Consider the following 72,089-nt stretch of genomic DNA (forward strand, 5'->3'; position numbering starts at 1 on the left):
CCTCAATAACTCTGAAATACAGACATTATACATTTGTTCCCTATAGCAGATTTGAAGAATACAGTTGCATGCTTGTGGATAATAATTTTAGCCAGAACTTCACTATTTTGTACATTCTAGGATATATATCAAACCATATAACATTTGTTGTACTATGTTTGTCACTTGATATATTTTTTGCAAATACAAATGTATCAAGTTGTATTTTTTCAATATTTGGAGCTTCACGGAAGCCCCATTTTCACAACATGCATAACATAGAATACGACTTGTAAGTATCAAACAAATTCAAATATGTAAAAAAAAAACCATTCAAATACAATGACAAACCTTCTTACGGGTACATTTCTATAAAACTTATACTATAGCTCAAGGTCAGCAATATCTTGGACAAGTTCTATAATGGTGGACGATCGACTATTTTTTTAAGAGTTATGCCTCTTAGAAATATTAAATTTATAGAAAATGGGCTTGTTATCGCTCTCACAGGTACAATTCTTGCCAAAGCTTTATAAAATTTATATATATAAGCATGATCTCCGACAAGTTCCATACCGGAGGACGAATGACTTGTTGTTATGCCTCTTGAAAATATTAAATTTATGTAATGACAGACTTCATTAGCGCTCTAAAGGGTACAATTCTTGTCAGATTTTTCTTAAACTTATACTATAGGATATTTCAGCAATATCTCGGAAAAGTTCCATAATTGTGGACGATCGACTTTTTATAAAAGAGCTATGCCTCTTAGAAATACAAAATTTATGGAAAATTACCTCGTTAGCGCTCTCACGGGTACAGCTTTAGGTTATTATCTATGGTGGCCGGATGCGCCCATTTCGCCTTTTCGTGTTTTCTCCTTACACTTTGCAAACGCGAAATCTGGAAATCGAGAAATCGAGAAAGCAAGAAAGCAAAAACGCGAAAACACGATAGCGAAAAGGCGAAAACGAGAAATTATTTTCTTGATATCGCGTTTTCGCTTTCTCGATGTCTGGTTTTTCCCGATTTCCCAATTTCTCGATTTCCCGATTTCGCGGTGGAAAAGTGAAAGGAGATAACGCATAACACGAAAAGGGGAAATGGCCGCATCCGGCCACCATAAATATCAGCAATATCTCGGACAAGTTCTATTAAAAATTGTGGATGATCGAATTTTTTAAAGAGTTATGTCCCTTGGAAATTTTAAATAAGTGTAACGCTGGGGACATTGGAACTGTTCTTTTATCTTATTTGTCTTCTGGACAAAAATGTTTGGATCAAAGTAATTCAAATGCCTTTATCTCCCAATTACTACTTACATAGAATCAATGGATACTACTTCAGCAATATTTCAGGAAGGGTGGGAGAAAGGAGAAAGGGGTCAGGAGGTACCCCCCTGTCCGCTCCCTCTAACATTGTTTACTTCTTTACATACCGACTTGGATGGAGAGTTGTACCATTGGTACTCATACCACATCTTCTTATTTATATAGTACTCTGGATTCATTTATTTTCGTGGGTACCAATTTTCGTGGATGAAAACTTGTATGTTCGTAAATATTTAATTTCGTGGTTTTGCCGAGGTCTGCATACAAGCCTATAGAAAATTTGTCATTCGTTGAACATATAATTTCGTGGTTTACCTGTACCCTCGAAATCAACGAAAATTGGTATCCAATGAATAATGATAATCCACATTAAAATATATTAGCTATTCTGATTAGCTTCTTTTTAGTCATTCAGCTCCCTAACTTTTCAACATAGTTGTACATCCCCCTTTTTCAAGTATTTTATGTTTGAGCCTGCTGATCATGAGGGAGGATGATCAAAAGCCCTTCAGATAGAACAATTTAAAGTGTTATTTTTGTTTACAAGTATCATATTTGCATATTCAGGAGGAAGATACGTCATGAGATATATGTATATACCCTGCTATTTACTACCGACTAGTAAGCAGTGTAGTATTTTAAATGCACTTTATCACGAAATAATAGTCCACAAGATGGCTTGCTGTTCGGTTTGAGCCAAAGCTCCATATTGAAGGCTGAAGATTGAACTAAAATGGTTTACTATTACATAATGTTACTTGTGGAAGGATAATTAACTCATTGACAATACTACTACAACTCCTTATATATATCTACTAGAACACACCCGCGAAATCGCGGGCATATACAGCTTGTAGACTGTTGTAGGATGATTTTTTGTAAAAGATATTATGTATGGAGAATTTCATAAAAGGTATCAAAAGCCCTCTCCCTTTTTCCAAAGTCCGATATTTGTTTCCTTTCTGTTAAATTCAATTATTTTCGTGTGTCTGGCCACAATTATTCTTCTCCTTTGCTACAATGCTTCTTTTGGTAAAAGTCAAATCAAATTAACAATTTGCCCCGTTTCAAACATGAAATAAATGTAACTGCTCATATATAGACCATTATTAGTCTAATAAGATATGCTTCTAGGACAATCCATCAGTGTTTTCTTTTTCTTTTGAGAGCCTTATTAACATGCCAATGGTAGGATATGATTTTTTGTAAAAGATCAAATCCCCAAATCCCGAGCTTAAAAACACCCGATCCCGACGCCCCGAAAAAGGTCCTGCCTACTTTTAATCTCTACCTCACCAAATTACTATTTTCCCTTTCAACAATAAATTGTTATGCCCCATTTATGGGCATTATGTTTTCTAGTCTGTACATCCGTTCGTTCGTTCGTTCGTCCGTCCGTGTCTGTCCCGCTTCAGGTTAAAGTTTTTGGTCGAGGTAGTTTTAGATGAAGTTGAGCATGATTTACTTATTTTAATATATATGCAAGTGGTATGACCCCTGAAATAGTAAAAATTTCAAAGAAAACAGTAGACAGAATCAGGGCCGACTTTCTATACTAACATACTAACATACTAACATAGAAAGTCCCTGACAGAATACAGACAGTCTCTATATATTAGTAGTATAATCGTAGTTTACATGTAGATAAACGCGAAAAATAATTGTCTTCTCTAAGGAAGTATAATAGTTGTGGTTCTTGCGATCTAAACACCATGATATGAAACGCTAAAAATAATTGTCCTCTCTAAGGAGATATAATAGTTGATATTCTTGCGATGTAAACACCATGCATGATATGGAGAACGCTCTGAATGGATTATTTTTTTCCATTTTTGTTATCCTTCATACAAATGGTTGTACTTGTGTCAAATGTTTTACTTATTTTAATATATATACAACTGGTATGACCCCTTAAATAGAAAACATTTAAAAAAAAAAACAGTAGACAGAATACAGAGAGTCTCTATATATTAAAGTAGTTTAATCGTAGTTTACATGTAGATAAACGTGAAAACTAATTGTCCTTTATAAGGAGGTATAATAGTTGTGGTTCTTGCGATCTGAACACCATGATATGGAGAACGCTCTGATTGGCTTATTTATTTTTCATTTTTGTTATCTATCATACGATTGGTTGTATTTGTGCATCTTTAAACCCGGAAGTCTTATCTATGACTAAAAGTCAGTCCGATGACGGAATCATATCCGAACTCCTTTTTTGTCGTTTTTCTCCCAAAATAACTCAATCTGAATAATGATAAGAATGGATGACAAATGCGAATATGCATGTTACCTATAGGACACAGAGGCATGATGATTGATTTATTGTGGAAGGAAGAGAAGCGACACCCAAAATGAGGTCTTCTCGTTTAATAGTATAGATGTCACCATATTCAGAAACATTATTCTGACTTCAAGCCAACCAGTCTTAGCGATTAATTTTAAAAGCCATATTAGAAGAAGTAGCAAATATGAATTTTAAGGCTTTTCTATGAACCAACCAGGGATATAGCTCTCAACCTCGTACTAGTAAGAACTAGATATCATTGAGATGGGAGCCATCTCTGTGGGCCCCGCTGTGAATAATGTGCATTAAAAAATTGTATCTTTACCATAGGACATGGGTTTGTCAACTGAAATCAAAGTTTTTGACCTTGACCTTTGACCTATGAAGTTGTAAATAAATTATGACACACCCTTTGGTGTTGGTTTATAAACATGTCAAGTATAAACTTTGAAATGATAAAGGTTCTAAAGATATAGAGCGGACACGATCTTTACCATAGGACATGGGGTTGTCAACTGAAACCAAAGTTTTTGACCTTGACCTTTGACCTAGGAAGTTGCACATAAATTATGACACACCCTTTGGTGTTGGTTTATATACATGTCAAGTATAAACTTTGAAATGATAACGGTTCTCAAGATATAGAGCGGACACAATCTTTACCATAAGACATGGGGTTGTCAACTGAAACCAAAGTTTTTGACCTTGAACTATGCCCTAGGCATGTCGTTCATAAATTATGACACGCCCTCTGGTGTTGGTTCATATACATGTCAAGTATAAACTTTGAAATCATAACGGTTCTCAAGATATAGAGCGGACACGATCTTCACCTCAGGACACAGGGTTGTCAACTGAAACCAAAGTTTTTTTACCTTGACCTTTGACCTAGGAAGTTGTACATACATCATGACACGCCCTCTGGTGGTGGTTAATAAACATGTAAAGTATTAAGTATGAAATCATAATGGTTCTCTAGATATGGAGCGGACACAAAGTGTTACGGACGGACGGACGGACAGACTGATCACTATAGGGGACCGCCTTTGGCGGGACCCTAATGAGTGGACACACTGAAATTTTGCCTGAATTATTCATTAACAAGAGGCTGTCACAACGACAGCAAACCGGATTTATTAACATTTATTTGTGTCCTGCCAATATCACAAGAACCATAACTGATGAACGGTGAAAGTGAAAATTGTCAATATCAAATTTGACCTCAATTTTGTCATCAGTATCAACATATTAAAATTTGAAATGCTTAGGTAAAATAATTCATGAGTAAATGCAACAACATGAATGGAAACGCCATTTTTCCGATCTTTCAAGAACCATAACTCTTGAACGGTAAAAGTCAAAATCGACATTATTGAACTTGACCTCCATTTTGTCATCAGTAACAACATATTAAAATTTGAAAAGTTTCGGTTGAACATTTCATGCGTAAATGCACGGACACGACTGGAAATGCCATTTTTCAATCTTCCAAGAACCATAACTCCTGAACGGTAAAAGTCAAAATCGTCATTTATATTGAACTTGACCTTCATTTTGTTGTCTGTAACAACATATTAAAATTTTAAAAGCTTTGGTTGAACGGTTCATGAGTAAATGCACGGACAACATTTGGTTGCCGCCCGACCGCCCGACCGGCCGCCGTACATCTCCAAATCAATAACCGACATTTTTGTCACAAAAATCCGTTTAAAAATGACTTAATATGTTAAAATACTAAAAATAGATCTATGAACTTTATAATGCAAGTACTCTTATTATAAATATTGAATGTAGACTCTTTAACCTTTTATAAGATTAAGTAATACAACTGCTGTCCTCAACTAAGAATAATATTTTCACATCTACAGAGATTTTTAGTGTACAGACAAGATCAAAACTGTATCTTCAGCCGGACCTACTCTCTTTTTCGTCAATTTCATTTTTACACTGATTACAAGTATTTTATAACTTAATAAAAAAAAATATGAAAGTAATTATTCCCAGGTCTGAATCAAGTGGATTGCAAAGGAAAAGTAAGATGGTATTTGAAAGAACTATTTAATGTAAATAGAAAACATAAGCAAAATGGATTGACAGAGGTGAAGTAAGAAGGTATCATAGAGAACTAATGAAAATAGAAAACTTTTAAGCAAAAAGGACTTAATAAGGTGAAGTTAAAAATTATCTTTAGAGAACTTATGGAAAAATAAAACTTTTTAGAGTTACAATGTATATTATATTCACCACATCATTTATCTTGTAAACATCGTTATAATGCTGAATTAGTTCCATCATCAGTTGGAGTTCTCCTTCCTTGGCTGTTACGGAGCTATTCAACAACAAACAACAACAGGCTCAGGTGATCAGTTTGGAAACTGGATGGCTTCCATTGCTCCCGATATGTTATCTGATGAAACTGCTGCACTGTCACCGATTGATGTTTTCATCAGAGCTGTTATAAATTCTCTTCTATCATAAGGCAGCAACCATTTGATTTTCGGGGGGGGGGGGGGGGGGCTATGGTTTTTTTTGGAAAAAAAAGTTTGTTTCCAGTTTTTAGAGAAAAAAATAATTTGTTTTTGATTCTGAGAAAAAAAAATTGTTTGTTTCACCCCCAGCTGCCACTATATGTAATGCTAAAATTGAAAGAAAAAAATTGATTTCGACTTGTCGCGAAAAAAATAGATTGTTTTTTGCCATAGGCAAAAAAAAAAGTTTGTACAGAAAAAAAAAACCATAGCCCCCCCCCCCCCCCCCCCCCCCCCCAGAAAATCAAATGGTTGCTGCCTAAGTCCATTATTTACACAACATATCTTAATTCTCAGATCTCTAAATGCCACTTTTCCAGATCTCATCTCTGGTCATCTCTCTACCTCCATATCCACTGTGATGACACTTCTGCTTGTCTACACTCCTAAGGTCCTGAGAGCCTGTCATACTGTCTGTCCTGCAAAGCCCCTGCACCCTACTTCAACAGCAAAGCCTCTGTTGGCAATCTTCTACAAGCTGTTGGTATTTTGCGATCTGCCTTTTGTGAGCCTCATCCATCCTTTCTTCCCAAGGGACTCCCAGTTCCAGCAAAACATTTTGCCTAGTTCCCTGTGACTATAGTACCATATCTGGTCTGACCAATGTTGCTGCTATTTCTGACAAACAGATTATACGTTGCTGAATATCTGTAGTTAATTGACAGTCTGTTGCTGTTGCAAGGATCCCAAGGCCATTGTCCTTGCTCTCTCCAGCCTTCACAAAGTTTACGAAAATGATGTGTTTCTTGACCTTTTTTTTCTTCCTCCTAATTATGTCAAACCTCTTCCTCTTGATGATGTCAAACCTCGCTGCTATTGTTTTTAGGACCCTATCATGTCTCCATGTGTACATACCATCTTTTAGTGCCACTTGACATGACAACACATGATGTAGAAATGCTGGTTTGTCTTTGCATAAGGTGCACATTGGATCTTCTATCAACCCCCATGTATAGAGATTTGATGGACTTGGTAGTACTGATCTCAGTAGGAAGCTTAAACGGTACCCCTTCATACTCCAAATTAATCTTCTTCTAGCTACTTGACAATTTAACCAGCTACATTGCTGCTTCATGTCTACTGCCGTGATGTTCCTGCTCTCTTCTATCTGTCGAACTTCCTGCTGTACCAAATCTCTCTTTCCCCTCTTATCTGCTGTATCCCACCTTGGTTTAGTTGTCATACCAAATCCTCATCTCCCTACTGCTGTGACACTGACAATGACACTATGTCTAAGTCTTGTCTCTGCTTCTTTCACTGCATCCTGCGCTTTCCACTTTCTTCCTGTCCGGATCTTCACTTTAGCTCCTCTAGCTTGGCATCTTTGCTGTCCCATAGCATCATTTGTTACTTTAAACTCTTCAGTCAATGCCTTGAGTGATAATTGTAATTTTGTCCCTGTATTATACAAGACACACACTGATCTTTCTTTCTAAAACCTCAACTTTGGACACTAGAAACTCGTAAATACCAATTCATCAGAATCTAGGTATACACATATCAATTGTCTAGGTCTACCTTTTGAAATACAAGACATTCTAAGCAGGTAACATCACTGTGTACTAATATGCATTTACAACCAGTATGTATTTAGAACATCCTTCTAACAAACAAATCAAAGTCTGAAGGAGTTTTTCAATATGTTTGTGATTGACTTAAGTTTGGTCCAGTTTATTAACCAATAAATTCCTTTAAAAAGGCATTAATCCTATTAATTCTTTAAAATTGAGATAAGGAATTTATTTTTCCACAGTAACCTCTATCACACACAAGTTGTATATATGTATTTTTGAATTAGCCAGGCGCATGAACTACAAAAACATCTTATTATCATTCAAATGAATGTTTTGTGTTTATTATTTAATCTAACAATTAGGCAAAGTGAAAATAAATATTTTCAACATAGAGCCAGATTGTGCTTTTGTCGCCGCCAGATTGTTTACATTGGTTACAAAAAGTAGTTTGGTCAAAGTTGTCTATCATAATAAACAACGTCAAGAGCCACTACCGGAAGTGTTCTCAACAATTCATATACACAAATTCCCTAATATGCAAATCATACAAGGATCATATCTATATATTAACCTCATTGAGATTATATTTTATTGGAATGGCTTCAAAATTATCAACATAAATAAAACATAATATATTAAATATATATATAACAATTTAAAATTACATACAAAATGTTCAAGCTTATGATATATACAGACACATATAAAATTCTGCTTTAGAGCACCATTTGAAATCCCTCTGAAGATTTAAAGTCTATAAAAAATCTAAAAACTCTAAAATCTTTCTTTGCAGGTGAAATAACAGCTTAATTTGCTATTAGTTCACACTATTTCCTTAATTAAAACTAATATTATTTGTATTAACTGATTTACAACAAGTACTTCCATTTTTATACTTAGTTATCTTTTGAATACAAAAATAACAATATTATAAATTGTTTGCATATGGTGATATATGTCATACCTTGAAGAGGTTTTTTTTTCTACAGCACTCACTCTTACGGAAAGGATGCTTCTAACAATTTTTCAGAGAAATTTTGATTAATTTTAATAATATAGCATGATAAGGTATAAAAATAGCAAAAGGTCCCACAGTAAATCGTGGCAGAGACTAAAAGCCTTGTAAATCAATCTGACAATTCAAACGAGGTAATGAATATATTACATTAAAATGTTAAGAAGGATTAATGATTTCAACCATGTCCACCATATGTATATATATTTTATCATACTTATCCCTTATAAACATGATAATAAATCATACTTATCCCTTATAGTCATGATAATAAATCATACTTATCCCTTATAATCATGATAATAAATCATACTTATCCCTTATAGTCATGATAATAAATCATACTTATCCCTTATAGTCATGATAATAAATCATACTTATCCCTTATAGTCATGATAATAAATCATACTTATCCCTTATAGTCATGATAATAAATCATACTTATCACTTATAATTATGATAATAAATCATACTTATCCCTTATAATCATGATAAATCATACTTATCCCTTATAGTCATGATAATAAATCATACTTATCCCTTATAGTCATGATAATAAATCATACTTATCCCTTATAGTCATGATAATAAATCATACTTATCCCTTATAATTATGATAATAAATCATACTTATCCCTTATAGTCATGATAATAAATCATACTTATCCCTTATAATCATGATAATAAATCATACTTATCCCTTATAATCATGATAATAAATCATACTTATCCCTTATAATCATGATAATAAATCATCAAATGAGCTTACAAAAGATTCCTTGTTAATCAACAGTTTAAATATATGCAAGAGAATTATAGGTACGTGTACTGCAGCAATTCAATATTTGACATATTCATTTAAATACAGTTGAATAATATGTCCCACATTGTTGTAGTCTGGCATCATACTCATAGAGAGTAAATCAATTGTATAAACATGTCTGTTTTGTCAATCTTTTCTTTTATGATAATATTTCCTATATAAAATATTTGTTACTATCTTCAAACTATTTCTTTCTGTCACCGTCCATCTAACTGGATTCTCAACTGAAAAACAATTTAACAGATTTAGCATAAATTTGTATGTAATTCCATTGTTTTCTATATCATGTTTACTTATTCATTTTAAGTAGGAATATGAAAAACTGTAATAAATACCAAATGTGACTTATCTCAATAATGACATGATTTTATAAAACCAATATGCGCAATTTATATCCACTAATATTAACAAACAAATATATTTTCGACGTATATACATACTTCTTTTTTGTCACCTTCACTTTATATTTTGATTTAGATCCTTTTTAAGGATAGGACTTAAGATTGACACTTGCTGTGTATTGCACATGTTGTATACCCTTACATTAGCATTCATGCAAGTCAGTTTCAGACTCATCATTATAGAACCAAGTTCTTTTCTTTATTAGGTAGGGACGTCACAAAGGCAACAGCTATGTCTTGTAACATTTATCACATAAGAAACAAAAAAGTATCCTGCAGATAATAAGTACGGTATTATGACTACAAACAATTACAGATTAACTCACTTTTTCCATTTCTATTTCTATAGATGACAGAGTGTCCTGCACCATATTTAATTTGTTTTTATCTTTTGATCTCTCCATTTCTATATCATCAATTTCTCTATCATAACCTTTTTTATGACTTTCTAGTTCTACTAATTTTTCTTTTAAGCTCTGAATTTTGTCTCTGACTTTTTTCTCCTCTCTTTCAATGTTTTGCTGTTGCTGCCTCTGCTGTTCAATTTTATTGGCTAATTTACTCATATGACCTTGAATTTCCCTCGATTCAATGCGAAGAACTTCTTGTCTGGTCTGAAGATTTTCGTACTCATCAAGATGCTGTTGTTTTGTTTTAGCTGCAAGAATATAATTTCATATAATTCACAATTAAATTGTAACAAGAGTGCACACGCTGAAATGTCTCGCCTTCTATACAAATCATTGATATTATGTTGATAGTCCTAAGTATAAAGCTAAGCTTTATAACAACTGTCACATAAACTTAACATTAACCAAGATAACTAAACATAGACCAATGAACCTTGAAAATGAGGTCAAGGTCAGATGAACCATGCCAGGCAGACATGTACAGCTAACAATGCTTCTATACAACATATATAGTTGACCTATTACTTATATGTTAAGAAAAATAGACCAAAACACAAAAACTTAACACTGTGCAATGAACTGTGAAATTGAGGTCACGGTCAAATAAAACCTGTGCGACTGACATAAAGATCATAAAATATTTCCATACACCAAATATAGTTGACCTAGGCATATAGTATTAGATAAAAAGACCAAAACTCAAAAACTTAACTTTGACCACTGAACCATGAAAAAGAGGTCAAGGTCACATGAGATCTGCCTGTTAGACATGTACACCTTACAATCGTTCCATACAACAAATATAGTAGACCTATTGCATATAGTATGAGAAAAACAGACCAAAACACAAAAATTTAACTTTGACCACTGAACCATGAAAATGAGGTCAAGGTCACATGACATCTGTCCGCTAGACATGTACACCTTACAATCGTTCCATACAACAAATATAGTAGACCTATTGCATATAGTATGAGAAAAACAGACCAAAACACAAAAATTTAACTATAACCACCGAACCATGAAAATGAGGTCAAGGTCAGATGACACCTGCCAGTTGGACATGTACACCTTACAGTCCTTCCATACACTGAATATACTAGCCCTATTGCTTATAGTATCTGAGATATGGACTTGACCACCAAAACTTAACATTGTTCACTGATCCATGAAATGAGGTCGAGGTCAAGTAAAAACTATCTGACAGACATGAGGACCTTGCAAGGTACGCACATATCAAATATAGTTATCCTATTACTTATAATAAGAGAGAATTCAACATTACAAAAAATTTGAACTTTTTTTTCAAGTGGTCACTGAACCATTAAAATGAGGTCAAGGACATTGGACATGTGACTGACGGAAACTTCGTAACATGAGGCATCTATATACAAAGTATGAAGCATCCAGGTCTTCCACCTTCTAAAATATGAAGCTTTTAAGAAGTGAGCTAACACCGCCGCCGCCGCCGTAGCCGCCGTAGCCGCCGCCGGATCACTTTCCCTATGTCGAGCTTTCTGCAACAAAAGTTGCAGGCTCGACAAAAATTAGTTTAATACATGTAAATAACTGACTAACAACACTCCCCTCATATAATTTATAAAGAGGTTACACTTTCAATGATCCATTGGCACAGTTTTTTTCCTGTTTAATTTGAGATATGATACTATTTCAGTAATGATTTTAGACAGAAATATTTGTTATATACTTTGTGTTTAGTAGTTATGATCTTGAAAGTAGATACAGTGTCTTACTCTCATTAGATGTGGGTTGAAAACAGTTAGCAGTATATATGTATTTTAAAAAGCAATAAACAATATACATATGTTTAAAAAAAAAAAACAGTTAACAATATATAGATGTATTTTAAAAAACAGTGAATAAAACCTTGAAAAAGCCAAAAAATAGTTTAAAAGGAAAAAGGTATCCCCCCCTTTTCTTATTTCATTTTCAGTATTCTACCTTTTTCTCTATAGTTATCAGGAGAATATGTCTGTCTCTGTCGATTTTCTGCAGTTCTCTCCCTTGATTTATGGTGATTCTGTATAATTTGTAACAACATTATATTACATGTCTTTGATAAGATTGTACAAGCACACTGTGGACAGAGTGATCTCCCTTGACAGCATGACTGACACATGCTATGAGCACATGGTGTTAAGATCATTGGCACATGTTCTGATGACATCTACAATAAAGAATGTACAAAAACCTGATAACTTATGAAATATTTTTAAAAGTTTGCATCATACTGAAAACAAACAGCTGTGCCATGAGCGCATGATACGCCCAACGTCTTGTGTGGAAGTTTTATGCAATAATCATATATAGTTTCTGAGAAAGTTTTAAGCAACAACCATACATTGTTTTTGCAACACGGCGGGACGTGTGAAACCCCTAACCCTGTTTTTTTTTTTTTTACAAAATATCACTAAAATAAAATTTTGAATCAAAACCAAAAAGTATACAGATCTTTAGATTAATATGAGGCAGGCATTACCTGTAAATGGGGACGAAGTCTGTATGAATTATTTTTTTGTAACTTTAATATTTGTTAAAAAATAGAAATGGAAATACCGTAACGTTTCCCGGATTTTGGTTCTGTTGTTAGGGATTTTAGTTGTGACGTTATTAAAGTTATGATGTCATATACAATGTAAACAAAGAAACGCTATCATCAGGTTACGTTTTTTTATATCGAGGAATTATTAAAAATGAAATTGGTATTGCTTTCCTTCCTATTTTATACAAGACTGATAAATATATATTTTACTCAAAGTTTCATACAAACGAGACCGGAAAAGGAAGTACATTGTAGATTTCTTCGAGATCCGGAAATTCAAAAACGCGACAAAAAAAAATTGAATGATTTTGAGTTCATTAGTACAATGAAAATATCGGGAAAAAAATTTTCCGATTTTTTTTTTTTTTGAATTTTCTACTGTTATTGGGGACTTCGTCCCCATAATATAGCAAAGAAGTGTGTAAAGTTTTAAGCAATAATCATAGATTATTTTTGAGATACAGCGCGACATGTAAAAAAACAGCTGCGCCATGAGCGCATGATACGCCCGACGTCTTGTGTGGAAGTTTGATGCAATAATCATAAATAGTTTCTAAGAAAGTTTTAAGCAATAACCATATATTGTTTCTGAGACACAGCGGGACATGTGAAACCCCCAATCCTCTTTTTTTTTTACAAAAAACTAAATATCACTAAAATAAAATTTTGAATCAAAATCAAAAAGTATACAGATCTTTAGATTAATATAACAAAGAAGTGTGTAAAGTTTTAAGCTATTATCATAAATTATTTTTGAGATACGGCGCGACATGTAAAAAAACCCTCCCCTGCAAAATACTCAATAACTCCAAAATAAAGTTTTGAATCATCACCAAAAAGTATACAAATCTTTAGATTAATATAACAAAGACATGTGTTAAGTTTTAAGCAATAATCATAAATCGTTTTTGAGATATGGTGCGACATGTAAAAAAAACCCTCCCCCTTTTTTACAAAATACTCAATAACTCAAAAATAAAATTTTGAATCATCACCAAAAATTATACAGATATTAAGATTAATATAACTAAGAAGTGTTTAAAGTTTTAAGCCATAATCAAGAATCATTTTTGAGATACGGTGCGACATGTGAAAAAAACACACCCCTGTTTTAGTTACAAAGTGCCGTAACTCAAAAAGTTTTAATCTTACTTTCACCAAAAAATATACAGATCATTTGATTATCATAAGAAACAACTATGTTAAGTTTCATGAAATTTGGATAAGTAATCAAGTTACGGTGCGACATGTTTACGCCAGACAGACAGACGGACGGACAGACGGATGGACAGACAGACGGACGGACGGACACCAGACATTTGTATACCATAATACGTTCCGTCAAAATTTTGAGGGGCGTGTAAAAATGCAAAACAGATGCATTCAAAAGGTTAAAAAAAACAATTGAGAGTTGTTGGTCAAATGTATGATAACCATACCTGCCAACTGTCACTTTTTGCGGGGGATTTCCCCCATGGAGGCTCCCAAATGGATATTTTAAAAGAGCAACTGTGTCCACAATTTAAACAAATTAACTAATTTTACAATGGCTATAGGCTTGTAAAAGTATAAAAAAAGCCAAAAAAAACAACATTAAAATATATTTGAAGGCCCTCTTAAAGGTTTTGTAGGACTATGAGAGCCATCTTGCACGCAAAAACCCCATGGGCATTTTGAAAAGTTGGCAGGTATGGATAACACTTAATTTGGAAGAAAGAAAAAACTAGAGGCTCTAAAGAGCCTGTGTTGCTCACCTTGGTCTATGTGAATATTAAACAAAGGAAGCAGATGGATTCATGACAAAATTGTGTTTTGGTGATGGTGATGTGTTTGTACATCTTACTTTACTGAACATTCAATGATTCTTGCTGCTTACAATTATTTCTATCTATAATGAACTTGGCCCAGTAGTTTCAGTGGAAAATGTTAGTAAAAATTTACAAATTTTATGAAAATTGTTAATAAACAGCTGCGCCATGAGCGCATGATACGCCCGACGTCTTATGTGGAAGTCTTATGCAATAATCATAAATAGTTTATGAGAAAGTTTTAAGCAATAACCATATATTGTTTTAGAGACACGGCGGGACATGTGAAACCCCCTACCCTGTTTTTTTTTACAAAAACTAAATATTACCAAAATAAAATTTTGAATCAAAACCAAAAAGTATACAGATCTTTAGATTAATATATCAAAGAAGTGTGTAAAGTTTTAAGCAATAATCATAACTTATTTTTGAGATACAGCGCGACATGTAAAAAACCGTCCCTTGTTATACAAAATACTCAATAACTCAAAAATAAAATTTTGAATAATCACCAAAAAGTATACAGATCTTTATATTTAATAGAACAAAGAAGTGTGTAAAGTTTTAAGCAATAATCATAAATCATTTTTAAGATACGGCACAACATGTAAAAAAAACCCTCCCCCTTTTTTACAAAATACTAATAACTCAAAAATGAAATTTTGAATCATCACCAAAAAGTATACAGATATTGAGATTAATATAACAAAGACATGTGTAAAGTTTTAAGCAATAATCATAAATAGTTTTTGAGATATGGCGCGACATGTAAAAAAACCCTCCCCCTTTTTTACAAAATACTCAATAACTCAAAAATGAAATTTTGAATCATCACTAAAAAGTATACAGATATTGAGATTAATATAACTAAGAAGTGTTTAAAGTTTTAAGTCATAATCAAGAATAGTTTTTGAGATACAGTGCGACATGTGAAAAAAACACACCCCTGTTTTAGTTATAAAGTGCCGTAACTCAAAAAGTTTAAATCTTATTTTCACCAAAAAGTATACAGATCATTTGACCATCATAAGAAACAACTATATTAAGTTTCATGAAATTTGGATAAGTCGTTCTCAAGTTACGATGCGACATGTTTACGCCGGACAGACGGACGGACAGACGGACGGACACCGGACATTTGTATACCATAATACATCCCGTCAAAATTTTGACGGGCGTATAAAAATTGACTAGAAAGGACAACAACTCTAGGGGGTCAATTGACCATTTTCGTCATGTTGACTTATTTGATAATCTTACTTTTCTGAACATTATTGCTGTTTACAGTTTATCTCTATCTATAATAATATTCAAGATAATAACCAAAAACAGCAAAATTTCCTTAAAATTACCAATTCAGGGGCAGCAACCCAACAACGTTTGCCCAATTCATCTGAAAATTTCAGAACAGATAGATTTTGACCTGATAAACAAATTTACCCCCATGTCAGATTTGCTCTAAATGCTTTGGTTTTTGAGTTATAAGCCAAAAACTGCATTTTACCCCTATGTTCTATTTTTAGCCATGGTGGCCATCTTGGTTGGTTGGCCGGGTCACCGGACACATTTTTAAAACTAAATACTCCAATGATGATTGTGGCCAAGTTTGGTTTAATTTGGCCCAGTAGTTTCAGAGGAGAAGATTTTTGTAAAAGTTAACGACGATGGACGCAAAGTGATGGGAAAAGCTCACTTGGCCCTTCGGCCAGGTGAGCTAAAAAGGGAAACAAATATCAACAACACAATGCACAGAAAAATAAAAACTTAGCAACCTAACCCTATCAAAACAAAGCCTAATTTTAAGTGCTTTTGATTGGAAAATAGGTCTTGCTCCATTCATGACCATTTTATCTACATGCTCCTCTTTACACAGTCTGGTCAAATGTGATGTTACCTATATTTTATAATTAGACCTACCATTAATGTCTTACATTCTACACAGAAGTGACTGGATATCAAATCGTTCTGTTCCTGATCTCGTTTTGTTCTGTCACAACTCTCTTTGGATTTTTTGTATTCTGAAAAATTATCTGACACTTTACTGTGAGATTTGTAAGGAATGTCTAGTTCATTTTTTACACGAGCAACAATTTTGTTAGCCATATCATCAAAATCTTGATGTGACATGATACTCTTTGCTGCATCTATTCCATGGTTGCTTTGTCCATGAATCCTGCCATGACTACTATAATGGGCTAAAGGATCCCATTCTGGATCTGGAGTAGCATATCCTGGTGCCCTGGAACTGGAGATTTTTAAAACATCAGGTTCATCAGGTATGTTATTTTTAGTTTCCATTAACTTTTCAGCATTTTCTCTCTTCTCAATCCATGATTGAAATTTATCTTTTGATGGAATATTTGTTGTCTTTTCCACACTGTATTCAGTATTATATTTGTTTCTTTTACTACTACTGTCTGAGGATGTTGAATTTGTTGTTTTGTCTGGACAAGATGCTATAGACGTTTTTGTTTCTGGATTGACTGTAAAAAAAATAAAGTGAAGTTCAAGACTTTGAAATTAGAATGCAGTAAAACATAACTAAAAAAGTGTTTCTCCAATAAAATTATCCCAAATAAACTGAACTTTAAAATTAACCCAAATAAACTGAGCTTTAAAACTATCCCAAATAAACTCAACTTTACAACTATCCCATGTAAACGGAACTTTAAAATTATCCCAAATAAACAGAACTTTAAATATATCCCAAATAAACTGAACTTTCAAATTATACCAAATAAACTGAACTTTAAAACTATCCCAAATAAACTGAACTTTAAAACTATCTATGTAAGACAGGATTTTGCAAACATTTAAATTTACCAGTAAATAATGGTCAACTTAATATATCATTGTACAATCTAGCTGGCAAATTCAAAGTGTATATATTCCTTTAAGATACAGTTACAATGTAAAACTACACTTTAATTATACACATGCAAAAGATAAACACAATTGGAATACAAAGACACAGAAGAAAAATGTTTAAAAACCTGAAGTATGCTTCTTTTTTTGATCATTTCTTTGTTTTAACCAGTTTTGTTGTCTTTTCTGTATTTCTTGTACCTGTTAAAAAAATATTTTATCAATTAATTTTCAAGCAAAAAATTAAACCATGTAAACCTCATCATGCTGGTGTCTCATGGAAAGACCACTTTTTTTATTTACAACCAATGATTTTGAAAGGGAAATATTGTTGGAAGCCCTCCCTTTATCCTGGTTTGGAACCCCTTTTACAAATGGCTGGATCCACCCCTGTATACAAATGGTATATATAATATAGCTACATCTCTGGAGTACACAGCTACTTTTGCATAGGTCCTCAATCCTCAATCTTAAGGCCTGTTGGCACGAATTGTCCCAATGTGCGGTTTTTCTTTCTGGTGCGTTTTCAACGTATTTTTTCTCTGTGCTTTAAATTGGTATGCGCTGGTTAAGATTGGGATTGTGGAACAGCAGTATTAAATCTGCCCGTTCTGTCAATGTAATGTGCCACTGTTTGTAGTTTGGCTTTTGTCTCTTCTGGTGTTCTCTCCGTCCAGTTTCGTTAGCATAGTAGCTAAATTCAAGTTTCTGACCCCGACCTCCTTGGATATTTGGTGTAATATATCTTCTCGTTCGTTTTCATAGCAGGGACACTCCAGAAGGAAATGTTGGGGCGTTTCAGGTGCATGACTCTATGGCGTTGGTTTGCCCTACTCGGTTCTTGTAGTACAAAAAATGTAGTAATTGAGTTCTGTATAGCCAGTTCTTAGTTGGGCGGATATACTGAAATGTCCTTTAGTTGGGAAATCATACATAATTGAGTGTTTTGTAGTTGGTATTTTTCATAAAGGTCTGTGTCTCTCTCAGATATTTCCCATCTTCTCTGCCATTTATTTCCTGTACTTTTATATGCTGCTTGTTTGACGTTCTGCAGTGTTATGACGTTATTTTCCAGTGGTAGTTCTTTTGCTTCCTCTGCCGCTGTTTTTGCAAGGATCTCAGCCTCATCATTGCCAGCTATGTTGGCATGTCCTGGTGTCCATGATACAATTACATTTAGTACTTTTTGCCTAAGATGTTCAATGTTTTCTTTTGTTTCTCTTATTACGGAGATGTAGCTGTTTGGGGGTTGGTTCAGTGTAAGTAATCCAACAGCGCTTTGACTGTCAGAGAAAATTTTGATTTTTTTGTATTGCATTGTAAATATTTTTTGTAATTATGCAGTATTCTAGGACAATGAGAATTGCTATGAGTTCCGCCAGAAGGATGGATCCTGTTTGTGCCACAGCAGCAGGTTTAATGTGTTCAGCATAGATAATTGCTCCTAAATAGATACTATTTCTGTACTTAAAATCTGTAGTACTGGAATTTTACTTTTAATATTTAGTAGGTATGTAAACTATGTAAAAGGACTATTTTGTTTTGTTAGGCACTCATTTCCTATAGATTTGAAGTTCGAATATGAAACGATACCTTTTCTGAAAGCTCTTGTTTTTTTGAAACTTTACTTGTTTTTGCTGACATCTTTACTGATCAATTCATACAAATTTTTCCTGTTACTCGGTGGCCATTTTTTGTAAACATTCCTTTAAACTGTTACAGTCAAATTCGCGATATATGTTGAGCTACTTCTTCTTCTGTGTATTAGCCTCCTTTAAGTAGGAGCACCTCCGAATGGAGTATATACCCTTAATGTCGTATTAAAATTTTTTTAAACACATTAGAAATATGTACAGCACATGCATATAAAAGAAAGAAAGTTGTTGGGTTTTTTTTTACATGGCATATATACAGGGACTTGGGTGTTTTTTTTTAAAACTATCTTATCTCATGTTTAGGTTAAAAATCTGTTATTATTGCTTTATATAAGTTTAGAATAAAAGCAAACCATTTAATGTTAAACGATAAAATTAAGTAATATATGAAATGCGCTAAAAACTGGTAAAATACGTTGTAATATATTAAGTAGCAATTTCATACTAATATAAAATACCTAATGGATTTGGTGATTTAAAACAATAAAAGATAATTTATTACACTGAATTTTGAAGGAAGGGAACCAGCTTTCAACACCAAATGAAAAAGTCCGAGTTGTCCGGGTAGAAATCTGATTCAATACCGATTTTAAACGAAAATGACAACATATAAGAATCCACCCAAAAAAAACTTTTGCTGTACATTTGAATGACGATCTCAGTGATTTTGTAGATCTTGACCTTATGATTAAAATCCACCTGTTATAAATTTGTAAGATTTTGGAAAAAAAATGCCAATATTAAAAGTAGTAAAAAAAATCACCATTTATTGACAAAAACTTTACTGTTGTCACCGTGTTAAATTATTTGTAGATCTTGTCTTACTAATTTTTGCTGTACAGTTTTATTTAGTTACAACTAGGACTATTAAGGTAGCACAATACAAAGATTTGTTCACTCCCAATCGGACAACTTTAAACTGATGTAATTCATCTAATCCTTCTTTATATATTATAAATGAGGTACCAAAAGAAAGAAGAAAGATTCATCTTTCAAATTGTGATAACTTCATTATGACATAATTATTACATAATTAATTATTATGTAATAAGTTGCTATATTGTGATGTCCACACTTGAATGAATTTAGCGTCTTTGTTCTTCATAGCATCCCAAAATATTTAATAGATTCTGGTACAACACAGCTTGACCTCCAAAACTGTGTCTCAGATTTCCAAAAACATCAATAGAACAAATTTTATACCCAATTGAATTTAGTGGTCTCTTATGAATTATTGTTGCATATTTCATTGTAGATTTATAAGAGAATGAAATACAATAGGAAAAATCTAAGACACAGTTTTGGAGGTCAAACTGTGTTGTGCAAGAATCTATAAAATATTTTGGGATGCTATGAATAACAAAGAAGCTAAATTCATTCAAGTATGGACATCACAATATGGCAACTAATTACATAACAATTAATTATGTAATAATTATGTCATAATGAAACTATCACAATTTGGAAGATTAATTCTTCTTCTTTCTTTTGCTACCTCATTTATAAAATTTAAAGAAAGATGAGTGGAATTACATCAGTTTAAAGATGTCTGGTTGGGGATGAAAAATCTTTGTATTGTGCTACCTTAAACTCACATTCTAATATGACGTGCTTCTTTCGCTTTGTAAACAACACTGTGATAAAATTCTTGATATATCTATACTTAGCACCGACTCAGAGATATACATAATAATGGCTGTTACAATATACTTCCCACATAAATCTACATGTCTTGGAACCTATTTGCAGACCCTTTGCTGATTTTATTGTTTTAAAAAGTGCAATTAAAAAAAGACAAAATAACTGTTATTCTTTTTTCGAATGCATAATAAAAAGAAGCGACACCACCACATCATTATTTACCTCTGGTCCGGGACCTGTGATCTCACCACCGGCAAAGGAAGGAAAATATATAAAATTGAAATTTCATAACAACAGAGCAATCAAAATTATAGAAGATCAATACAAAAGAGCTATAAGTATCATTGACAGTTATCAACATGCTGAAATAAAATTTATCGATTGCCCACTTATTTCTATATCAAACTGGAACAAGAGTAAAGGACATAAAAGACCAGAAACATACAAAGTTGAGGATTTCCTAGCGACAAAACAAATACAGGAACTAAATGGTAAAATATATGAACTCAACAGAAGACTCAACAAAACATCAGTCAAAATAAGCAAATACTTTTTCAGAGGGCGCAAGAGAAGGAAAAGACAAACACGTAAATCAGTCAACCTGTCGATCAACAACAAGGACGGCATACATCCTGGACGTCTACTGAGTCTAGCGATTACTAAAAACATCTTGCTGGACACTTACACCGAATGCTTCAGTATTGACCAAGAATCTGAATTTATTCAAATCCGAGTTGAACAAGAGGAATTGAACTCCTTATTCTAATCAACATCTTCAAGCTACCAAGAAAACAAACTGGGTGCCAAAAGTGAACAGACAAGACGAGTAGTAAAATTCTAGGTGAGTTAATCTTATCAGGTTTTGCTACTTACCTCTTGTATAGGATCACCACACAAAACACTCAACCAATGTTTTCTCTTCCAGAACTGGACTCTTGAAGTGATTGAAAAGAACACAAAGACTCAGATTGAAAATAACACAAAGACTCAGATTGGAACACCCATAATATTGTAAGTACCGTTAGTATAAGATACATTATCATCAACCGAAATGTTTTATTATACTGTATTTATGCTTACACTTACTCTTTGGACAAGACAAGCTTTTACTGTTCACCAAGTAATACTTACCCCACAACATAAATACAAACCAACACATCAGGACTGCATCTACAAAAATAATGCTCTAGAAGGGGTAAACATATACCTATCTGAACACCATCTAAGCCCAGTAACAACATCTGTACAAACTTACTACTGGATAAAAAGCTGTAAAAAACATATTCAATTGACTCAACAAAAATTTAAAACTGTCCGAGAGAGGAGTACACAAAGACTAATCTTACTCTTACTGGGTGGCATAGAGACAAACCCAGGACCAAGACGACCAAGATTCCCTTGCACGATATGCCAAAAAGCATGTAAAATAGAATCCATAGCTTGTGACGACTGCGATAAGTGGACACATAGAAACTGCATTGGTATGTCAACATCAGAATACAGCAACCTAGGCAAAAGTGAAGACACATGGACTTGCCCATCTTGCTGCAAACCAAACAATTCTTCAACCAAAATATATTTTATACCAAATGGAGATGACAGCAAGCACTCAATACAAAATATATCGACCAATCCATTAATGATGGACAGTATATCAGAAGCATCAATACCATCAACATCAGATTCCAGCATTAATTCACCATCATTTAACACAACATCTTTCAGCACTGATATACCGATCATGACATCATCACCAAAACCAACTAAAACCAAACCAGTCACTAAAAAACAGTTAAGAATATTGAACATCAATTTTCAAAGTCTCAGAAAAAAAGGAAAACTACTCGAAGCAATCATTGAGTCAACTGAGCCAGATGTAATAATAGGCACGGAAACCTGGCTTGATCCAAACATCAAATCAAGCGAGATTATACCAGACTACTTCCATTATGACACGGAACGCCGAGATCGCCCAAAGGACCCCCATGGAGGGGTATTGATAGCAGCTAAACAAACATTACAGCTGGGTAACATCATAAAAAGCACAGAAATAGAACTACTAACTGGCACTATTAACTTAGAAGGAAAAAAGAAAATGCTTATAGGCGCTTTTTATCGACCACCTGATAAAACAGATGACACATACTTGAATAAAATGGAAGACGAAATAAATAACATCAGAGCAAAACATCAAAAAGACATATTCCTTATTGGTGGCGATTTCAACTTACCCGATATCAACTGGGCAGAACAAACTATAGACCATAGACAGTATCCCACCAGAACCAACCAGGCATTCTTGGAACTTGTAGCTGACAACGGGCTAGAACAAATTGTGGACTTTCCAACACGAAAAGAGAATACCTTAGATTTATTGCTTACATCTCATCCTTCATTTAAATTAAGATGCAAACCATTACCATCAATAGGAAACAGCGACCATGACATCGTCCTCATAGATATGGCTTGTAAACCACTTAAACCTAAACCAGTCAGAAGAAAAATATTTCTATGGAAAAAAGCTGAAATACATAATATAAAGGAAGATCTACAAAACTTTATAACTACCTTCAAAAACATCAAAGATAGAAGCGTTGAGTCTTTATGGCAGGCATTTAAAACAACTGTACAAACCACCATAGAGAAAAGAGTACCAACGAAAATGACCCTTGGAAGAAACACTCATCCATGGATCAATACAACCATTAGACGCAAAATAAACCAAAAGCAGAAAGCACACAAGAAGGCGAGAAAAACTAAAAAGAAAAGAGACAAGGACAGGTATAAAAGACTACAACAAGAAGTGCAGTGGGAGGTCCGACAAGCCAACAAGAAGTATATGGAAGAGGTCAGTTCCGACTATAGAGATAATGCAAAGAAATTCTGGTCTTATATCAAGAGCAAAGGTCAGGAGTGGACAGGAGTGGCACCGCTAAAAAACAAAATGGGATTTCTGCAAAGTGACAACAAGAGTAAAGCTGACATTTTAAACGACCAATTCCAGTCAGTATTTACCAAAGAAAACCTAAATAACTTTCCGGATAAAGGAAAAAGTCCATACTCCACCATGAAGGACATAAAAATTAGTACCAACGGAGTCCACAAATTATTAAAAAACCTGAAACCGCATAAAGCTACTGGTCCCGATTCAATACCAGCCTTTATACTGAAAGCAGCAGCAGAACAACTTGCTCCTATACTCACAGACCTATATCAAACATCATTGAACACTGGTGAAGTCCCGCAAGATTGGAGAGATGCCAATGTAGTTCCACTTTTTAAAAAAGACGAAAGGCACCTAGCATCTAACTACAGACCAGTATCTCTAACTTCCATCACATGTAAGGTCTTAGAACATATTGTACATAGCAACATCATGGACCACTTTGACAAAAATAAAATACTAACTGATGCACAACACGGATTCCGCAAAAGACGATCATGCGAATCCCAACTAATTGTAACCATCAACGACATTGCATCGAAATTAAAAAGTAGCGGCCAAGTAGACATCATCCTGCTTGACTTTGCAAAAACATTTGACAAGGTACCACATCACCGCCTCCTACACAAGTTGGAATACTACGGCGTCAACCCCAAAACCAATAAATGGATTCGCTCTTTCCTACATAACAGAAAGCAGAGCGTGATATTAGAGGGTGCCGTCTCTTCACAAGTACCAGTACTCTCTGGTGTACCCCAAGGCACAGTCCTTGGTCCATTACTGTTCCTGGCCTACATTAATGACATGCCAGAAACAGCATCTACATCAGAGACCAAATTGTTCGCGGATGACAGCCTTCTCTTTCGTACCATCACCAACCAAGCTGACAGTGAACTTCTCCAAAAGGACTTAACAGCATTGGAAGACTGGGAAAACAAATGGCAGATGAGTTTTAATGCCAAAAAATGCCTTGTCATTAGAATATCCCCCAAAAATAGACCAGTGATACAAACATCGTACCATCTTCACGGTCATACTCTAGACACAGAGGAAGCAAGTAAATATCTTGGAGTAACCATCAGTAACAACCTAACATGGGATAAACACATAGACAATACAGTAGGCAAAGGAAACAGAACTTTGGGGTTTATACGTAGAAACCTCAAAGGCTGTACAAAACCGGTAAAGGCAGCTGCATATGTGTCCATGGTAAGACCTGCAGTGGAATATGCAAGCACAGTATGGGACCCAACCGCTCAAAATAAAATCAAGGCAATTGAACAGGTTCAGAAAAGAGCTGCACGATTTGTGAATAACAACTACACAGACCGAACACCTGGCTGTGTCACAAATATGGTTAAAAATCTAAAGTGGGAAAGCCTCGAAGAACGGAGGAAAACAAATAGATTGTGCATGCTATTCAAGATCCAGCATGAACTTATAGATATAGACCGTCACCAATATTTGACGCCGAATGATAACCGGACCAGAGGTAAAAACCGCTTCTTCCAAGAAAGAACAAGTACAGACACCTACGGCCAATCTTTCTTCCCGAGGACAATCAGGGACTGGAACAACCTACCAACAACAGTTACAGCGACCAACACCGTTGAGGGATTCAGAGCTGCCCTGAAGGCATGCTCTGAAAGGAAGTAGGAAAACCAGTTGTAAATAATTTTAATTGTATATTTTTCTGCGAACGTTTTAAATGTAATTTGTAAATAGCCAAGAGAAATCTTTCTGTGTTGCCCGACACTGCGTAAAGTTTTCGCGCGGAACCATTAACATTCAGCAATGAATCCGGTTCCTTACCTGGAAGAAGAAGAAGAGAAGTAATGCACAAGAGCTCAGAGAAATCAACAAAATAAAAATAAAATAAAATTCCTCGAAAGTCTATTAATTTTTTTTGCGCATTTAAGTCATTTCAAAACATGACGTCATACAAATGAGACCACTAAAGTTGAAAGTTTTCTGTTATGTGAACCATCAAATTCGTATGATATTGTATTAAAACTGATTTTTGAGGTAGGTTTTGTTTTATTTTCTATTCTATTGCATTATTTGCACATTTACTAATTTCAGCAAGTCAACATGGCCGCTCCTTTAAGTTACGAAATGCCAACTTTGGCTTTGACGGAATCTTACAAGAAAATCATGTAAATCAAAAATGGCAAATGTTGGGTTTGAGAATTAGAAGAATTAAACAGTTTTTTCTTCTAGTGGTTATTCACGAAATAACCCATGCAAGCTGAGGATTTATTAAGATATTTGAGCTTTATCTAACAATATATACTTGGTACACTTTTGCCAAGCATATTTTTAAAGAATTTAATACTTGATGAAGAAGAATATGTTGATTTTGATAAACCTTTTAAACTTATAAAAAATTCACTCAAAAAAACTTTTAAACATATTGTGCAGGAAAAGTATCATAACATCACTCTTGAAAAACTTTCAAATATTGATAACAGTTCAAAACTTTATCTTTATAGTAAACTTAAAAATGAAATTAAATTCGAGGACTACTTGCACAATCTAAACAATTTTAATAGTCGTCAACTTTTAACAAAATTACATGTAAGTGATCATAATTTGGAAATTGAATTAGGACGTTATAAAAAAATTCAAAGTAAAAAAGATCAGCCACACACACACCAAACCAACCCTTGCTTCAGTATTTTAATGACCATATTTGTCCTATTAGAATCGAAATAATTCATGGAAGCCATAGATTGTTGGAAATTTACACCTGGCCTGGGCCGTGATATTCGTTAATTTTATCCCTCGCTAAAGCTCTGGATAAAATTTGAATATCACGGCCCAGGCCATGTGTAAAGTTCAAACAATCTATGGCTTCCATGAATTATTTTTTAGATATATTATGTCTAAGGTTATAATTTTCAAGATAATAGACATAATTTTGTGAAAGTTGTTATTATTTGTCATTTAAGGACAATAACTACTGTAAGAGATTGTGACAGTTTTAATGTAAATGGTATGTAGATATCAACATTCTGAACATTACTGTCCCTGTAAGATTTTCCCTGTATATAGTGGTTTTAATGATAACAGCAACAAAATCATTTTACCCCTATCCCTATGATGGTGGACATCAGACATATTTTTAAACTAGATAGAAAAGAGGGACGAAAGATACCAAAGTGACAGTCAAACTCATATATCGAAAATAAACTGACAACGCCATGGCTAAAGAAAGGATGAGTTTAGTGACGTAGTTTCAGAGGAAAAGATTTTTTTTTAAAGTTAACAATGGAGTTTGCAACAATAACTACTCATTTAAATACATCATAAAATATTAAGATGTAAAAAACTGCTTGTTATCACTGAATGGTAAAGATTATTTTAATTTATCAGTTGGTAGTAAAAAAAGAATATACATTGTATATTGTATATAACAAAGATTTAAGTTGATTCTGGACAAAGAAAGATAACTCCAATTAAAAAAAAATCTTGCTATTGCACAATATTTTGCAATTAGATATTTCTTGCTTATATACTATTCTGGACAAAGAAAGATAACTCTAATTAAAAAAAAATTTGCTATTTCACAATATTGTGTAATTAGATATTTCTTGCCATTGCGCAATACTGTGCAATTGAAAAGACTTGCTATTGCACAATACTTAATATAATAATTTTAGATCCTGATTTGGACCAACTTGAAAATTGGGCCCATAATAAAAAATCTAAGTACATTTTTGGATTCAGCATATCAAAGAACCCCAAGATTTCAATTTTTGTTAAAATCAGACTAAGTTTAATTTTGGACCCTTTGGACTTTAGTGTAGACCAATTTGAAAACAGGACCAAAAATGAAGAATCTACATACACAGTTAGATTTGGTATATCAAAGAACCCCATTTATTCAATTTTTGATGAAATCAAACAAAGTTTAATTTTGGACCCCGATTTGGACCAACTTGAAAACTGGGCCAATAATCAAGAATCTAAGTACATTTTTAGATTCAGCATATCAAAGAACCTAACTGATTCATTTTTTGTCAAACTAAGTTTAATTTTGGACCCTTTGGACCTTAATGTAGACCAATTTGAAAACGGGACCAAAAGTTAAGAATCTACATACACAGTCATGACAGTTAGATTCGGCATATCAAAGAACCCCAATTATTCAATTTTGATGAAATCAAACAAAGTTTAATTTTGGACCCTTTGGGCCCCTTATTCTGTTGGGACCAAAACTCCCAAAATCAATACCAACCTTCCTTTTATGGTCATAAACCTTGTGTTTAAATTTCATAGATTTCTATTTACTTATACTAACGTTATGGTGCGAAAACCAAGAAAAATGCTTATTTGGGTCCCTTTTTGGCCCCTAATTCCTAAACTGTTGGGACCTAAACTCCCAAAATCAATACCAACCTTCCCTTTGTAGTCATTAACATTGTGTTTAAATTTCATTGATTTCTATTTACTTAAACTAAAGTTATTGTGCGAAAACCAAGAATAATGCTTATTTGGGCCCTTTTTTGGCCCCTAATTCCTAAACTGTTAAAACCAAAACTCCCAAAATCAATCCCAACCGTTCTTTTGTAGTCATAAACCTTGTGTCAAAATTTCATAGATTTCTATTAACTTAAACTAAAGTTATAGTGCGAAAACCAAGAAAATGCTTATTTGGGCCCTTTTTGGCCCCTAATTCCTAAAATGTTGGGACCAAAACTCCCAAAATCAATACCAACCTTCCTTTTGTGGTCATAAACCTTGTGTTAAAATTTCATAGATTTCCATTCACTTTTACTAAAGTTAGAGTGCGAAAACTAAAAGTATTCGGACGACGACGACAACGACGCAGACGACGACGCCAACGTTATAGCAATATACGACAAAATTTTTTTCAAATTTTGCGGTCGTATAAAAATAAATAGATATAAATCAACAGAAAAGTCCTTGCAATCATATAACACTGATTTGTCCATGTCTTTTTGATTTCATGTTGTTAGAAGGATATGTATTGAATGAGTAATCTGTATAGGAATGATTTTTTTTTTTTGTTCTTGTAAGTCACCAAAATGGTTCTTCCCCTTGGTTTCCTTGTTTCACTTTTGAATGACATTCTCTTATTTTTAACTGAACATGCTTAGCACACATGAGGGTTCAACTGATGGTAAAACATATGATCATGAATACAGATTTAAATGAGGTTCTGGCTCTTATTTTTAACCTTATTTTGACAAAATTGAACCAAATTCATATCAAAATGTTATTTCAAGATTCCACTTTTATAAATGTTTAAAACCTAAAAAAGATAATTTTTACTTTTTGGTCTTAAAAGGGCACTAGCTAAGAGATATATAAAAAATCTAAAATATTATTTTTTTTGTTCAATCATTAATGAAAGTGAAATACATGTAGTGAAATAACTTTTGCCTTTTAGCAGCCAGTATGGTTCAATTTGGTCAAAATAAGCTAAGAAACATTGATGACGAATTATTTACTTGCAAGTGAATAATTTGACCACATTGAATCTGTATTCATGTGAACTTCAATTAAACCCCTTAGCTAGAGATGGATAACGCATGCGTTGTGGGTGTAAAAGTATTTAAAGGAAAAGAATGTCAACATTGAAAGTGAAACAAAGGTCATCATTTGATAGACTGATTCGATCCGCAAAAATTATTCTTAAATAGGTAAAAGCGATTATAAACATATATTTTAATCTAAGATATGAAACTAAAAAGACCTAGTAAAATCCAATTGCAAGAGTTGCTTTATCTATTTATATCTACATTTATGTTTACATTGCTTATATAAATATGGTCATCAGAGGTCAACTCAATAGTTAACTAGATGGCATCTAGGTCTAAAATACATATGAAACGAAGCTACAAATTATTGTGACCATGCCCTGTAAATTGTCTATTTCAGACATTTGATAGTTTGAATAAATGTTTTACATTGTTATAAATGATTTTAGCCAAATCGGTGATCATGAATTTGACAAGCTAGTGCCCCTTAAATTGTTGCTTATTCCCTTTCAACCAAAAAACGATATCTTGCATTTTTGTTTTGTAAATAAATTATTTTCAAAATCGTCCTTAGCAGCTACAAGAAGCTTTATCGAATATGAATAAAGGAATGTTTCTAATAAAATATCAAATTGGTCTTTGTTGTTTCAGTGAAGATGAACAGAATATTTACCCTGTTTAAATCGGAAATGAATTTAAGGTTTCCATTACAAAGTTTTGTTAACATTTTCAGGAACAAACTACTATTTAAAAGTTCCTTCTATGTCAGAATGCGGTTTGAAATTTAGGGAACAATGATGAAAACAAAAGCTGACATGTTAGTTGGTCATCAGATTCAACTTTAAATGTATCCACTACATTCCATTCTTGTAAATCTTGATACTGGGTTAGACATAATCTAACATTTCCTTGCTTCCCTTTTGGTAATTGACAAAGGAAAGACACAAGTCATAAAATATATTAAAGAAGTTTCAATGGTTTATTTGTAGATTTGCAAAGATAATTAAATAATAATGAATACTCAACTTGATAACAAGACAAGACAAATTGATAACAAGACAAGACAAACATAAATATGTCCACATAACATCAGTTCAAAACTTCATATTGCACACATTTTGATTAAAAAATCAATATACATTTCTCTTTAAGGAAAGTTCCACATTATTTCACACTTCTTTCAATTTTTTCTAGATTACAATATACCAAACCCAATAAATACAGGTATAACATTTCAACTATTAAATTTAAATATGTAAAGTGTTCCAATATGATACATAATTTGAAAAGGTACTGATTCACATTTTTGTAGGACATCATAGACTTTGCATTGCTATTTACTTAATATTTCTTTTTTCCATTACATTTTTTTTCTATCTGGATAAAAGAAAGTATCTGAACAGCATCAGATAAGGATTAACAAAAATATTATGCAAGTTGAAATACTTTCTGATATGTTAAAAGACATTTTCCTGTACTATTAGTATAAAGTGCAAATACAACATTAATTATTTTTCAGCAACATTTTCACACAGCAGTTTTTAACTCCTTAACAACTCTCTCTTTATATATAAAAAGAATAAGAAATATTTGACATGGCCTTACAGCTGTTTACTAAATACTAAACAGCATAATAACAGGAAAAAAGTACCATTAATTTAGATCATTTCAATCAGAGAATCATTATTTTCCAGCATGCAGTATTGTCACACAAGAAGAAAGTATTTACATCAAGTCTAGAAAGATATGTAAAAAATTTCAGGTTTGGCATGAATATTATCATTATGTTTACTGTTACTGTCTTATTATATTAATGATTTTCATTAAAAACAAATAAAAGTTATTAGGTGGACATCAACCAATTTTGCTCATTTTCTATTTGTGAAGGGCATATCTTCCCAATTAAAAAAGCTTCAAACACTGATACCAATTATTTTGTTCTCCCTGTACAAAAATTGAACAAAATGACACAGAGAGTGTTTGTAAGTTCTCTACTGGGATAAGGCATGCAAGGAATGGGTTTACAATGTTTCAGACTTGAATTATTTGTAAGAGTATCATTTAAGTTATTTGTTATCACAGTGACAGATTTTCATTGATAGACTTTAAAAGTCCCTAAATAAATAGAACTAAAATTTCATCTAAAGCCAAATCTCTTAAAATCATCACAGCTATTGTTTACAATAATTCTAAGTTTAATTAAACTATTGACACCATATGATCTCAAATTTCTGGCAGTTTCAAACATCAAACATGATTTGCAACTAAACATCCTTTCCTATTCACAAACCAACTGTTTATAAAAATAAATAAAATACAAAACTTATTTCATACACTAATTTTAAGTACATATAACTGAACACTGCATATTTTTATACATAAGCTCCCACAAGTCCATACAATAAACTGTTCTGTTTCTCAAACTCTATGCCATCTCATAAGTTATTGTCTTGTAAAGTCTTGGTCTTTTTTCAGTTTTAGGTTTTCTTTTCATTTGTTTCTATTATAGGTTTCTTTTGTTTGATAATTGTTCTTGTTTTCTTTTTAATTTATACACAGTCAGGTCATACATTAGTAACTTAGTTTCATTATCTTGACACACTATAGGATTAAATTTTGTATTTACACCAGACACATGTTTTGTCTACAAAAGACTAATCAGTGATGCTCGACTCCAAAAAAAGTTATCATTGTTCAATTTATCAAAAAATTGCTCATGGATAAAAATTAATCAATAAAGGGTACAAATTCTACAATCATCAAAATGGAATTTAACTGATATAGGGAATTTCTAAGCATAGTTTGAGAATTTAAATTAACTTTAGATGTGTAAATCCAAAGTCTATGATATGTTGTCATCAGTACTTGACCTACAAGTTATCAGTACTTGACCTACAAGTTATCAGTACTTGACCTACAAGTTATCAGTACTTGACCTACAAGTTATCAGTAATTTTAATTCTTTATTGGTTGTTTCTTAAGTTCTTAACACGACATAACTAAACTGATTTCAGTGCATATTTACCCTAAATTGGAGCTTTGATTTTTTTATTGACATATTTGTATAAGTAATGTGTACCGTGGGGACACAGATGATGCCCCCACTTGCATACAACATTATAAAGGGACATAACTAAAGAACAATAAAAGTGACACCACCCCAATTTATACTTGAATTGAGTTTTGTGGTAATAAATATTGTGTATAGGTTGCATTATATTTGGTTGGGGCAAACTTAAATTACAGTTTTTTTTTCAATTTTTCAATTTATAAAGGGGCATTACTTGTTAATGGTTAAAGTGACACTACCCAAATTCATCTTGATCTGTTTTTTGTGGTAATAATGCTTCATAAAATTTGGTTGAGGCAACTTAAGTTAGGGAACTGATTGTAAATATTTTGCATTTTTTTCATTTATAAAGGACATTACTCGAGAATGGTTAAAGTGACCACACCAAAATTAAAAATTGATCTGTATATTGTGGAGATAAACATTGTGTATAAGTTTGATAACATTTGGTTGAGGCAAGCTAAAGTCAGAAAACAGTAACCAATTTTGGGACATACGGACGTAGGTACATACTGACCGAAAAGGGTAAAACTTATTTCCCCTCCGCCTCAGCAAGGGCATAAAAATACTACATGATTATATATCAATGTTTACTTGAAATATTTTTAATTATTCCTAAAACATAATTTAAAATAAATTGGAACCATATATTCTAGATTTCCCAAAGCAAATCAAATTTAAGATTTATTACAACTGTAGTTTGTAATTCATAAAGCATTTCCTGCATTGTGTGCAAAATCCCATTAACAATGTATTTACAAATAACAAATATGGAACAGGAAAATATAAAAAAAAAATGTTTTTTTGTAAACTTTGTAATATGGAAATCTGAGAAACAGAAAAAATTGTTTGAATGACTTCAACTGAGATACCTCTATAGACATGATAATATAAATTAGCTTGTTATGGAATGTACAATGATATTTATACAAAAACAGTTTGTCACCCCGTAATTCCCCATGATTTGAATTCAGTTCAATTATGCTTAAATCTAACTTTTCTAAATTTAATATCACATTTTTCACAACTTTAAATGTTGAGATTTTCATGTAAGCTATATGAGGGTTTAACAATAATAGTATACACGCTATGATTCTGGTTCTGATTTCTCTTCCTTCTTCCAATCTGTAGTCAAGTTACTGAACCATGAACTCACAGCTGATTTAGCTGTCGTTATGGCACCACCTATCAAAATAAAGTAAAGATATATTACACTTTCTATGTTAAAAACAGCTGATTTGTTCAAATAATTGCACAATGGTCGAAATAAAGAACAGGTTTATTGATGTAGCTTAATTCATTGTAACCTCTGCTGTAATAAATTGTAAATACACCAATATTTTTACATTGAATTCTTCAATGAATAGGCACGAAACTGTGCCTAGACATTTACAACCTGATATATAACAGCACATTAAATCTTTTCAGTGGCGGATCCAGAAATTTTCATAAGTGGGGGCCCACTGACTGACCTAAGAGGGGGCCTGCTCCAGTCACGCTTCAATGATTCCCTTTATAAGCAATTTCTTCCCAAAAAGGGAGCCCCCCCCCCCTCAATCCGCCTCTGCTTTTGTCCCAGGTTTCTACTATTCATGAAAACAATACAGGCAGAAGAAACTCAATAATAATTTATAATGGAATACTGCTTCCATGCTATACAGGAGTTTACATCAATTCATAATTTACAGTCTTCATTGGCATGTGGTTTGGTTCAACATCATAATAAAGATCACTACAATCTATTAATGATATAGGACATAGTTATTTTTTTCCTTATAAAAAGATGGCAAGGTGCACATGATCTACTAGAGTATGAATTACTTTGACAGAAAAGGGGTTTACACCAATCCGGTGTCCATGCACAATTAACATCATTCATTTATACAAAAATGAAATACAAAATGTAGAACTAATAAGTTTGCCTCTACTTCATTTATCAAAATATATCAACTTACCAACAAATTTTCCTGTCTGTGTTACAGCAGCATTAATTTTCTTACCCCTCTCTGTACTTTGCATGGAACTATCAAAGAAAAAAACCCTTATAGATTAAGCTAAATAAATTGGTGACACTTGCATATCAGAAATCTTGATTCAGCGCTGGTTCAACGAAGTTCATGGCCTGGGACTCTCTTATGTCCAAAAAGTTTGGTTTTTTTTGTGCATTAGTATTCAACTCTTCACTGCCCCTTAAAACTTAATTTTAAATCAGCCCAGTTTCAAATTCTGGATCCATTCTGCTTTTGTACTTATATGTTTATTTAAGAAGTGTACTAAGCTAGATGTATTCTATGCATCAAAATACATGTATATGAGAAAATGTGCTAATACTCAGTGGTTTCATTTGTTGATGTGGTTCATTAATGTTTCTCATTTTTTTATATAGATTAGATCGTTGGTTTTCTCCTTTGAATGGTACTACTGGTACAATAGTCATTTTAGGGGCCTTTATAGCTTGCTGTTCAGTGTGAGCCAAGGCTCTGTGCTGAAGACTGTACTTTGACCTATTCATGCTACAAGTTTACACAAAATTATCAGTAAAACATAAAATGTAGATGTAATCAAATAAAATACACATGGACTATTAATATCTGTAAAATTATTATAGTCTACACCAAAAAGCAGACAAAAAGGAAAAAAATATTCTTTTTCTTTGAGCATTTTAAGAACAGAGCTGCATTTGTTTAATCTCTCCAAATTTGATGAACCTGATATGGACTATTTACAAGTTTATGTCACGAAAATTTTTATTTGAATCCTATTCTTTTTTTTCGTTCATTTAACAATAAAGGTGAGTTGTATACATCTTCTTTATGTAAGAATTTAATCATTTTTACCATATTTTTTTTCATTAGTTTAAACAAATAAAAAGCCATGAAATGTTATTCCTCAAATTTTTTAACTAACCTGATGATTGTCAAATTTGCTATACATCAACTTATTTTATGGCTTATTTTCTTGAGGAACAATAAATTATCATGAAATTGAACATAAAATATATAAATTTCAGGGTTACACAAACTATTAATAAACTTTGTGATGGACCTTTTATCTACACAAACATCTTGGGCCATAAAAAAGAATAGGTTTGTTTGCCCAAACGCTACCTTCCCAGAAAAAAGCTGCCTACTCAAATTCTTTTATTGTCCTGATTTGAGGAAGGTTTTTTTAATCAGATAGGCATCATGGGCATGAAGACTAATAAACACCCGATACTTCAATTTTTCTTTTTGAAAAAAGAAAAGAAAATGCCTACCTACCTACCCACTGTCTCAACCTTTGTCATGTTTGTGTAGGGTTTGGGCAAACCTAAATATTTTTAATTGTGGCCTTGGGAATTGGAACACTTATGTATATCATATATGTAATACATTTTGTTTCATAACTTACTGTGCCAGTCTGACTTTGATATCACTGACTCCTAGGTTACCATGGCAAGGATGTCTATAAATATAAATAATATTTTCTCCTTTTATTTTGTTTATTTGATGCATATAACTAGTCATCTCATCATAATCAAGTGGGATTAGGTGTTAAATCTAGTAATTATTCAGAGCACATGTATTGGTTATCAGTCAAGGAACTGTAAATGGACTATTTGGTCAAATTTTGCCTATAATTTTCATATTTGTCAACCTCTATTGTAAGTCAAAAATGCTTTTTTACAGCTGAAAGTTACAGATTTGAATTTTATGCTATAATTAAAGAGATAATTAATGAAATAACAAACAAAAAAAACTTTTGGAAGTTGTCAAAACAATATTTATAGCAGAAAATTAAGTTCAAATTTATCTTTTACTGTATTTCAAAGGAGAACTAGCTATATAGAATACGGGTGAAAACAGGTCTGATACTGAAATCTAGGATCGGTTCTTTAAAATATTATACAAGCTCAAATTTTATGGAATAAGAATCCAGCAAAATTACCATTAACAAGAATGTGTCCCCAGTACACGGATGCCCACTCCCACTATCATTTTCTATGTTCATTGGACCGTGAAATTGGGGTCAGAACTCTAATTTGGCATTAAAATTAGAAAGACCATATCATAAGGAACATGTATACTAAGTTTCAGGTTGATTGGACTTCAACTTCATCAAAAACTACCTCAACCAAAAACTTTAACCTGAAGTGGGACAGACAAACGAACAGACTAACGGATGAACGGACTGACGAACGGATGCACAAACCAGAAAACATAATGCCCCTCTACTATTGTAGGTGGGGCATAAAAATAGATATACTTAACCTTTTAAGGGTTAATCTGAATTATCTCTGAATGACGTTAGATCTGTCTCTGAATAACCTTCTGATGTCATCAACACTAATAACTTTTTAATTATGACATTTAATGTTCAAACCTCTGAGCAATAATTTGAGGGAACTTGTATAGTTTTAAGTGATGGAAGACAACAAATTGCTTATGTATGTATGTTTATTCCATTCTCTAAATCCAGTTTATAGATTTATTTTAAAAATAAAGATTGTTGCCAGATTAATTTCAGTTTTAATGATTTAAAATAATCCTAGGGTATATTTGATTCTTTTTTATTTACACCAGTCAAAGTTGTTTCCTGGTGATAAATAGCAACGAAATAAGCTTAACACTGTAAGCCAGAAAATGTTGGGCTTTTTTTCACTTTTTTTCTAAAACTGGACACTACACAAAGTGTATTACTGCAAGGAAAAAAGGTCATCAATAGTGTTCAAGTTTGGTATAATATCTTTTCATTTTACATATATCCAATGGCCACTATCAAAAATATTCCTTTTAAACTTTTAAGACCATATAAAACTAACCCTAATGGAATCCCACTCATTCCTGGATGAGTGTCACCAGACCAAACTCTGTAGCACTGAGTTGTCTTAAAGGATTGAAGAAATGGAAGTCCAAAATCCTCATGTAATTTCACATCTAAAATGAGAAGGCTTCTGTTAACTTTTTATAATTTGAAAAATAAAATAAAATGTTACCCATTAGTACACAGCTATCAAGCCTGCTAATTTTTTCCAAAAAAAAATTATATGTGTCAGGTGTATAAATACAAAACTGAGGTATTATAGCTTGTCAAATAATTAAATGGAAATTATTCTTTTTTGAAATTGCTGGATACCCTTTCTGACCTAAACAAAATTTGTGATCTAAAAAAAATGTCAATGTGAGATTCCATTCTCACAAAAAAATCATAATAAGCCCAAATTTGTGACAAAGTATTTATGATATCTTAATGATACTGTAGACAGAAAGCTATCAATTGAAATAAAGTAGAAAATTGAAGGAACTATATGTTTTTATTACACTGGGAAATCAAAGTAATAAAGAAATTCATTGCAGCCAATGTAATAAACTAATTTGCCATTTAATTGTAACCAGCTGTAGATAAAGAGAAATATGTTAACATAAGACTGACCATCCTGTTTACAGGTAACCAATAAAGACTGTAGATAGACTTTAAACTGTGCTCTTAACCATTCATCTCCACCTTCCCAGCCTGAAAATAAAACAGGGTCAACAATTATTAAATCTCCCACCTTTTTCAACTGAACAAATAAAATGTTACCAAAATGGTGTCATCATACGTCAACTGTCAAAAATTTCATGAACTCACCACTAATTTTCGCAGCAAAATAAATATCACATACAAAATTAATTTATTGCAGTAGACAATAGCAGACCATGATTTACTACTACACACATGTATATAAATACACCCATATTAAACTAAACCTTAAAAGAACCATTCACTTTACCAAGCAACAGGAGTACAAAATGGAGTGGAGGGATACAAAACTACTGCAGCTGCAGCAAAACAATATATAGCAGGCATAGGAATTCAAGTCCCAAGCAATCCACATACCATTCTCTTTTCATGGAGTTTTGACCACTGAATGAGTAGAAGCATCTTTCATTTGCATTTTAAAATAAATCAAACATTTCATTGTATTGCATTCTTCAAGTTTAGATATCTAGGAAATTTTATAAATTGACTTATCTCCCTTTATCAATAACTGGGGAAAACCCAAAAAGTTGCATGCAGCATATATACCTCATTCCTAATTAGAAATATTGGAAAACAAGAGTGGATGTCTAACAGATATATACACCAAGCCCTCACACAGCTGATGATCAAATATAAACTCATTTTGTCCAATGGTACATGAGAAAAGGGTGACTTCAAATTTTTTGATAGAAAGGATTGACAGGGTGAATGCCATATAGCCATGTTCTAGAAAGGGGATATAATATCAATATAATACTTTCTGAAACTTGATAAAAATGGTTTTCTTGACTAGTGTGGTTATACATACACACACAACAAACATCTTTTTATAAATTAAATAGTTTTCATCATAAATAAATTGCTAGACATTTGAAAAATCTAAAGAATGTTCACCTCACTCTATGTTTGATGTACTCACAAAACAAAGATAGAGAAAATAGCTGACTGATATAAAATAACTAGTCAATGTCTATTGTGAATTCACAAATTATTGCATGCATCTATTATTGCAATTTTTAAAGAAAGGACAAAAAGTGTAATTATTGCGATTTGAAAAAAACTACATACAGATGTTTCGGTTAGCAGAATGTGAGTTCTTAACATTGCGATCGCCACACACTATTTCCAGTACTAGCACCCTTAAAATAATTTCTGAATTTACAGTAAGTATATTTAGTCCAAATTAACAATTACCTGTTGTTTCAAAAAGAGAATCTTCACTGTCACCAACCACAGCCTTAACAAGTATATCAGCAAATCTGAGATCAGCAGTCGTTAGGTTTAACAGTTTCTGTAACTCTTTGTCATGGAACTCGATTTTCTCTTCAGATACCTGAATTAAAAACAAAGATAAACACACTGTGTTCTAATCAAGGATCAAATTTTTGGTTATTAGTTTCTATTGACTCTATCTGTTTCAAAAATAATGTGCACAACAGGTCTGAAAAGGTCCCACTATAAAGGTGATTCTGAACACAGGTAGTCTGTTTGTCAGTTCTCATAATTGACCCTGTAATTTCTATTAGAGATCCCTTTTACAGTGGCTTCCTTCCTTAGGAGGGACATCAATTGTTACTGACAATGAAGTGCTAGCTGAAAGAGCACATTTATCTGTGCATAATTTGTAGAACCTTCAAGTTTTTCACACCTTTAAGTTTAAATTACATTTTATTAACTAAATACTTTTAATACACAAATTCAAAGTTATCATGGTTATTTTTCACTAAAAACACCAATATTTCACTTTCAACATTATGCATTGTATGGGCAAAAGACAATTTTGTCCTGTATACATGGTATAGAACAAGTCTATGATTGACAAAGGGAAGTTATTTGTTTGAAAAGTTTGTAATATGGCAAAAATATTTAAGAAATTCTTATCATTTCCATGAATACTAACTTTCAAGTTGATATGACCACAACTTTCTTGGAAACTCCCTCAACCTTATATGGGATTGAGGAAAAGAATAAACAGAATAAGAACTAGCTAAAGATAAATTAAGAGGGACACACAGACCATAAAATATAACCCCACCTTTTATACATGTTATAGTAGGCACATAAAAACTAGTCTAGACACCTTACCTCCACCACAGCATCTGTTAGGTGGCGCTTCTGTCTAAACAAGATGTTTGTAGCACCAATCACAAATCCTCTTATATTAACATCATTAAGTAGGTCATAATACTGCAGAGACAAATATGGATGGCATATATAACCCTGAAAACAGAAGAAAAACATATACATAGTAATGTCAAGACATTTAGCATAGCAAATTAAATCTCTTTATCCATTTTGAACTTAATAGACTTGTTAACTAGTCATTGGTTGTATAATAACTTATAATTGTTTAAATATTGTAATTTCAACTCTGGTGGATAGCTATAGTCACTATTTTTATAAGATCATTTAACATGTTTAAAGATATAAAACTATATTATAGTCTATATAATTCCACTTCATCTGGAGAATTCCTTTATAATAGTTGCATCATCTAGGACAAGATTTATAATTTACGATAAATGACTGTTTTCATATTTTACCCACCAATTATCATAGCTTATAAATGTAATACAAAAAGCCCTGACATACAGTGCTCAAGTCCCCTTAACACAGTTAACTTGAAAAAAAAAGCCCAAAACCTTTAAATTCATGAAATGTGCAAAATTTTTACTTCTTTTAAAGGATATCATTTCTAAAATATATGATGAAGACTTAATCTTTCAATCAGTTTAATTGAGGTCTGCAGCTGGCATGTCAGTAACTGATAGTAGACCTAAATGTTATGTACAAAGAATGTTATCATTGATATTTTGCTCCTGTTTTTTCTGCCTTTAAACTAATTTTAACAGTAAGAATGGCAGTATACTTGTTTATTTTACATTGGCTAGAGGTAAAGGGGATGCCACATCTTTGCACCTGTCCCAAGTGCGTAATCTATGGCCATTGTTAATCAAGTACACATTTGGTTAAGGGGCCCGTTGAAGCTAACCACCAGTTGAGCAATTATCTTCCTGTGTTGAAGACACATTGGTGGCCTTTTGCTGTTTTCTGTTCTTTGGTCGGTTTGTTTTCTATTTGACACAATCCCCATTTCCATTCTCAATTCTATAAACATGATAAAGGACAATTTATTTCCAACCTATGTGCACATACTTCCATTTTCTGATATATTTTTTGTTAGTATTGAAAGAAACACAACAAAACTCACCTTGGTAAATATAATCAATGGAAATCCACAATCATCCTGCTGCAGTTTTGGAATATTTGGTACTTTGACTTTCAAATCTTGCATCGGTATCATTTTATTATTGTTAGCCTTTCTGTTCCGGATTTTCTCCTTAACATTAAAGCCACCAAAAGCAGTACTTAACTTATTTTTAAGAGCAGCTGCTTTTTTGCCAGGACTGTCTTTTTCCTCAGCTTTAGAATTGTTTTCAGTGAGAGGTATATCTGTAAATGAAACATCTTCCTTTTTCTCAACATCTCCATCCAGTAATTGACTAGTTTTTGTAAATGGGTTTTCTATTGGTTGACTTAAGCGTTCATCAGCTTCTGACTTTTTTTCAGCCAATGAATTAGCTGCTTTTAATTGTTCTGAATGATCTCCACTAGAGTCTAGGTTAGGATCTATAGTAAGGAGAAGTGAATCTTCCTCCCAAGAGAAACAATCCTCCCGGTCTATTTTCTGTATACTCTCTGGTGAGTCAATATCCTCTATACTATTACTTCTTTTTAAATCTTCTAAATTCAATGATAATTCTAAATTCGAAGATTTTTCATTTTCATCATACTCTTCACATTTTTCAGCATATTCCTCAATATTTACCACAGAACTGTTATTTTTAATTATCTCCCCTGTTTGAACAGCTTCAATCTGAGTAATTGACTTCATATTCATAAACGGGTCAGACTGAATAGAATCTGCACTAGTTGGAGTTTTTGGCTGTTTTTCTTTATCACCTTTAGTAGATTTTTGTGGTGTTTGTGTGTTTGCTGTCAACTTTGTCTCAACAAAATTATGTTCACCAATTAATATACCATTGCAAAATCTAATAGGACTTGATCCACTTATATCTGGTTTAGCTATATCAGCGTTGTCTATATTATCACAATTATTTAAATCACTAGATTGAGTAGCTGATTTCTCAGCCTCAGTATCACAGCTTTCTTTGTCCTCTGCTTCAACCCTAACATAATCACTACCTACAGTAGAACCTTCTGAATCTTTGTCTACTTCACACTCTCTATCAATAGTCAGAGGTTGAGGTTCCACACTTAAACTTCTGTTCAGTTCAGCTTTATCACTGGTCTGTTTGTTTAAACTGCTGTCAGAACTTGTTTTAAGAACAGGTTTTTCATCATGGTAGTGAACCTCTAGATATTCATCACTTTCAGTACTGCCATACATTGCTGGGTGTAAGGTTGGTGATAGTAACCTCTCACCTCCACATGTAGCAGCCTCCTCTAAACCGTACTCAATCATACCTAAAAGAAACACATTAAATTATTTATAGACATGTACAAGAGGCAAGTCTTTCACAAATGTTACTTGTTTTTTTGTATATGCCTCACTTAGACTATCATTTTTCTTAAGAAGTGAACCACGAAAAATTTAAGTTGGCATATTATTCCAAATATTTCATAAGGAACATGCATACTAAGTTAAAAAAGGTTATCTTAACACAACTTCATTCATAGTATACAACCTTAAGGGGGCTCGAGGGTATACACCTTATTTTTTTAAATATATGATTTCGCTATTTTTTTTCTATAAATGAACTTTATCATATACTTTAGGAACAAGTGATTTTTGCAACATTTTGAAAGTATCACCTACAGTCAGTGGTGTCAAGGTGTAATACCACCAAATCATGGTACGTCACATCCGGTTGTATACGAAAGTGGCCTAAAAAATATTCCCTTGAATTTGACAGTTGTAGTCATAAACATGTATGTTGGGTGTCTGAAAGCATCATTCTTTTTTTATTTGATGGTCTTATAAAATATTTTGGAACCTTAAGGTTACATAGTTATCAAAGCAGGTAACCAGTAAATAACAGTGTAAAAATTGGGTTGTTTACTTCCGGTGATGGTAACTTTCTTATATGCAATTAAATGTAGCGTGAAATTTTCACTGTAGCACTGGAAAGGGTTAAACTTTATACATGCAAAGTATTACTTTGGTTGAAATAAAGGTAAATACTGTACAATTTTTTTAAAAGTGCCAATTTAACAAAGACTAATAGGGAAAAATCAATGGTGGTATTACACCTCAACTAAACAACCAGCAAACTCTACATTTAACAAAATAAAATGTATGTAGACAAAAATATAACCCTTTTTATATCCTTGTATATAAGTAAATGAAATGCTTCTGGAAATTTAAATGGATTTCACGTGGAAACAAAATTTGAAACGTGATTACCTCCCCTGTCAATGGATTTTAAAGGAAATTATTTGAAATACAACTTTTTAGATTCTCTTAAAGATAAAAAAATCTTAACACATTAAATAAAAAGATAAATAATATGCCTCAAATTGAAATGCTGTGAGGTTTTGATAAAATTTGTAACTTTATAAAAGTGTATGCAAATATTGTAACCTTTGGAAAAATAAAAAGTCGAATATATCTATATAATTATCTCAACAAAAAGGCAGAGTACAACTTTCAAGATCCCAACATAAAATGTATACGCATGCTTCATTGAAAGAAAATATTTGTATTTCGAGCCTCCTTAACAAAAACTTTCAACTGGGAAAGTATTGATTTCATACAATCATATTTCCAAGTTCAGTGAACCATGAATGGGGATGTAAATGCAATTTGGCATCAAATCTACAAATTTTACATCATAATGTACCATTAGCTATAAGTTTAACACTGTAATAAGATTCTCTGATATTGTTTTTATCGATATAAATATTTATTTTGTTGTCAATAAATTAAACCACAACTGAATATTATTGCTATAGACCAATGAACATTCATTGTCCTACATTTTGTTGATACATGTACCTATATTTGAATTTGCACAAGATCATGCTTTATCTGACTGGTTATGATGTCTTTACAATTAATCTATTGAATGTGATCTATTCAAATACTTAGATACATGATTTTTTTATTATTGGTTATTGGCTTTGAACTAGCTTCCAGTAACAATGAGTACTCTAAAAAGGTACTTTGTGTCTTATTGTTTTTGTGTTTTGAATCAATCTCATCAACTAAGTAGGTTTTAATTGAGATTTACATATTGTACTAATGTCGTACTGCTACACCACTGTTCCAGATTAGGTGTATGGTTTGTCTCCTGCCCAATTCTTTAGACCAGATCAGGTCATTCTAATGCAACAAAGTTTGTAACATTCATTTTGATTGGATAACGTCACTTTCTTACATGGCATCAATTGACAATTGATGCTATGGGACGTACGCGCAAGCCCAGACGGCATATGACAGATTTTAAATACATGTTTTAACGTTGTTTTCTGTCAGTTTCATTAGAATGGAGATAACAATATTGTATTTTAAGCTCAGACGGCATCAATTTGGGATTTGATGGTCGCAAATACTCGTTTACTGTCTCTGTTTACTGTCTCCGCTAACGCATCGCCAGTAAACTTAATCTGCGACCATCAAATCCCCAATTGATGCTGTCGGAGCTTAAAATACAATACAGTTATCTCCTAATTGCTTTTCTTGTTTGCATTGTTTTACATTGATAATGTCAGCTTGCTATGTGGTATATAGGTTTTGCTCATTGCTAAAGGATGTGTAGTGACCTATGGTTGCCAAGGTTTATGTCATTTGGTCACTGTTAAACGGACAGATGCAGAGACCAGAAACATAATGCCATTCTTCTGTTGTAGCAAAGAACATATGGTATAGGGGGTTATTTTCGAGGGGTGTAAAATTTAGCTTATTTTCACGGATAGAAGAAAAATCACCAAAATAAATTCCGCCAAATTAAAAGTGTACATGCAATGATATTGATAAAAGTTTGAATCAGCCAAAATATTTCGTCTACATAATTCAATGAAAATTGGGTAAATTTACACCTGCGAAATAACCCCCTTTACAGGATAAGGAGTTTAACCACAAAGTTTAAGTTTTCCATTGTTTAGGTCAAAGGTAAGGTACATACAATTAAGGAAAAAGGTGAAAAAGTATGCTTTAATATAATATAGTTCCTTTTTTACTAGGATTGGGGTATATAATATTTCCTATTGTTTTAACTAATTTTTAGATAATGCTTACCTGGAAATAATGATAAAACTGATAACAACGAATTACACAACCTTTCAACAGGTGTACCAGAAAATAATACCTGTAAAAATAGGAATAAATGTTAACAGGTAACAAAATCGTAACACAACCATTGAACAGCTACCAAATTATAATACTTGTAACGTTTACAGGTAATATAATACTTGTAACATTAACAGGTAATTTAATACTTGTAACGTTAACAGGTAATATAATACTTGTAACGTTAACAGGTAATAAAACATTACAAAACCTTCAACAGGTGTACAAGAAAATTTTACCTATAAAACAAAAGAATAAATGTAAAACAGGTAACAAATCATTACAGAACTTGTGTATGGGAGTACCTGATAACAACACAACTTTCTATAACAAACATTATTGTTTCATTAACAAAACTGAAACCAGAAACCACCTCACTCCCTTTTATGTAAGTCATTGTCAGTTGGGAATTGTAAAATGGTTCTTTTTTGTGTTTTTTAGAGATATATTTTGATTCGCTAGTTTTAACACATTAAAAGATTATTAAAACCATCTGATTAAAACATCACCTTGTTTTCCTCCACATATTTCAATTTGTAGCACAAGTATACTGAGTGGAATGAACTACTTACTAGTTAATGTTTTTCTGACACCATTATTCATATAATAGAATAGATTTTTTTCAATTTTTTTATTGTGTAATTTAATCCTGTCATGTGTGTTTCCATGTACTTGTGAGTAATTGTTACTGTTTTTTGTATATTCTTTTGATTTTTTTAAATCTAGTTACCTATGAGGTCAGTGGTATTTCTAGATATAGAAGTTTGAACCTTGACATTCCAAGAATGATAGTGACTATATTGGATCAAAGTTTAAGTTTAAAGTTATAAAAGTGGTTTCTGAAATGTTATAAAACACAACATACCCGTCTTTCCAATAGTATTAGTTTAAACAGTACCACAATCTTGTGTTTGAATTCAACCACAACATCTCTCACAGACATTCCTATAAAATAATATTGGTAATTACGTTATGTAATTATTCTGCTTTCTTATTCTGAGTCCACATCTTCTTATATCTATCACACAGTAAACACAAGAAATAGAAATATAATGTCAACTAGACTTAAGAGTGCAAATCCTGAAATGTGTGGCTTGCCTTACTGATCATGGTTGATTTTATATTGAAAGTCTTTAAGATCACATAAAAATCAATATGGATGATCTTCTCCTCATAGTATGTTACTATATAATATCTATCAATGTAAGGTTGCTATACATTTATATTTGATTAAGCATCTGGAAATAAAAATTGCTAATGGTTTGACTGATAGAGGAGGGTTAAACTATAAGCTCCCACTACTTCACACAATGTAGTTTGAGATATAAGTCTTATTCTAATATGACGTGCTTCTTTCGCTTTGTAAACAACACCGTGATAAAATTCTCCATATATCTATACTTAGCGCAGACTCAGAGATATACATAATAATGGCTGTTACAATATGCTTCCCACGTAAATCCACATGTATTGGAACCTATTTGTAAACCATTTGCCGATTTTATTTTATTTTTAAATTGCAGTTAAAAAAGACAAAATAACTTATTCTAATTCGGATGCATAATAAAAAGAAGTAATGCACAAGAGCTTGGAGAAATCAACAAAATAAAAATAAAATAAAATTCTGTGAAAGTCTTTTAATGTTTTTGACGCATTTAAGTCATTTCAAAACATGACGTCATACAAATGAAAACGCTACAGTTGAACATTTTCTGAAAAGAGAACCATCGAAATTCGTATAATATTGTATTAGAATTGATTTGTAAGGTAGGTTTTGTTTTATTTTCTATTCTATTGTATTTTTCGCATATTTACTGATTTCAGCAAGTCAACATAGTTACAAAATGTCAACTTTAGATTTGACGGTAGCTTACGAGAAAAACATGTAAATTAAAAATGGCAAATGTTGGGTTTGTGAATTTAAAGAATTAAACAGATGTTTTTTTCTAGCGGTTATTCACTAAACAATCTATGCAAGCTACAGATTTTATGAATATTTGAGCTTTATTGAACCAGGAGTAAAAAAAGAACAGCCACACACACAGCTTACCTACCATCGCTTCAGATTTTTAATGACCGTATTTGTCCTATTAGAATCGAAATAATTCATGGAAGCCATAGATTGTTGGAAATTTACACATGGCCTGGGCAGTGATATTCGTTAATTTTATCCCTCGCTAACGCTCAGGATAAAATTTGAATATCACGGCCCAGGCCATGTGTAAATTTCCAACAATCTATGGCTTCCATGAATTATTTCTTAAATATAAGTTCATAGGAGTTGGCTATTTTGATTGATATGGTTTGTTGTACTGTGCAGTATTCATGGTAGTTCTATCTTTATGTTTTTACCATATCTTTAATTCAGGTGCTTTCCCTGTTTTATTACACATTGACTAGCACTTCTAAATGAATATTATCAGATTCTAGAGTAGCAATAAAATTTCCAAATGAAAAATAAATATTCCTGTTTTCATATTTTCTTAAATGTAGAGTATGGTTTTCAAATTTTTCTGATTTAAGAAATCTCCTGTAAAGCTGTCAGTAATGAATTTGTGTCTCTTATTTCTTACCTAAACACATATGTGATCCTTCTTTCTCTTACCTAAACACATATGTGATCCTTCTTTCAAGCTGTCACTTAATGAGGCAGTAAGATTTTTGTAGGTTTCCTCTAACAACTGCACTTTACTGAAATCTTTTTCGTCAAAGTATGCATGTGTAATAAGTTCTAGTTTGGTTTGTATCAATCCAAAAAGAGGCTAAAAATAAATATAATTCATTACAAAATAAGCAAAACATTTCAGTATAGAAATCTGTTAAATCACCTAATTATCCTTACATATCTTTTCACAAGTGAAAGCAAACTATTGAAATCTCAATTTCTAAAGACCAAATCCATAATCTAATGCTTAGTACTGTGGAGTCATTATTTTTCATTGGGTTCCAATTTTCGTGGATTTCGTGAGTACAGGTGAATGTTCAACGAAATACAAATTTTACACAGACTTTTATGCAGACATTAGCAAAACCATGAAAGTGTAAGTTTTTCTCAATCCAAGAAAATTGGTACCCACAAAAAAAAAAAAGAATCCACAATATTTGAGCTTTAAATAAATTTGACTCATGTACATGTCTTACCATGGCCGTTTCCTTTATGTATGTTTTTATCCTTTTTTTTTCCATTATGAAAATTCAATGACAAGAGATGTATGTTTCAGCATGTTCAGGTTTTATTTACTTTTACTTTAAAAAAAAAAAAAAAAAAAAAGTAAATAAGAATCCTGGACCTTAGTTTTTACATGCAATTGATTAGAATAATGCATACCTGATGAAGATGATTTCCAAAACTATGATCAATTGGACTTTAATAAAGCACTTACATTGTTATAATGTTAAGGAAGGAAATGATTGAATATAACAATTTGTTTAGAATATAACTTATATTTAGGAGAAGGTTTACAGAATCTTAATATACAATTCATACAAAGAATTCCATTAGCAGGAAACCAGTCTGTCCAACCAGAGAATTGAGTTCTTCACTTAAAAGTGCAGTTACTAGGACAATGAGTATTACAACATTTTATTCCTATCTGTAAACAGGAAGTGGCTTCACAGGAAAGGTAAGAATTGCATACACATTTAAATTGAACAATATCATGCTGCAGGCCAAATATAAAAAAATTCCCATTCATAAAAGCAAGGGAATTCAGACTGAGTTATGTAGTTACTATGTCTGCTATAACTACAAGCTTTGCAGGTAAAAATTGTTTCATACAAGTCTTTATAACTCAATATAAGGCCAATTAAAATAAATTGATAGATTTTCATCCCCGCCCTCCCCTCTGAAATCGTCCAGCCCCGATTTTTTTTATTTCCGGATTTGGTTCGTTTCTGTTTCCAGAAAACTTCGTTACATTCAAAACTTCCTGTTTCAAATTTCGGTTATCAAATTTCTTCGAATGTTTAACAAAATGATTAAGTCAACATATTCTGCTGCTCTAAGATGACAACAACGTCTACTGAGAACAGATATTGATTAAGAGAAGGGCATGAAATATTTGGGTTAAGAATAATATGCTGTGTCCAAGAACGCATATCGCGGTATGTCACAAATTTCTGTGATTAGAAAACGTTTTTTTTTGTAATTAAACCATGATGACTTTGTGTCAGACAACTTGAACTTTGAATAATATCAAAAGCGCAAGAATTGTGAAACACATTGGTACAAAAACATGACAGTTAAAGAAATTGACACCAGCAAATACATACAAGATTTAAGACGGCATATTGAAATCAAAAGTCGGCATACATACACATTGTATAACTTATAGCAGCCCTTAGAGTTACCCATGGCTGTCGTTTTTTGTTGACAAACAGCAATCAGCCTCTGTCCAACCATCAATAAACTTCTTTCTGGTTGTGGTCATGTTTTACATTGTAATTTTATTTGCATTTTATACAAGAATCTTAAAAGCACCAATCCTATTATTTTCATTAATGTTCGAGTTTTCTCTGTACTCTGTGCTCATAATACTTGTGTTGCATACAAATGAATTTCTGCATTCTATGGTCATTACAAACCATCGTTTAGAAAGCAAAATAAATATGATGTACGTTGTCCGATTGAAGAGATCTTTTCACCACATGCATGTTGTTGCTAATTACTTAGAATAGGTTCCTAAAGCGGCAATTACATGAAGAACAGTGGTTGCCAATCAGGGACGTTAATTTAAGAATTTGAAAAATTATGTAGGATTCCTTATCATGCTTATGCATGTATGAAGAACACATCACAAAACGGTTTTGTATGAAATAAAAAATAAAATCCTCACACCTGCCCCATTTTTTTTCAAAAATCTGGATGAAAATCTACTAATTAAATTTAGTTGGCCTAACCAAATATGGTCAAATCAGAATTAAACAAAAATAAAATACAGGTTAAAAATATCAAAGCAAAAAATAGAAATTTGGTTAAATCTTCAAAACAAGTCTGTCCTGTACATTTGCCAGTCAACATTTTTGTAATTTATATCAAAAACACACACTTTTAAAATGTGTACTGCACACTTACCAGTTTACTGAGAACACACACACTCTTCTGAACTGAACTTCTTGTCACATCAGATGATTTATTAACAAGATCCTACAAATAAATTAGTGAAACTTTTTGAAGGTGAGACTAGGCATATTGATTATTCATTGTTTTTTTATTTATCATATATCAATGTTATGAAAAACATTTTTTGAAGTTCACAAAAAAAGTAAAGAAAGTATCTAAACCCCCTGCATTTGTGAGCACCTGTCCTTACTCAAGAAGCTGTTGTTAAGTGGTTGTCATTTGTTTATCTGGTTTATAAGAGTTTCTCTATATTTTTATATAGATTAGACTGTTGGCTTTCCTTTTTGAATGGTTTAACACTAGTAGTCGTTATTTTGGGCCCTTTATATCTTGCTGTTTGGATGTGAGCCAAGACTCAGTGTTGAAAGCCCTTCTTTGACTTATGATGATTTACTTTTATTAAAATTTAGCAAATTGTTACTTGGATGGAAGTTGTCTCATTGGCACTCATACAACATTTATTTTTATCTACTTTATATCATATATGACCTATTTTCACCAAAAATTATAATCAAAATTAAAAGTCTTCTCTTTAAGCTGATCTTTGATAGTTCAATCTGGCTCATTCATAATTTTTTTACCCACTTCTAAGAAAAGACATTGTTAACTCACATAACTGTTTTACCCACTTCTAAGAAGAGACATTGTTAACACACATAACTGTTTTACCCACTTCTAAGAAGAGACATTGTTAACACACATAACTGTTTTACCCACTTCTAAGAAGAGACATTGTTAACATACATAACTGTTTTACCCACTTCTAAGAAGAGACATTGTTAACATACATAACTGTTTTACCCACTTCTAAGAAGAGACATTGTTAGCATACATAACTGTTTTACCCACTTCTAAGAAGAGACATTGTTAACATACATAACTGTTTTACCCACTTCTAAGAAGAGACATTGTTAACATACATAACTGTTTTACCCACTTCTAAGAAGAGACATTGTTAACATATACATAACTGTTTTACCCACTTCTAAGAAGAGACATTGTTAACATACATAACTGTTTTACCCACTTCTAAGAAGAGACATTGTTAACACACATAACTGTTTTACCCACTTCTAAGAAGAGACATTGTTAACACACATAACTGTTTTACCCACTTCTAAGAAGAGACATTGCTAACACACATAACTGTTTTACCCACTTCTAAGAGAGACATTGTTAACACACATAACTGTTTTACCCACTTCTAAGAAGAGACATTGTTAACACACATAACTGTTTTACCCACTTCTAAGAAGAGACATTGTTAACACACATAACTGTTTTACCCACTTCTAAGAAGAGACATTGTTAACACACATAACTGTTTTACCCACTTCTAAGAAGAGACATTGTTAACATACATAACTGTTTTACCCACTTCTAAGAAGAGACATTGTTAACATACATAACTGTTTTACCCACTTCTAAGAAGAGACATTGTTAACATATACATAACTGTTTTACCCACTTCTAAGAAGAGACATTGTTAACATACATAACTGTTTTACCCACTTCTAAGAAGAGACATTGTTAACACACATAACTGTTTTACCCACTTCTAAGAAGAGACATTGTTAACACACATAACTGTTTTACCCACTTCTAAGAAGAGACATTGCTAACACACATAACTGTTTTACCCACTTCTAAGAGAGACATTGTTAACACACATAACTGTTTTACCCACTTCTAAGAAGAGACATTGTTAACACACATAACTGTTTTACTCACTTCTAAGAAGAGACATTGTTAACATACATAACTGTTTTACCCACTTCTAAGAAGAGACATTGTTAACATACATAACTGTCTTACCCACTTCTAAGAAGAGACATTGTTAACATACATAACTGTCTTACCCACTTCTAAGAAGAGACATTGTTAACATACATAACTGTCTTACCCACTTCTAAGAAGAGACATTGTTAACATACATAACTGTTTTACCCACTTCTAAGAAGAGACATTGTTAACATACATAACTGTTTTACCCACTTCTAAGAAGAGACATTGTTAACACACATAACTGTTTTACCCACTTCTAAGAAGAGACATTGTTAACACACATAACTGTTTTACCCACTTCTAAGAAGAGACATTGTTAACATACATAACTGTCTTACCCACTTCTAAGAAGAGACATTGTTAACATACATAACTGTTTTACCCACTTCTAAGAAGAGACATTGTTAACATACATAACTGTTTTACCCACTTCTAAGAAGAGACATTGTTAACACACATAACTGTTTTACCCACTTCTAAGAAGAGACATTGTTAACACACATAACTGTTTTACCCACTTCTAAGAAGAGACATTGTTAACATACATAACTGTACCAATAGAATACCTTAGTATCAATCTGTCTGTAACAAGCCACTCCATAAACTGTCTTATGTTTTTCTTGTCTTGAAGGCAGATGGAAGAATATAGTGTCTAAAATACAAATAAAAATAGCTAATTGTGATTATTTAAAATATTATCTAACTTCTACATGTTCTATGATTATGTTTATATGTGAACAACTTTTCTTATAATGCCTAATCTTCAGTTTGGTTTTTTTTCACTTTTTTCAAAGTTTTAACTTCTTTAAAAACTGCAACACTTTAGTATTTTCATGCATGTATTAAAAGACTGATGACCACTTTTATGAAGGCAAGGTTCAAAGTAGGTTTCAACTTATAGAATTTCACCATATTGATTTTTATCAAGTGTAAATTTATACTGGTAAAAGGTAACCCAATTTTGAATGCTTTATTTTCATAGATTTCACTCTTCTGATACAAGTGACATGATTTTAACCGACATTGTTAAAATGTGTAATATGCAGACTCATTCTTAAAAGTCATAACTATCAGGGCTTTCCATTGAAATGGAAGTAGAAGGCTGAATTAAAATTATAGGCGGCTATAACATGCGTTCGGCGAAGCCGGACGCCCACCAAGCTGTAAGCTTGGTGCCTTACGGCAGGGGGTCTGGGGGCCGCTTAAGGCCCCCAGAAGCTCTGGCATAAATAGAGTAAACTGTTCAATAAGTCGGATACATAAATCATTTGGAAATGTTATTTATTTGAGGTCGAGTCGACAATATTCTACTTTCGTTTTTGACCTTGATTCTCTGAACACCACGTGGGCTTTGAAAAATGAACTTCAAAAGATACTGTTTTCCAGATTCTGAACAATATGATCTACTACACTTTCTTTAATTTGACTAATATTATTCCATAACATAAGATTGTCATCCTATCTGATTGTCTTCACGTTTTAAAAGCCAAAAAAAGCCAACGAGTTAATGACCATCGGAACGTCTCTATTGTTATCGTTCAATGACCACCGGAACGTCTCTCTTGTTATCTTTGAAAAGAAACGATGCATTCTGACTTTAAATAGACAACCAATCAGTGACCTGAATTCATGTGAACTATATGTAGCCCAAGGTAAACATTGACTTGTCATCCTTGTTTATCGTGACCGCGACTTTGCAACAATATACGTCTCTCGGCTGCCTGTAAACATTTGAAAAAGATATTTTTTTCTTTTTGAATTTATATTTTTGGCAGTGAAGTAGCCGGCACTTGAAGCCACCGTAAGCGGCGGATTTCCGCCGGCTACCGGCTTCAATGGAAAGCCCTGAACTATACTATCTCATTGACTGCATTATAAGTCAGCCTACAGGTTTGTCTGTGGATGAACACTTTATATTGACTTTTTTTCTCAGGGTTTCTACCAGTTTTAATTTCAAGATAAAAAATAAATAAACATGTATGAACAGTTTTAATCAATCGAATTCAATTAAGTGTACATCTGATAATTCTACTACATGTAGTTGAAATCTTGTATTAACACAAGAGTGACCTAACCTTTAGTGTAATTGTGGGCTCCATCTGGTATCCCAAGGGAAGGTAAATGTTTCCATTCTTCTGGTACCTGATTACTGTCAACTGGGTTCCCTTCTATAAGAGGAGGATACGAAAACTCTACCTACAATATAAAAAGTCCAAATTATAATAAATTTAAAATAAACAGTTAACAGTGCATATACAAAACAAGAGGCTGTCACAACGACAGCAAACCGGATTTATTAACATTTATTTGTGTCCTGGTTATATCACAAGAACCATTACTGATGAATGGTGAAAGAGAAAATCGTCAATATCAAATTTGACCTCCATTTTGTCATCATTATCAACATATTAAAATTTGAAAAGCTTAGATTGAATGGTTCATGAGTAAATGCAACAACCTGAATGGAAACGCCATTTTACGATCTTTCAAGAACCATAACTCCTGAACGGTAAAAGTCAAAATCGTCATTATTGAACTTGACCTCTATTTTGTCATCAGTAACAACATATTAAAATTTCAAAAGCTTTGGTTGAATGGTTCATGAGAAAATGCACGGACACGACGGGAAAAACCATTTTTTAATCTTTCAAGAACCATAACTCCTGAACGGTAAAAGTCAAAATCGTCATTATTGAACTTGACCTCCATTTTGTCATCAGTAACAGCATATTAAAATTTCGGAAGCTTTGGTAGAACAGTTCATGCATAAATGCACGGACACGACTGGAATCTCCATTTTTCAATCTTTCAAGAACCATAACTCCTGAACGGTAAAAGTCAAATTCGTCATTATTGAACTTGACCTCCATTCTTTTATTAGTAACAACATATTAAAATTTAGTAAGTTTTGGTAGAACAGTTCATGCGTAAATGCACGGACAACTCCATTTTTCAATCTTTCAAGAACCATAACTCCTGAACGGTAAAAGTCAAAATCGCCATTATTGAACTTGACCTTCGTATAGTTGTCAGTAATAACATTTTAAAATTTTAAAAGCTTTGGTTGAACGGTTCATGAGTTAATGCATGGACAACATTTGATTGCCGCCCGCCCGCCCGCCCGACCGCCCGCCGTACATCCCCAAATCAATAACCGACATTTTTGTCACAAAAATCCGGTTAATAAACATATTAGAATTTATTGTGTATTTTAGTCCAGACACCATCTAATTAACTATAGCTATCAAAAAAACAAGGATAGAAGAGAAACAGCAACAGACATAATTCTTCCTTTTAAAAATTTTTAAATGATATCTGTCGAATCCATTACAACCAGTCCCATTTATGGTAAGGTTTTAATTCACGCTGATTTTAGGCCTGCAAACTTAACCTACATATATATTTCTACTCTTGAATTAAGTTTTTTCCAGCTGAATTTAGGCCTACCAAATACAAATGTAGCCCTACTCTGTTATGAAATGTAGATTAATCCCATGATATTAGGCCAACCTACAAATGACCTACACATCCCACCAAAAGTAGTTTTATCTCATTGAATAAAGGCCTTCAAGATCACCCAACCTATAAACAAAAATAAAATAAATCCCACTGAATTTAAGTCTACTAACTTCACCCACTTTTTAAAAGAACATTGTAGTTTAATCCTGATAATAAATGTCTGCCATTTTAGTTTGTCAGAATTGCTGATTTTAATTCCATTCAGAATCAAATATGTTGTAAATTATACTTCTTTTTATTAATGAGGTGACTTGGCAAGACTTTTTTCATTAGAATTAAATTTCTTTACATACAATGTACAAAATGTATGTGACTAAATGAATCAGGATATGGCTCTTTTACATATAAAATTTTATAACATGGATACATTTGACAAGTTGGCAGGATATAACCTTTTTTACGCTAAAGAGGTGAATTTAAAGTCCAAAATTGTATCTATACAGACATGACAGAGAACGTTTTAACATGTTAATAGAAGAGAAGACTTTTTGTGGTGTCCGACACTGCATATAGTTTTCACGAATCCGGGGCTGATTCACGCTCGCGCCTAGTCTTGTGCACACCCTTCACCTTCGTGCCCAATTTTTAATTGGTTTTGTGTTTAATGATTTGGTAATCAAGTTTTGGCAAGTGTATTCCTTTAAGTATAATTTGTTGTCATTATCTCAAAATAAATTGAGACATTTTTTTTGTGTTGCATAAATCTTAATCATGTTTTGGATTGTGTATCGTTAAAAAAATAATAATAATCAGTTTCTAAATAAAGTGAGATTCTGTCAAGTGTTCTCGTTTTATTTTTTGTTGTGTCGAATAACTCTTCATTTTTGGTTAGTGACAGTGTTTTGCTACAACTTTATTTCATTGTTTCAAAATAAAGTGAGATTCTGACTGGTTTTTATTCAAGCTGTCACAGTAAAAACAATTATTTTTTTATTTAAGTTTCATTTAAAATCTTCAATTTTTTAATCATATGGGGACTTCGTCCCCAATAACAGTAGAAAATTCAATAAAAAAAAAAATTCGGGAAAATTTCCCGAATTTTTCATTGTACTAATGAACTCAAAATCTTTCAATTTTTTTTATGTCATGTTTTGAAATCCCGGACCTGCGCAGAAATGTACAATATACTTCCTTTTTCCGGTCTCGTTTGTATGAAACTTTGAGTAAAATATATATTTATCAGTCTAGTATAAAATAGGAAGGAACGCGCAATACTTATTTCATTTTTAATAATTCCTTGATATGAAAAAAACGTTACCTAATGATAGCGTTTCTTGTTTTCATTGCATATGACGTCATAATTTAAATAACGTCACAACTAAAATCCCTAACAACAGAACCAAAATCGGAAACGTTACTGTATTTCCGTGTCTTTTTTTTGACAAATAATTGAGTTACAAAAAAATAATTCATACAGACTTCGTCCCCATTTACAGGTAATGCCTGCCTCATATTACAAAGCATAATATATGCAGTATTTACATCAAAGGAATTTAAACAACAATGATGATTTTCTAATTATTAACTAGAATTTGCTTTAAAATTGGGTGGGAACATGTAGGGTGCGAATGAGCGAGCTGCAAACGTGTAGGTGCGAACGTGTATTGGGCGCAAATGGACCCGATACCAGTTTTCAAGGGACCTCATACATTCAACTATTGAATTATGTTCCTTACCTGGACAAAGAAAAAGTCATCAGGAATTTACAGTTTTTCATAAGTGGGGCGAGTTGGAAGGGAGTGGGACGAGTTGTCTTGCTTTTATTTCTGTTTCAAAAAAAATTAAACAACAACGCCTTCCATTCTCACGGTTAACATTAACCTACAAAAAGTAGAAATACCTGACAACCCTTTTTGTGGTGAAATCCAATAACCACGACATGTAAGACGGGCGATTCGGTCGTGAATGTTTGGTCACCCATTTGAAATAAGTAATTTTCTGCCTAATGCATTTCTAAGCCTGAATTTGGACAGTGTCCACTAACCCACTTCCGGTTGTTGATCCACCCGACATTCTTTTGTTAGAACTGTTTTCATTGGTTTAGAAGTCTCATCGCTAAATTTAACTAAAAACCATAAAAAATTAAATTATCAAATAATTCCACAATGGCCACAAAGGGGGGAAAATATACTCACAATATGACTATATTTAAAATTAAGGAGATAAACAGTTTCAAAGCAGTCTTACCGAATATAGATTTACTCCAAGTGATTTTTTTTTTATCAAATGAAACCAAAAATACAAAGTCAGGAACATATTATGAATCAAATCAAATCAAATAATTTTATTAGTGTAAATTCCAATACAGGAATGATACCAATTGACATTTACAAAATACAAATACAAAAATAAAGAACAACAAAATAACAAATAAACAGAGACATATTTTCCTAATGATAAGAGACACATATATTTTATATCTGTATTCCGTGGAGGTGTTATTCATACTATATTTAATAGTCCAAGCCATTACAATAAGCTTCAATACTATAACCGTTCTTATATACCTATATACCTCCGAAAGCTTTATTATTGTGAAGCCAATGTGGTCGAGTGATCTAGCGCGCCGAATTCAGTGCAGGCGATTTGGTGTCACGACATATCAGACAGTAGCATGAGTTCGAATCCCGGCGAGGGAAGAACAAAAAATTTGCGTTACAGATCTAACATTGTTGGGCTCAACCCAACAATGTTAGATCTGTAAATTTGCTTTCGCAAATTTTTTGTTCTTCCCTCACCGAGATTCGAACCCATGCTACCGAGATATCGTGACACTAAATAGGGAGACGGATTTATAAAACTTTTTCCAAACTTGTTTCCGAATCCCATATTTGAACTTTATGTAACATTGTAATATTTGTCTTGACATTTTTCATTAATAAATACTGTTTAAACTAAATCGCCTGCACTGTAGCCGCCCCGATAGACCACACGATCACCTGGGCTTCAAAATGAAGCTTTTGGTGGCCGGGTATTACCTTTCCACGTCAGTTTTAATCTAGCGTCGTACTACACTGTACATGATATATAAGGCATGAAGATGTTATTCTTACAGATCAGCTAAATATATATATATCAATTCAATTCAATTCAATTCAATTCAAAGTTTTATTGCCATATAAACTATACAGTTTGTGACATATAACAACAACAAAAACAAATAAAGACAATAACTAAGTAACTCAATATATATACACAAATTCAGGTAAATATTAAAGGGTCCCCTGTCCTCAGTTCCATTGACTTTTTTTATAAAGGATCCTAGTTTATTCACTTGTGTTGGTGTTGATGATATATATTGACAGCTAAAGTGTAGAGAAACAAATCACTAAGTTCATACATGTATGCATCACATGCAATCAATAAACATTCTGGTATTAAAAAAATTAAATGATTAAAAATAGACGTGAAAATTATTAAAGATAAAATTGAAAATGACCACGATATTAATAACCAGTTCAAAGAGGGATAACTCAATTTCTTAACTCACACAGTGACACTGGAAAATTTTATTTAGAGACAGGCGTAATATTGAATTGAAATCTTAATCTTCTTTGTTATTACAGGAACATATATAATTAATATAGATACACTGTTCCAGGGTCATTATCAAGATAAGATATTAAAGTGGTTTTTTTTCCCCAGTTTAGAAACTTTCAATGCCAAAAGGTATACTAGAATGCATGGGTACCATTATTGGGGGAAAGGGGGGGGGGGGGGGGGGGCAAGGGGGGGGGGGGGCATTATTTGTTTTTAATTTTAGACGGCTTTCAATGCCAAAAGGTATTCTGAAAGGCCAAGTGTGCACTCAAAGGTGAAAAGAGGGGGGGACACGTCATAGAAAATACTATAAAGAAAAATCACTATTTGTGTAAATAGGCAATCAATGACAAATTATGTCCATGATACATTATGATTAGTTAAGTTCACAAGACGTCACATTTTAGCCGTGGATACTTACAAGTTGAAAACAGCATATGCATACCAAGTTAAAGTCAGTTATATTTGCTTAATTTATTTTAAAATTAGTATTAATTCATGATGAATTTGGATATTAACTCAATATACATAAAAGCATTTGTAAAACACACATCTTGTTTACTGGCTACAGAATACAATGAGACGATTGCCTCGTCGTTCGCGTCGATACTTACGGCAACTACATTACTCCAGGACATTAGCAAACAATGAAAGTTGGCAATGGATTAAATGTAAACTGAAGCATGAACACAGACAGTCGGATTCGACCAACAATCATATTTTTCAATGTTTAGGACTTTTATAGACACCAGTCGGCTATCAAAAACTAAGTGAAACTAGTCGTCTTTTGGTAATTTCTCAGGGGTAGGTGTACCCCACATATCCTTTTATTAATGTTAAGATATAAGTAAAGAAAAGCCCTGAGAGTGTTCCTGAATCCCGACAGACATACGGACAGGTTAAACTAGTCTCAACCGTCCTACTGCTTTTAAACTACAGATCCGTGAAATAACAAAAGGAATTATGATGTACCTAGCTGTTCCGGTAGAAATTAATCTGATTAAAACGGGATACCACATTAAACATTTTACGTCGATGTTGATTTTCAAGATCCAAAATTTAGATACGATCCATGTATACTCAGCGATCATTTGAGTAAACTTGTATTCTCGAAGCTTATCTTTTTAGCACCGTATAGTAAAATCACTAAATATTAGTATATCAGTATTAACATTGATTTGGATTTTTGAAAAAAAAGATATAGATAAATACGAATATGAACAGTTATCAGTACTAGTGATCCTACATCCGACATCCCGAATCCTGCATCCCGAGTTGATACTAATATTTTGGCATTGCACAAGGTCGTGTATTTCTTTAATAAACTACATGTTTATGATGTATTTACACTAGGTATCGATCAATTATTTTAGGCCATTTGTAGCTGAATTTTACACTGTGTTTTCTTATGGTTTTCTGTTACAATATCATTCAAGGTTAGAGGGAGGATTGAGCATTTACTTATTCCGGCGTCATCATCAGCGTATAGCTCCGACATACGCCGGGCGTGTTACAAAATCATGTACGCTGCCAATACGCTAGTAATTTTGGTTGCATTCAACCTGTCAATCATATCTGTAACGTGTGCATAACGAACTTTAGGCGTGTATTGGGCGTACGATAAGCGTAACTTAGCGTTTATCGGGCGTTCTAGAAACGTATGGTTGCGTATGCCTTGCGTTTGTCTAACGTAGATGGAATGCACGCTACGAAGGAAAAAAGTTTCTTGGAGGTATTTGAGACGCGTTCCGGTCGTATCTTGGACGTTCTATTATGGGGTGTTTGTCACAAACACACCCGCATACGTTTTAGTTTAAAAGTCTAACAATCTCGAAGCGTATACAACGTGCCCCAAACGTGTCTAAAACTTACCTGTAGCGCGTTAAACACGTTTGTAGCGCATGTATAACGTGCGTACAGGTATATGCTAGATACAATCTTGAGCTGGATGAGATTTTTTATGCTGCTGAGTTGTAGCGTTTACCAAGCATATACCTTTGTATTTCGACGTACTTCAAACTTATGCAACGCGCGTTTAACGATTGCTTAACGTTCCTCTGGCGTGCAGCTAACGTATACCGACTTTCAATTTTCTCTGCACGTTTGGTGCACGCCGGTCTATACGCCAATGTGTTACTCCGGCATTACATGTTAAACACCGTCACGTTCTTTAAGTTACTTCACTATGATGCACTTTTTTGCCAAAATTCATCCCAATAAAATTTAGAATCAGTGAAAATGAAGGATTTGTCAAAGAGACAACAACCTAACCAAATTAAAGAGCAGATAATATAACAACCGAAGGCCACCAATGGGTCTTCAATTCAGCGAGAAAATCCCGTACCCGAAGGTAGGCCTCAGCTGGCCCCTAAATAAAAATGTGTACTACTTCAGTGAAAACGGACGTCATACTAAACATCAAAACATATAAATGAACTACTAGTACATTTTGTAAGCATTTTCATGCATTTGAAATTCGGTCTCAAGATTGAAATACGCCTGGATATTTTTCAGCCTCAATGTAACAATTTGGTCCTTCCTCATTTCCCCCTTTAATTCCCCGTTTTTATGAACATGGTCATGTTGGTGAAACCCAGCATTCCTTAATTGACTGCGATGGATATACTGTGTTTGTATTGCTATACAAAAACATAAACGCCAAACTTGAAGTATACAATTTAAAGTACTATTAGAAGAACTCTTGTAGTGTCGACATTTTTCTCATTCCATAATAGGAGACGTAATTACATTTGTGTAATAAAAGAACATGACAACATAAACCCATTTATTTCCTGGAATCCTGGAAAAGTCTGATTAACTGTCGTACTTCTGATAAAATATAGATAAACCTGTATAATACTAATTAGAAATTCAAAGTTAATTGTTGCTGAACATGCCAGATCGGTAATGAGTCAGACCTGTTGATTCATTAAGAACCAGATTGATTTCTGGACGACATATGAAGCATATAAACCTGTTATCTACAGTAACAAAACCAACTTCATCCTACAATTATTACCAACTGTACATATTATACTGTTCGACAAATGAATTCTTAATTGAAAATATTATACAACCATGTACATACGTAATACCTGCAAGCATCGTAATAAATGAGCGCACAAGAGTCGAATTCGAAAACCCAAAAATTACAAAAGAGTTTTCAAATGCAGCTAAATTAATATATCCATTGGTAGGAAATCCTTATAGACATTCGAAAAAAAAAGTTTTGTAAACAGTTTATTTATAATTATGACCAGATCAATGGAAATTCATGTTGACTACTGGGCTGGTGAAAACATCTGGGAGGAAATCTCCACCAGCCATCAACCAAGTGATTGTAAATAAACTTATCATAAATACCCTTTGTATACCAAGATTAAAGTTTTGTTTCGTCTGCAAAAGACTCACCAGTGACGCTCGAATTAAAAGTTATAAAAGAAGGCAAATTAAAGTTCGAAGTTGAAGAGCATTGAAGACTTAAGATTTCGATAGGTTTTGCAGCTATGGTAATAGTATCCTTGGTGTAGACATTCTTAGTATTTAAGTATTAGAAGGTCTAGATTGTAGACCGCCAAAATGCATTCAGTTCTACAAGGCAACGTTCTACCTATGTATTATTTGTTAGCTCGGCAACATCGCCGACTTTTTCAACTTCTAAGGGTCAAACTGGTTGGTATCAGCAAGTCTAAAGATAATTTTTCAGCAAACCTATTACATGTTCACTCATATATCTGAATTAAATCGAATTTATTTTCCTTAACCAGTTAGTTGTAAAAGCATCCCAATTAAAATCCTCTAACTATCTGATTCAGGTAAGACAGATGTATTGGGTCCTATAATGCATTAACGTTCAATATATTACACGACGGATGCCTCTAGTGTACCAGAAACTGCAAGTTAACTTTCCAGAGCACTTAGTTCATACCCGAGGTTTTTTTAGTGTTCTTGTTGCTTAGTTATTAATTTTAGAGTTTCATTATTGTTGGTTTTTTTTGTCGTTTTTCTTTTTTGCCATAATGTTGTCTATTTTCATTATGACTAAAATTGTTTTATTGTTACCCTAGCTTGGTATTTCCTCTTTTTTTCATTTCTTTTAATTTAACTCTCTGCTCTCAATAAGAATAGCAAACATTCTCAATCAAGAGTTATTTGGTCTAAATTTTTAAAATGTATAGTCCTCACCAGTGCAAGGTTACAACATTTGACATTTTGTATATTTCATCGGTGAGGATCGGGCATATCAAAACATCTTCAACGTAAAACCTAAATGAACACTGAAACACTTGGCTTTTACATGATTTCTTTTAAATACAAAATATCCCTATTTATATTGAGAGGAACAAAATTACATGTAACAAAAGCGACGTCTGTATCGTTAATTGACATTTGATTTAAAAATAACTCTTGCAAACTGCTCAGCCGCCTTTGAGACTGCAATGCTGCTATAATGATATCTGTAAATATCCTGTTCATTGAATCGTCGTCAGATTTATTGATACCCCTGACGATAAAGAACTATTATATCTCAACTGATGAGGTTATTATCTGTATAACAAGACACATGCATGTAACGCAAGGAACGGCCACGTCTTTGATGTTAAGCCAATGTTGTACTTTACTGCAAAAACTAAAGCCTGATATAAATAACAAAGGGTGTGCGTGTACGTGACACGCTATATATAATTATAATGTGGTAACTTGTAGAAAGTGCGTTTATACGATCAGACATCAATACGTGGACATCAATTTTTGTTGCAAGGAAACCATGGCATCAATAATTCAGAAAATAGTCCACTTGCAAGTCGAATCACCTGGGATCAAACAGAACGAAAGACACTAACCCTGGAAACCGTATTTTAGAATATGGCATTTGTTTTCCATTCGTTAGATGTGTTTGACCTGAAGATTTGGCCATTTGATAATCGACTTTTTGTTTGAATTTTACATTGAAAGGTATTTTCGTTATTTCACCTTTTTTTATTAGCAAAACTCCAATAACGGTGAAGTCGATGTACAACGGTTATTTCCCTGACGTGAAGAGGAAATTACTTCTCAGTCCAATAAAGATACTTTTCTTGGCAAAAAGGAATTCTAGTCAGTTTGCCCGTAAAGGCCATAGGCGGAAGCTAGGAATGTGACATTTTCAAAACGTAAAAATGCAAAACTTGTAAAGGGAACAATCTAGTTAATGCAAGTTTACCCTCTTTAGCAGTAATACCCACGTAAATGAACTTCGAACTCCGAGTAGTAGCAGATTAATTAAAAGTACTGAAAATAATGACTTCATATTTTCATATTTGGCCAGTAGTTTTACATTGGTGGGTTGTAACGTGATGTCTGTCATCTATAAACATACTTATTGTTTGAAGATTCTTCAAACTTTTCAGTCTGTAAAATTAATTTAAAATTTCCAAAAATGACACAGACACTAACAACTATAGGTCACCGTACGGCCTTCAACAATGAGCAAAGCCCATATCGCATAGTCAGCTATAAAAGGCCCCGATAAGACAATGTAAAACAATTCAAACGAGAAAACAAAGGCCTTATTTATATTAAAAAAAATGAAAGAAAAACAAATATGTAACACACAAACAAACGACATATATTTTATATAGTTTGCTTTCAACGTATTGTATCGGATATTTTATTTTACTACCAATGCTATTTGGAAGTCCTAAAATATTTTAAGACACTGTAGGTCCATGTTTTACTCTAATTGCTGAACTGTCACGGAATAGAAGTTCCTTCATAATATACGTTTCAAAAGGAAAATATATTCTGGAATATTATTTCCGCAGGAATAAATATAACAGTATATATTATGAGTCTTTTGTAGACGAAACACGCGTCCGGCGTATATATAAAATTTAGTCTTGGTATCTATGATTAGTTTATTTCCTAACGGAATAAATGGTATAGAATATTAGTTCCAACATGAATAGATATTATGACATTGTTTATAACAAAGTTTCCATTGGAACTTCTGGAAAAACGTTGATAGCAACTGATATGGACGAAAGTAAGATTTAAAGACAATGATAATCATGTGACCAAAATTGGGGAGTCCCTATATTATAGAATTATGTATGCCACTACTATGCAGACTTTGATGAGCGTCATCTGTGTCATAGCAAAAGATTGACGAGCGAGGGTTTTATCGAAGAACGATTCTTCGTTTTTCTCGAAACGTTTATCGAAATGTACCAAGACATTATAATACAGGATGGTTTGAGTTATAAATTCTAGGCGCTGAAATTGTTTATCTTTTTATTTACTTTCTTTTTTCCCCTTTGTTTGTCATATTATGTTTCGTTTAGTTTAGTTATAACTCTTAACATGCTCCGGCATTTATGAATCTAGCTATTTGGTTGTGGCTGTGTGCGTTTTTGTTTTAGGTAGATCCAGAGGTACTTTTATTTCTAATTTACTTAATTTGTACTTTATCGAGAAGGTGTATACTATCTACTTTTTGTACTATCAAGTACAGCACTGTTTTTTGTTGGCTTCTTAGTCAAATTTGACATCAACAACAAACACTTGCCGTCTTTGTAAGATTTATTGGTATGTTTGTTTGAATTTCTTAGCCAGTTGTGTTGTATGTCTGTGATGTAGGTTTACACAGTTTTGGCTGCTGGGTTCCAACTATGGTCACATACCATGTCTGTTTTGGTTACTTTTGTCAATATAGCGGAACTGTATTCACAACTCTCATTTAAGTAGGAGGTTTAGCTAGCAATAAAAGCAGGTTTAACTCACCTTTTCTTCGTAAAATGCATTTTCCAAGTCGAAACCATGACAGTTGTTTTTCATTCGTTCTGTTGGTTGATAAAGTTAAAAGTTAAATATTTTATCAGTTCTTACCCTTTTTTGAATTTACCTTGGATTTCTTTACTTTTATTATACTTTTTTGCATAACTTTCAGGTTGTTGTATGTGTGAAATACAGAAAAAAATATACACTATGGATGTGCACAAAATTCGTGTAAATATTGATATACAATGTTAGGAGGAACATCATCGAATCCAGGGGGCCCTTTGGGGACCGGCTCCACCCTTTTCGTGGGAAAAATTTGGTAGATTATATAGGGAATCTTTGATGCGTGACTGAAGCGTCCCCCTTTGGTCAGTCAGTGCCCCCTTACAAAAAGTTCTGGATCCGCCACTGAATATGCTTCATTTAAAAATGCATATTACTTATCATATTGGTATGTTTCTACGCATAAACATTAGAAAATTGTCATCGTTGCATCCTTGCATTATGTTCATGTCATTTTGTTTGAATTTTATGATATTTAGTTACAAATCGTCAGCTGTCAAATATGCGGTTTTAAGATACAAGATAAGTTGTCTGATCTGTGAAGTATATCCCTAACGTATGGAAAATAAAAAAATACATTACGCTCTTGTATAAAGTAGAATAAAAAAAATATCTAACTCCGAGGAATTCAAAACCCTAGTCAAAATTAACAAATCAAACGCACAACTATATCAAACACATTAAACGAATGGATAAAAACTAAAAATGTTGAATAAAACCAGGTTATATAGCTAGGTAAACCTCTCACTTGTATGGAAATCGTATAAAATTTCAATATATTGACCAAAAAAAATAGGTGGAAAAAACTAACAGACATAATATGTCAAAATGTCAAAATAGGCATACAGCAGTCAACATGGTGTTATAATCATTATCGTTCTTAAAACAAACAAAAATGTCACAAAAAGAACACAAAAAAGTCATATAGACAAAACACATTATAAAAACGAAAGACAATAATACAAACTTTATCGCAGCCCGATAACACACTGACGGGACGCATAATTTTCGAACGACTTCAAATGGATATTACAAAAAAATACTTAACAGTCAGATTAATAGTTTACAAAGACAAATAAAAGAACACTATAACACGTATCTAAAAACTATAATTCAAGACCATCGTGTATCACTATGAAGTTGATTTGGAATATTTGTTAACAATGTATTGGTATCTCACATTCAACCTTTTTTTAGAAAAAGGACGCGACTTTTTTTGTTCATTAACTTTATGCTCAAACACTGGTTATGTTTTACAAAGACTGAGTAGCTGCTGTATGCTCTAGAATACCGGACGTATATCCAATATGCAGGTGGAGTTGAACTATTGCTGCTAAGACTGGGTAATTTCAAAATTAAAATCGTCTCTTTGTCATAGATTCTGGTACTGAGATGACTGCTTATGTCTAATTCAAGGTATTAGTCTAAAAATGAGGCAGATGAAGTCCTTTCTATTGTTTCTTTAATTTCTAGTATGGAGGATATATTAATGTAACCCAATCAGTAAAAAAAATGGATTAGTAATGGAGAGAACATCATTAATATATCTAAATGTGAAATTTAATGATATGGCTTCTTTGATCGTTTTGTGCGAATAAAGCGAGGCGCACAGTTTGTTCCCATATGAATGCCAAAATTTCAGGATAATAATCACATTTGTATGTTTACACTGTACGAACATCATTAACATAGATGTATTCCTTACACAAAAACTGTCCGAACAGAGTGATGAGGAAACATGACTGATATCTAGACTACATACGTTCTACGGTCACAATCACAAATTGGTTGACTTTCACGATGTGTTTGTGTTTTAACTCAACAGCAACAGGTTTTGCGGCCTTAGATCTATTCGTCTGATCTGTGTCGGTCTTGTCCCTCGTGGAGTTCATGACATTACTTCAGTTTCTATTTGACTTGTATTCGAAATATGAACTACCCAATTCCTTTTAATTTTTCGTCTTAAACCAATTCTAGATATGAAACTACTTATGTTATTTTTCAATTTCGTTACGGTTATTGCCTCATTCTTTCAGGATGTTGAAATTTAACTGATATATGATACAGCTAAGAATTGTGTTCATTATCTATACTAAAATAATATTCAAATCAACTCACATATAGTTGAACTATCTATCAAAATTTCGAATAACACTTTTTTAATATGTATGGGTCAGTGTAGTTTTACAGATTAGAAAAAAAAAGTAAAAATACATTTTGTACTCATAATGAATACAAATATTTGACTAATTTGAATTTAATATGAATTTACATTCCTCAATTAATGGCCAATCCTTATTGAAACCATAAGCTTCAAAGCAATATGATACTGGACTCTATTCAGTGTTATTAATGAGCCCTCTTACTTTAAATTAGTCTTTAAAATACCGCACATTTTTACAAACCATCTTAATGCTTTAAATCATTCATGGGGGTTTGATTCTTACAATTCATTTAGTTTCTCAAAAAGAATTATAATTAATAGACCTATTTTTCTCCTCGTAAAATTGCTCGCGTGTTATTTCAGATGACAAGAAATTCATTCATAAAAATAAATTTTCACATCCACATCCATTCTTTTAAGTTTTTGTATGTCCGTGTTAAAGGGGCGTAAACAATAAGAAAAACAGGATTCGATTTAGAAACGTCAATTGTGTATAAGTTTAAAACGATTAATACAAAACTATTTATAAATACATGTATTGAGAAGTTCTACGTATTGGATTAAGTCAGGTTTTATTGCTTTACTTTGAAAATGACGCAATATGGACAAGAACGTTGTTCATATCTTTATGTTTTGACAACGTCTTAAAATCAGGCTTTTCTGCAGTTTGTGCGGAACCCGTTTTAAATTATTAAGATACCTAAAGCAAATATGTAAGGCAAATACAAATATGTTTATATCAAAACAAAATCATTATGTACTTCTGATACATGTTATTTGACAGATTTATGATATATGAAAAATACATAGATTATTATTCTATCAGTTTTTTCCCCTAAATGTCAACTCAGTAAGTGCATTTATCTTACAAAATGGTCAATCTATGGCCATGAATTATACCGAAACAGAAAAGCCTCACAAAATAAAATATAAGTTTTTACAGGTACAGCCATAATTCAAATCCAAAGTTTTTGAAACAATTGAAATTAAAGGGAAAAATATTAAAGATTTTAGTAATTTATGATAACGGGATCCCTGAATAAATAATTTACCAATCTAACACATTTGTGACAAAGTCACTACTGACAAAGTCACTACTGACAAAGGCAAAGCAAATGACGCATACACACTGTAATAATACAATAATCTAACTCAGTGTAGCATGTGTAGTGAGTCTTTATACAGATTTGATAAAAAAAAACAACAGAATCATTCACATATAGCTTCTCAATATTTAACTACAAATGAAATGAAACATCTCTCTAACTTCATCATGTCTTTTTTAATGTTTGAATATAAAAGATAAGATAACGAAAAATCAAACTCCTAGGAAATTCATTAACGGAAAGTCTCTTATCGAAAGGTAATGATAAAAAAAAATACCGAAATCCGAGAAAAATTCAAAACGCAATGTCCATAATCAAATGGCAAAATTAAAAGCTCATACACATCACACGAATGGATAACAACTGTCATATTCCTGACTTGGTATAGGCCTTTTCTTATGTAGAAAATGATGCGTTTAATCGTTAAACCTAGTTTTATAGCTAGTTTATACGATTCCACCATTCCAGCTTCAGAATTGTAATTAGTCTAAACAAGTTCAAAAATTAAAAGAAACATGATCATTGATCAAAATGCACGACTATCTTTTGCCAAGAAAATTAAGTTTTTTGAAATGATAACTACTTAATTCAATTTATGACTATTTGCTTTAATACAATGTATATTGGGGTTTAAAGTTTAAAAATCAGAAGAAAAAAATCAATGATCATGCGGTCTTCTATTCTATAAATTTTTCTATATGATTTATCCTATTCGTATTTACTAATTGCAAACAGTTTTTACAGGTGGGCCATAACTTGACTATCTTCCAGATCACTGAAGGTTAGAGATATAGGCCTGAGATGTTAGTTATAAGGATTATATCTTTAGATAAGACCGCTATCTCTTCAAAATTCTACACAATCTTTTATATCTGACAAAAGTATTCATTGTATCGGTAGTCAAATCTAAATCTATTTTAAATATGCAAGTTATGTATTCGATTTATGAATGAAAACTGTTATATGTTAATTTCGTTTTGTCCTATCTATCTAGATGTTTGCGATTGTATTGTAAATTTATCATATCTATGTAAATTTTATCACGACCAGTTCAATGAAATCGAAAATATTTTGCGTGAAAAACAGTAATTAAGGTCTTTTGATACAATTATTTTGTATATAAATTAATATCAATAATTTCTCTTCTTTTATTTGAAATCTCTGTTTCGTCAAGCTCGAAAATGAACTGAAAACATGAACAATCTAGAATACAGCAATTACCACAGAGCACCGTGTGACCCTAACAAACCAGTCGTTTTTTTGTGTTCGGTTAATTAAGAAAAATAAATGTAATCTTTACACAGGTTAAAGTGAATGGTTTATACGTTATTAAAGACACCTTGGTACTTGCTAGTACCTGGTATTTTAGCATTATATTAGACTTTTTCACCTTGCATTTATCATTCCAGGTGTTATAATGGTTTGTAAATGGTAAATTGCAATAGCACCAATTACTGTTATAGAATATTCATCTATTAACGTAACGTGTTTCATAATAAACACTCAAAGTTTTGAATAGCAACTATTTTATGTAATAACTGAAGGTTGACAATTTGTCAATTATGTTAATCATTGGTCCAGTTGTTGACCACTAATACCACGAACGCACATGATTTGGCACTTGGATAACGGTTATAAGAAATTCAAATCTTTATAATGTTCCATATTGTTTCGCAGTCCGTCAGTCGACTTTCTCATTCTTTCTTAACGCTCTGATATAAAATAATATAAAAAAAGTTCCTTTTTTATTTATGCTTATTCATTATACACTTGAAAGTATCAAAATGACAATCTGGTATTCACGTAATCATCTATAGACAAAGTACAGTTCTGATTGATGGACAAAGGTTAACATATATTTTAAATTTTTTTTCTTGTCTATACCAATGACTTTGTTCTTGAAATAAATATAAATAAATCATTTCCAATTTATTTTCCCTACGAGTTAAAGAGTATAATTCAAATGATGTGTTGTTTTATATCAACACCGAATATTACTTACACATACCTACGAATTAAAAGACAGTTTGCCAATAAAACATCACAAACAATCTTGACTAATTATCTCTCTAAAATATTCGTAATACGATTGATACATGGTATGACAGTTTACATCACTTATCCTTTCGTAAAAGATATATACAATTGTAGGTATGCTTTTGTATTCGTTAATATAGGTGAAGATAAATTAATCTAAGTATGCTTTCAAAGCATACCTATCGATTTTTTGCCAAATTATTTAAGAAAAATATGTTTTTGCAGAGAAAATCAACAGCAAAGGATGAAGATAAACTGACAAAAAAATGCTTCTTTAGATTTGACTTTGCAATCAGTCAATAGATAATTACAGACAAAAAAACGTCCATCATTCGAAATGATTATAATTAGCTTTTTTGAGTTTCTTACCATATGATTTTGCAAACTACCATCAAAACCGATCGGTTGAGGTCCCATTGATAGTATTGGGTTGGTTTGTACTCTTTTGGTCGTGTTGTTGGCTCTTTGCTATATTCCTGTTTTGCTGTTTTCAATACTTTTGTCAAATATTTACTACTCCGTCTAGGAAGCTGTTATAGAACTATTTTCTTTACATGTTCATGTGCTGTATTTTATATTTTTACTTTACATAAAAGTACCTGCCTCGAATGGGGAAATATATGGGATTGGTTTTTTCATAGAATCAAGATATGTGAAGTCAATATACACTTTTCTTGGAACTTAAATAAAATAAATTATCAATTGATGTCAAATAGTTTGAAATATAAAATTTGCATATAATCAGAACTGATGATGAAAAAACAATTATGATTTGTGATAGATGAAATACGTTTATGAAAGATAACAGGCTTATAGTTTGTATAAGAATAACCGTATTG

At 32.6% G+C, this 72,089-nt stretch overlaps 3 protein-coding genes across 5 annotated transcripts; all 3 read right to left on the reverse strand.

The window, feature by feature from the left end:
- Positions 1–6,702: 6,702 nt before the first annotated feature.
- On the reverse strand, positions 6,703–7,308 carry LOC139511002 (uncharacterized). The gene has a single exon (XM_071297566.1). The coding sequence runs from the start codon at positions 7,306–7,308 to the stop codon at positions 6,703–6,705; it is 606 nt and encodes a 201-aa protein (XP_071153667.1).
- A 2,290-nt stretch (positions 7,309–9,598) lies between these two features.
- On the reverse strand, positions 9,599–19,263 carry LOC139512854 (probable DNA double-strand break repair Rad50 ATPase). The gene is made up of 6 exons (XM_071300783.1): positions 19,118–19,263; positions 17,653–17,725; positions 16,577–17,142; positions 12,251–12,476; positions 10,205–10,536; positions 9,599–9,701 (listed from the first exon to the last, which is right to left on the reverse strand). The coding sequence occupies exons 1-6, from the start codon at positions 19,166–19,168 to the stop codon at positions 9,675–9,677; spliced, it is 1,275 nt and encodes a 424-aa protein (XP_071156884.1). The 5' UTR covers positions 19,169–19,263; the 3' UTR covers positions 9,599–9,674.
- A 10,973-nt stretch (positions 19,264–30,236) lies between these two features.
- On the reverse strand, positions 30,237–57,598 carry LOC139512850 (late secretory pathway protein AVL9 homolog). Of its 3 annotated transcripts, none has more exons than XM_071300778.1 (16): positions 57,422–57,597; positions 54,138–54,258; positions 52,629–52,714; positions 50,230–50,301; positions 47,761–47,917; positions 46,021–46,100; positions 45,105–45,174; positions 41,055–42,331; positions 39,929–40,063; positions 39,038–39,176; positions 37,754–37,834; positions 37,143–37,257; positions 35,732–35,785; positions 34,297–34,364; positions 32,208–33,526; positions 30,237–32,141 (listed from the first exon to the last, which is right to left on the reverse strand). In XM_071300778.1, the coding sequence occupies exons 1-15, from the start codon at positions 57,500–57,502 to the stop codon at positions 33,429–33,431; spliced, it is 2,634 nt and encodes an 877-aa protein (XP_071156879.1). In that variant the 5' UTR covers positions 57,503–57,597; the 3' UTR covers positions 30,237–32,141; positions 32,208–33,428. The 3 variants fall into 3 exon arrangements, with proteins under 3 accessions (XP_071156879.1, XP_071156881.1, XP_071156880.1); XM_071300780.1 differs by having other exon boundaries at positions 47,729–47,917; positions 57,422–57,585; XM_071300779.1 differs by lacking the exons at positions 30,237–32,141; positions 32,208–33,526; positions 34,297–34,364 and adding an exon at positions 35,106–35,405 and having other exon boundaries at positions 35,672–35,785; positions 57,422–57,598.
- Positions 57,599–72,089: the final 14,491 nt, after the last annotated feature.

The sequence above is a fragment of the Mytilus edulis genome, chromosome 2 (assembly GCF_963676685.1).
Source record: "Mytilus edulis chromosome 2, xbMytEdul2.2, whole genome shotgun sequence".
NCBI classification, from domain to species: Eukaryota; Metazoa; Mollusca; class Bivalvia; order Mytilida; family Mytilidae; genus Mytilus; species Mytilus edulis.

Coding starts and splice junctions, on each gene's coding strand:
- LOC139512850 (XM_071300778.1), bottom strand. CDS start 57,502: ATGGGTGACCAAACATTCACGACCGAATCGCCCGTCTTACATGTCGTG. Junction 39,177..39,928: donor TAACAGATGCTGTGGTGGAG/GTAAGGTGTCTA, acceptor TTTTTAATTCAG/GTATCTGAAGAGAAAATCGA. Junction 37,258..37,753: donor GGTTACCTGTAAACAGGATG/GTCAGTCTTATG, acceptor TTCTCATTTTAG/ATGTGAAATTACATGAGGAT.
- LOC139512854 (XM_071300783.1), bottom strand. CDS start 19,168: ATGTCAGCAAAAACAAGTAAAGTTTCAAAAAAACAAGAGCTTTCAGAA. Junction 17,143..17,652: donor AAAAAAGAAGCATACTTCAG/GTTTTTAAACAT, acceptor TTTTTTTTACAG/TCAATCCAGAAACAAAAACG. Junction 10,537..12,250: donor TGATAACTATAGAGAAAAAG/GTAGAATACTGA, acceptor ATATTCTTGCAG/CTAAAACAAAACAACAGCAT.
- LOC139511002 (XM_071297566.1), bottom strand. CDS start 7,308: ATGACAACTAAACCAAGGTGGGATACAGCAGATAAGAGGGGAAAGAGA.